This window comes from Chlorocebus sabaeus, chromosome 3 (genome assembly GCF_047675955.1).
Source record: "Chlorocebus sabaeus isolate Y175 chromosome 3, mChlSab1.0.hap1, whole genome shotgun sequence".
NCBI classification, from domain to species: Eukaryota; Metazoa; Chordata; class Mammalia; order Primates; family Cercopithecidae; genus Chlorocebus; species Chlorocebus sabaeus.
In genome coordinates, this window is record NC_132906.1 from 34,138,767 (window position 1) to 34,210,855 (window position 72,089).

Consider the following 72,089-nt stretch of genomic DNA (forward strand, 5'->3'; position numbering starts at 1 on the left):
AAATTATATTGATTGTATATACCCTTGAGATAACATGATGTGATGAGAATGACACACGTTGTCTGTAGTCTTCCTTCCAAATATCTGTAATTCCATTTCAATCATGTGAAAATGATAGCAGCAGGAGGCAGACAAATTCCTAGGCAGACAAAGGTTGGTCCCTGGTGAAACCTGACCTTCAAACCAAAGATAAATTAAAACCTGAAGTCTAATAACTGAACTGCCCCTTCTCCGTAGAGTCCACCCCTGGAATGAGAACTTCCTCGATGCCTTTTAACCAATCAAATAGTGCTTTTTCCAAGCCTGCCCATGGACCAATCAGCATAAACTCTTCCATTCTGAGCCCATAAAAACCTTGACTCAGCCACATGTTGGGTTACCGGCTTTCTGATCCCCCTCTCTCACAGAGGGCTATCCACTTTGGGTGCCCTCTCATGTGGAGAGCTCTTATGTCTGTCACTCAATAAAACCCTTGCCCTTACTCCCTCTCTGGTGTCCAAGTACCTCATTCCTCTTGGACGTGGGACAAGAACCTGGAATCCTCTGAACAGCCTGTGCATAAAGAACTGTAACACTGTAATCCTCCCTCCCACTCACTGAGCAACTGGGGAGAAAAAGCAATAGTGCCACATGCTCCCATTCACCAAGCTTTAGGCAATGGGACTGAAGGAGCTACAACAATCCCTGTCCCCTGAAGCTACAGACAGAAGGAATGAACATAAGCTGTAACAATTCTCTGGGGCTCAGACCTTGGGGGTCTCTGAACAAAAGCTGTAACACCCCTTGAGGCCCCACAGTTACTGGCATCTCCGAGTTTTTGGGCACCACTGCATCCCCCTAGTCCAGACGCCAGCACCCAAAGTTGATAGAAGACATTCAAGGCGGCACACCTGGACTGGGTCTGGCAACAGAGGCATAACAAATAAGCATTTTATAATGAAAAGCAAGTTGACTTTTAAAAGTATAAAGAAACTGAAAATTAAGGGAATATTTTTTTAAAATTCGTAGTCAAAAGATTTTAGTCTTAAACTCAAATAAGTAGATTTTCTTTTTACTAATTAAATGTCCTAAAGATTAAGCACAAAATTAGAAGACTTGTTAAAAACCTATAAGTGGTTTAGAAAAACAGCTATAAAATTTACTCTTTTCATAAAAAAAGAGAAGAAAAAAATTATTGGATAATTTATAACAAGACAATAGAGTGGTGGTTTTTGTTTCTTTGTTTATAAAAATGATGAGAATTATTGCTAAAAACAATTTGTGTTAAACTACTTATTTAAAATTCAATAATTTACTTGAAACTTTTATCATCACTAAAGTCATGTCTCTCTTAATTCTCAGAACCAAATCTCAGTTCCAGACTCTGTATGGCAATAGGTGCTGTTAGAGGTAAGAAGAAAAAAATGACTGTAATTTAAAACAATGAATTTTGACAGAAGCAGCATTCAGAAAATGTCTGTCCCAAAGATATAATTTTAATATGCTGGAAGTAATAATGGAAAACAGAGAATGAGTCAAAAAAAAAAAAAGAAATAATATTAAACAATTTATTTTATCCAGTAACTTCAACTTCCTGAAATGAGTTATTCCTTTAATTAGCAGAAAAATCTGAAAACATTTGTCCATATTTGCTTTATTCTTTTGTCGGTGAGCACAATTCATGGAGTCACAGAGAAATTAAGTAATCTTTCTAAGGTCATGCAATTACTCTGTGCAGTGTCTTTTATATTTGCTTTCTTGGTTACCATACCAAGTTGTTTTTCATTAATTTATTAGTCCAAAATCAAGTACTGAATGCATAAGATGTCTGCCATCCCCTGTAAAAATACAAATAAGGAAAAGAAAACAAAAATGGGGCTCTTTTGCTTCATAAAGTTTCTAATGTCTTATTTTTTGTTCATTCTAATTTCTAATAAAACTTTTCTGGTCTTTTAGCTGTGCTTAATTCCCACGCATTATAGATTTTTTTATTTCGCATGTGTTTTATGTACTTTTTTCAACTATTTCATATCTGCTAATGTGAAGGATATATATTTTTGCAAAACTCGATAACTTGCAAGCAATGTTTAAATATAAATGCCACTGTCTCACATATTAGAATGTTTCAACCAATTAGTTGTCCATTTTTACTCAGTTGATTGGCCTTATAATTATTCACCGCCATGATAACTCTCTGTGTTTTGCCTATTGTTACCAAAAGACAAAGTCTCTTGAGTGCTATTTTAAAGGAATTTATCTTTTAGTTAAAGATGTGAGAGAGCTCTAGATCCTCCATATTATATCTAATATTTTTTAAACTTAATTTTTAATTTTTAGTTTTTGTGAGTACATAGTAGGTGTATATATTTATGAGGTATATAAGATACTTTGATATGGACATTTAGTATGTGATAATCACATCTGGATAAATGGGGCATCAAGCATTTAGCCTTTCTTTGTGTTACACTCATTCCAATTATACTCTTATTTTATTATTATTATTATTTTGAGACAGAGTCTCACTCTGTCACCCAGGCTGGACTGCAGTGGTGCGATCTCAGCTCACCACAACCTTTGCCTCCAGGTTCAAGTGATTCTCCTGCCTCAGCCTCTGGAGTAACTGGGATTACACAGGCCTGCACCACCACACCCAGGGTAATTTTTTTTTTTAGTGGAAACGAGGTTTCAGCATGTTGGCCAGGCCGGTTTTGAACTCCCGGTCTCAAGCAATGCGCCTGCCTCGGCCTCCCAAATAGCTGAGATTGCAGGCGTGAGTCACCGTGCCTGGCCCACTTAGTTACTTCTAAATGTACAATAATTTTTTTTTTCTTTTTCTTTTTCTTTTTTCTTTCTTTTTTTTTTTTTTTTTTTTTTGAGACAGACTCTTGCTCTGTCGCCCAGGTTGGAGTGTAGTAGCGCGATCTCGGCTCACTGCAACCTCTGCCTCCCAGTTCAAGTGATTCTCCTGCCTCAGCCTCCTGAGTAGCTGGGATTACAGGTGTGCAGCACTACACCCAGCTAATTTTTGTATTTTAGTAGAGATGGGGTTTTACCATGTTGGCCATGCTGGTCTCGAACTCCTGACCTCAAGCGATCTGCCCGCCTCAGCCTCCCAAAGTGCTGGGATTACAGGTAAGAGTTACCGCGCCCGGCCCCAATGTACAATAAATTTTTGTTGACTGTAGTCACCCTGTTGAGATCCTACTCTTTCTGTCTAATGTATTTTTGTATCCATTAACAATCCCCTCTCCCCCAACCTCCATCCCCCACTACCCTTCTCAGCCTCTTGTAGTCATCATTCTATTCTCCATCTCTATTAATTCACTTGTTTTTATTTTTAGATTTCACAAATGAATGAGAACATACAAAGTTTGTCTTTCTGTGCCTGGTTTATTTCATTTAACACCATATCCTTCAGTTCCATCCATATTGTTTCATCACTTTTTATAAACACTAAGAGGTTTTCAGTTACAATATGAAAAGAAGCTCTGTTAAGTTCCTTGTCGTAATGCTTTCTACGACAGTTGTTATAGGCAATCATTAAATTCTGCTATTAACTAATGTATTAATTGCTTATTTTAAGAGCATGTATTCACTTAAATATATTTATTTATGAAGTATCACTCAGGAAACAAAGAACTGAGAAAATTAAATTTATCAGTTCATCAATTTTAAAGTTTTTAAAGTATAGTGCAAGATTCATGTTTAGTTTCCAAGGTATCACTTTACTACAAGCAACTTTTTTAAATCTACATATTCAATTCATAGTAATGTTTTTGAAGCAAAGTATGTAATTCAGTATTTCATTATATTTCAGAGTCTGAGATGAAACAAATTATCTTTTAATCTATGTGCATTCATACATGAACTTTCTTTGTGAATAATTTTCAGCATGCATGGATTTACTATATGCCAAATTTCCAAAATATTTATTGATATTCAGCATTTAAGAAGTAAAAAGATTCTCCTTATTAGATACATTTTCCCTGCTGTTTGCATTCTAATCATATGTAAATAAGTTGTTACATTTATTTCCCTTTAATAGTGCGTTTGTTCATTAAGCTTTAACACGTTGTCTGTGTTATTCACCACAAAGAATTTAGTTTCTCTGTTTAATCAAAAGTTGGAGGGTCCTAGGATACCTGTTTTTTATGTTGCTTTTTACATCTCATTAACTTCTTCTAATTGATACTGGTAGTCAATGTATACTTTTTGTGCTGCTATTGCCATGAAACAAATTATTCTACCCCTCATGACTGCTCTGGCAGCTTCCCACAAAATACCCTGGCTAGTTTCTTGGTTTTTATTGATATTAATTTATTCTGAAATAGTCTTCATCTGTTGAACAAATGCTGCAGTTTTAATTAGAGAGTTGTTAAATCTCCATACTTCAGATCTCCTATAATTTAGTACATCACCAGAGACATTGACACCAGGAAATTACCAATCAAAGATAGATTTTCAATAGCAGATGGTTTCATGCTTCAACATATCTCATAATTTTTTTATACTCAAGTAGTCAGGCTTCAATAAAATGTTAATAAAATAAACCAACTTGTATACCTATTTTTTATAGTTTATTTCTCAGTCAATATGAAGTTACTTAAAGTAATAATGTATCCAAAACATTATTTTGCACCTTGCCTTTTAAAAATAAATTCAGTATATTGTGAAAATTATTACAATGTAGTATGTGAGAAGGTTTTACTCTATTCAGGGCAAGGAAACTACATAGTATTATATCATTTTGATATACTGTAATTCACTTAGTTCTTATTTGAAAATTGCCATTAAGGTGATTTCAATGCTCTGAGAATGTCTGAACTGGAGAATGGGGGGTTGAGTTTCAAATTAATTTTTAAAATTAATATGTTTAGACTTTTCACATTAATTTTTCCAGGGTCTAGGAATTTATGCTCTCAGTATCAAAGTTAATATTGTGTAATAAGTTCATTGATGAGTTGGATTTTATAGTATATTTCTTTCTTTTATTTTAGTTGAACAGTACACAAGAGTATATTCAAAGAATACAACAACCTGAAGATATGTGCCATCGTATTCCACTTTATTCAAGTTGTGAAATCTACTGAATATGCAGAAGGCTCAAAAGATATGCAACAGATAAACATATTCTCTTTATATACATATGTATAGATATATAGTTGATGTTAACATTTTGCCACATTTGCTACAGTACTGTAATTTTCAAAGTATAAGTTGTAACGGATACAGCTATAAACAGACCTATCACTCCCCCTTTATTTTTCCAATACAACTTACTATTATTCTGAAGTGTAAGTTTTTCCTTCTAATTAACATTAGTTCCTTATAAATACAAAAATTCTGTCTCCAGTATGTACTACTGTTTACTGCGTTGTAAAATTTATAACATTTCTATTATACTGTATTATATTTTATAGTCTTTTTAAACTTTCATTTATTGTTCAAAATTATTATGAAATAAAACATATTGATACATGTATATATACTTCACTGATTTAAAATTATGTATCATACAATTAATATATTAATAACTGCTGCGTTGTATCATATACCAAGGACATTTTTTTTCCTAGCACTGTTTCTTTTAACAATACAGAAAGCACTTTTGTATGTATCTTTATATATGTGTGAGAGAGTTTCTCCATTGTGTGGTTATCAGATGTAAAATTAATAGATCATGTAAGACAACTACCTTCAAATTTTCTAGGAATTGCCAAATGGCTAAGTAGATATAACAATTGACATTCGCAACAGTGATCACCTACAATTAATGTCACATTTCATTCTTTTTCCAGTCTCTTGGATGTAAAACTTAAATTTTATTCTTTTAGAATTTCCATTTCCCTAATTGAGATTTTATTATTTTATGCATGATTTCATAACTGTATTAGTACTTTGGAATTCAACTTTTAAAATCACTTCCTCCAATTTAGTGTCTATATTACAAATGGAATGTGAGTGGTTGTGATTTTCTTTCTTTCTTTTTTTTTTTTTTCCCCTTTTTTGAGACACAGTCTTGCTCTGTTGCACAGGCTGGAGGGCAGTAGAGCAATCGTGGCTCACTGCAACCTCCACCTCTTAGGTTCTAGTGATTCTCGGGCCTCAGCCTCCCGAGGAGTTGGGATTAGAGGCACATACCACCATGTTCAGCAGGTTTTCTTGATTATTCAAAATGCTATAGTCTATACCATAATTAGTATTTTTGTGATTGAAATTTTTTCAAACACATTGACTCAGTCTAAGGTTTGTCTTGAACATTCCTTATAGTATTGTTATATAGGGCCAGACAAGGTGGCTTACACCTTTAATCTCAGTACTTTGGGAGTCCAAGGAGGGTAGATCACCTGAGGTCAGGAGTTCGATACCAGCCTGGCCAACATGGTGAAACCCCACCTCTACTACAAATACAAAAATTAGCCAGGCATGGTTGTGGGCATCTGTAATTCCAGCTGCTTGGAAGTCTGAGGCAGGAGAATTGCTTGAATCTGGGACGTGGAGGTTGCAGTGAGCTGAGCTTGTGCCACTGTACTCCAGCTTCGGTGACAGAGAGAGACACTGTCTCAAAAATAAAATAAAATAAAATTTAATATAAAAATGAATAAAAATAAATAATATTGCTATATAGAATGAATTAAGATGTGCGTTTTCCTTTAACTGCCTGATATCTGTGTATGCTTTAGGGCATATATATTTTCCATTACTGTAGTACATAGTCTCTATTTCTATTGAGTTGATTTTATTGTTTATATTTGCATTTTAATATATTAGCATTTTTACCCATCTGACACGTGGTCTCTCTCTATATATATATTCTTATTATGATTGCTATTTGACCTGAAACTATTTATTAAGAACTATTTATTAAGAATCAACCTGTCTCCAGTGATATCTTATGTACCAGATTAATAAGTGTCAGTCCCCTGTCTCTGTCTTCCATATCTTTGGTATAAGCTGTATCCCTAAACCTATAGAACACATACAAATTGCTACATCATTATAGCATGTTATTATCTGTGTGCACATGACACATTTATTGCTTTTAATTTTCAAAATTATCTTAGCCTTTTTGGAAAATGTACGCATGTGGACTAAAAAAGTTTGTGAAGAACCCTGTAGAATCCTTAGGAAAGATTATATTGTTATTCTAAAAACATATGAATGAAGCTGCCATAATATATTGAATTTTTTTTACAAATATAGAATGTTCTGTACTTACTCCTACCATACAGTGTGTCTTGTTATGTGCTATTGTAAGTTGGATCACGTAAAATATAAGTATTTGATTATTTATTCATGTATAGCACTCATTAAATGTCGTTCATTTATATTGCACCTAGAAACCCTGCTGGATTCTCTTAGACATTCTAATCCTTAAATCTATATTTGTTTGATAGTCAATATACAATCTAATAAATTTATGAATATTAATTTTTATTCTTCTCAACATAGTAAAAAAACACATTTAAAAGTTGATTACTATTCTCTTTTATATAGTGCTAGTAAGAAACTACATTTCAATTGGAATCATCATGGAGCACATTTTTGGCATTTGCTTTAAATATAAAGAAAATTTTAAGAATTTACCATTCATGATACCGCATTATGAAAGTTTGGGTAGATTTACTATAATAGTCTTTGTTTTCCCAGACGTATAATCATAAATTGAAGTGGAGTTTTGAAAAATAATCTTTGTGCATTGAGATGTTTTAAAACTTTTATTTTCTTAAGGTATTAAACTGATAGCAATATTAAAAGTTGTTGTAAAGTTTAATAACATTTGTATTTCTGAAACAATAGCAAATTGTTTGCACTGTGTTTTTACACTAAGTACTGTGCAAATACTTAGATTTTGATTTGCTGTATAGACATTGTGACACTAATGTGATTTTTAGTGTTTTTAAAAATTTTTAGAATTCCTTAGAATGTTGTAAAAATTATGATCACCTTTTCTCAAAATAAAAGGCTACTTTAAACATATCAAAAAGTAGTATATTCGTTTATTTTTGTATTTTGGAGGGTAGGTAAATTCCAATTACTGGCAACGAAAGGTTATGTGTTCAAATTTCAATGAACTAAATGTGACTATAGTTTTACCTTACTAGAAAATTTTCTATTTCTTCAAAGCATTCACATTTTCACATTTTGTAAATGTATTTAGTTATATATATTTTGTAAATACATATATATGTACGTATAGAAAATATTCTTGAATGAATATACAGAAAGATATTCATATTTTTCTGTCGTGTCTTATTATCATATCCCAGTATAAACTTTTAAAAAATATTTGTTTTTGCATTGTTTCTTTTCTTAATTGATGAGTTTCCTATTGTACTAATCTGTTTAAAGAATATGTTTTTGGCTTTATTTTTGTTTGTTTTCTTCAACTTTTTTTCTCATACTTTGTCTGTATTTGGGATGAATATATTTTTCTTAATATTCTTGAGTTTTATACGTGAATTATTAACTTTCAGTTTTTTCTTTTTTCTTTTATGATTTGATCCCTAAATATTCAAAGTAATTATTAGTGACAATCGGAAGTTTTAATATTTAGTGACATTTTTGTCACTCTGATCTAAAAATTATCTCATTTTTTTTGGAGACTTAACCTCTAAATTAATAGTTTTTAAGAAACTAACATTACTCTGTTTCAAAAATTTCATTATTATTGTATTTTGTTCAGAATAGATATATCTGATATCATACAATTTTTATTTTTACATAAATATAAATACAAAGTGAACACACTCTATAAATGCTAAATGTGTATCAGAAAATAATGGAAAAATTAGTATTTGTTCACATGTAGATATCCAGTTTTTTTCAGCACCATGTGTCCAAAAGACTACTATTTTCTCATTGTGTATTCTTGGAAAATCTGTCAATGAATAGAAGATCCTATATGTGTTGTTTGTTTCTGAGTTTGCTATTCTGTTCCAGTAGCCTATGTGTCTGCTTTTATGCTCTGGCTATATTGTTTTAGTTACAATAGTTTTGTATTATAATTTGAAATCAAAGTGTGATGCCATCATCTTTATTCTTCTTGTTCAAAATTATTTGGGGTCTTTTGTAATTTTTTAAGAAAATATATTGAAATTTTGATGAGGATTGTATTGAATCTGTAGATTGCTTTTGGTAGTAGGGACATTTTGGCATATTAATTTTTCCAGTTTATGAACATAAGATATTTTTCCATTTGTGTCTTCTGCAATTTCTTTCATCAATGTTTTATCATCTTCAGTGTGAAAATTATTCGCTGTCTTGCTTAAATTCATTTCTAAATATATTTTTTAAAATAATGTTTTTAAAATTATTTTCAGATTGTTATTAGTATATGGAAATGTAACTGATTTTTTTTTTTTTTTTTTTTTTTTTTTGCATTGGTCTTGTATGTAGCAACTTTATTGAGTTTCTTTATTCTAACAGTTTTTTTGGTGGAGTCTTTAGGATTTTTCTACATATAAGTTTATGTCGTCTGGAGACAGAGACAATATTTGTTTTTTCTTTCTGATTTGGATGCCTTTAATTTTTTTCTCTTGCCTAATTTTTTCTGGTTAAGACTTTACATACTATGTTGCATGGAAGTAGTGAAAGGGGACATTCATATTTTATTTCTGATCCTTCAAAAAACGCTTTTGTCTTTCCTAAATTAAATGTGATTTTAACTGTGGACTTGTCATAAGTGCCATTTGTTGTGTTGAGGCACATTTTTTGTATACTTAATTTGCTGAGAACTTTAGTCACAAATGACACTTAATTTTGTCAAATGCTTTAAGGTATAAACATCAGACATACATAAGGAAATCAGACAACTCAGAAGCTAAAAAAAAATCAAACAATCTAGTTGTGTTGTTTGTTTATTTTTATTTTTTGAGATGGAGTCTTACTCTATTGCCCAGGCTGGAGTGCAGTGGCACAGTCTTGGCTCACTGCAAGCTCTACCTCCCGGGTTCATGCCATTCTCCTGCCTCAGTCTCCCAAGCAGCTGGGGATTACAGGTGCCCGCCACCACGACTGGCTTTTTTTATTTTTTTTATTTTATTTTATTTTTTTTTTTAACAGAGACGGGGTTTCACTGTGTTAGTCAGGATGATCTCAATCTCCTGACCTCGTGATCCATCCACTTCGACCTCCCAAAGTGCTGGGATTATAGGCGTGAGCCACCACTCCCAGCCCAAGCAATCTAGTTTTTTAAAATAGGCAAAGAACCTGAATATATTACTCAAAGAAGACATACAAATGGTCATCAGGTATATGTACAGCACCACCAATCATCAGGGAAATGCAAGTCAAACCCGCAATGAGATATGAGATATTGCCTTACATCTGTTAGAACGGCAATTATCAAAATGCCCAAGATGTAGAGGTATTGGTGAAGATGTAGAAAAAAGAGAAGTCTTATTCACTGTTGGTGATCATGTAAGTTGGTGTAGCACTATTTGTAAGATATGTATGACGTTTTCATATAGGAATATAATGTATAATGTATAGTGTTCAAATTAGAGTAAGTGTGGTATCTGTCACCTCAAGCATTTATCAATTCTTTGTGTTGGGAATTAATTTTATTACTGGAGACTACCCTATAGCAGTTCTTTCAGCAAGAATATATCATTAATTTTTAAAAACTATTTTGCTTATTTTCTTGTTTGATGGTTATATTTCCTCATTTCATTACCTCCTAACTTCTACTTTTCTGTTTTCTAGTTTGCTGTAAATATCAGTGTAAATACTAGTGTAAATACTTTATACTTATTCTGTCTTTTCTCTGTAGTTTTTTTTTTTTATTATTTATTTTGCTCTTTAATGCATGATTTTTACCAAGTAGCTATTTAAGGTTTTATTTTTATTCATCTTATCCTTAATTTATTGAATTTGAATCATCTGAGACACCAGAACTTCTGATTTTTCTAGAGAAGTCTTTGCCAAGTTCTCTTTAAATATAACATTTTCCTCATTATCTCAAGCCTTTCTTTATAATACTTCCTTTAAATGTGCAGTCTACATTTTCTTTCACATTGCTTTTTATTCCTTCTATCTGGAATTATATGTACTTTCTCCAAATCTTTCTCATGATTTACTAATTTCCCTTTCAATATCTCACTAATCTATTCTACAATTCTGTATCTACACAGTGCGTATGAAGTGCATTTACACAGCAGTTTTGCCATTTATTATGCATACAATTTCTCCATTTTCTTTTCTTTCTTTCTTTTTTTTTAAAAAATAAAAAAAAACTTTAAATTCTGGGAAATGTGCTGAATGTGCAGGTTTGTTACATAGGTATACACGTGCCATGGTGGTTTGTTGCACCCATCAACCAGTCATCTAGGTTTTAAACCCCACATGCATTAGGTATTTGTCCTAATGTTCTCCTTCCCCTTGACCCCACCCCTAGACAGGTTGTGGTGTGTGATGTTCTCCTCTCTGTGTCCATGTGTTCTCATCATTTAACTCTCACTTATGGGGGAGCATATGTGGTGTTTCGTTTTCTGTTCCTGTATTAGTTTGCTGAGGATGATGGTTTCCAGCTTCATCCATGTCCCTGCAAAGGACATGAACTCGTTCTTTTTTATGGCTGCATAGTATTCCATAGTGTATATTTACCACATTTTCTTTATCCAGTCTATCACTGATGGGTATTTGGGTTAGTTCCGAGTATTTGCTATTGTAAATAGTGCTGCAATAAACATACATGTGCATGTGTCTTTATAGCAGAAAGATTTATAATCCTTTGGGTATATACCCAGTAACAGGATTGCTGGGGAAAATGGTATTTCTGGTTCTAGATACTTGAGGAATTGCCACACTGTCTTCCACAATAGTTGAACTAGTTTACATGCCCACCAACAGTGTAAAAGCATTCCTATTTCTCCACCTCGCCAGCATCTGTTATTGCCAGACTTTTAATGATTGCCATTCTAACTGGTGTGAGATGGTATCTCATTGTGGTTTTGATTTGCATTTCTCTAATGATCAGTGACTATGAGAATTTTTTTCTTATGTTTGTTGGCCACATAAATGTCTCCTTTTGAGAAGTGTCTGTTCGTATCCTTTGCCCACTTTTTGATGAGGTTGTTTTTTTCTTGTAAATTTGTTCAAGTTCCTTGTAGATTCTGGATATTAGACTTTTGTCAGATGAGTAGCTTGCAAAATTTTTCCCCCATTTTGTAGGTTGCCTGTTCACTCTGATGATAGTTTCTGTTGCTGTGCAGAAGCTCTTTGGTTTAATTAGATCCCATTTGTCTATTTTGGCTTTTGTTGCAACTGTTTTTGGTGTTTTCGTCATAAAGTCTTTGCACATACCTATGTCCTGAATGGTATTGCATAGGTTTTCTTGTAGGGTTTTAGGTTTTATGTTTAAGTCTTTAATCCATCTTGAGTTAATTTTTGTATAAGGTGTAAGGAAGGTGTCCAGTTTCAGTTTTCTGCATATGGCTAGCCAGTTTTCCCAGCACCATTTATTAAATAGGGAATCCTTTCCCCATTGCTTGTTTTTGTCTGGTTTGTTGAAGATGAGATGGCTGTAGATGTGTGGCATTATTTCTGAGGCCTCTGTTCTGTTCCATTGGTCTATATATCTGTTTTGGTACCAGTACCATGCTGTTTTGGTTATTGTAGCCTTGTAGTTTGAAGTCAGATAGAGTGATGCCTCCAGCTTTGTTCTTTTTGCTTAGGATTGTCTTGACTAGTTTAAAAATGGATCATGTAGATAAATGGGGCTACAAGCTCTTATGACTTTGAGTTCCTTTTTTATTTCAACTCACATTTGTTTCTTTATTTTTTCAGTATAAATTATTCGTTTAAAGTGTTCTATTTTTTCTAGCATTTCTACATTTATCATCAGAATTTTCTATAAATTTTTCAAATTTGCCATATTTCTAGAATCTAAACTGTATATTTATACTTATTTAATAGTTACTGATTTAGTTCATAGTTGAGTCAATGCAAATCCAAATATGTTCAACTTTTACCTGGAAATATACATAATTATCTTTCAAAATCATAGCTATATACAGATAGGTAGACTATACTAAAAAGATGATAGAGTTTAAATGTGTACAGAGCATTAAATATGAGTAAATTAAAACAAATAGCTTCAACAATAATTTCACTGAGCTAAGAAAATATACCATTTGAATAAAAATAGACTCAATCTGGCTGGGTACAGTGGCTCACGCCTGTAATCCCAGCACTTTGGGAGGCTGACACAAGCAGATCACCTGAGGTCAGGAGTTCAGACCAGCCTAGCTAACGTGGTGAAACCTCGTCTCTACTAAAAATATAAAAAAGTAGCCAGGCATGGTGGCATGCAACTGTAATCTTAGCTACTCAGGGGGCTGAGACAGGAGAATCACTTAAACCTGGGTGTTGTAGTGAACTGAGATTGTGCCACTGCACTACAGCTTGGGCAACAGAGTGAGGCTCCATCTCACAAAAAGACTCAACTTTTCTGCTAATGTCTCTAGATTTCCCACATTACTTTTTCCTTCTCATTTTTTATTTACTTAATATTATATCCTAAATTGTATGTTTCCTTGTTATCCATACAGATCTATTACTGTGTTATGCCATATGAATAATCACTAATGGAGTCAATGAAATATGCTCTTGGCTTTATTAGTATATTAAAAATGGTCTTTTTTTTTTTTTTAATGGAGTCTCACTCTGTTACTCAGGCTGGAGTGCAGTGGCATGATCTTGGCTCACTGCAACCTCCTCCTCCTGGGATCAAGCGTGTCTCAGCCTCCCAAGTAGCTGGAATTACAGGTGCACACCACCACACCCAGCTAAAAATCGTCTTTTTTAATTTAAGGGTTAACTCATACAATTATGTATAATAGATACAAGATGCACAATACAAAATCATTGATAAGAAATGTGTCTTCAGTAATGAAGGGTTGTTATAGAGTAGAAAACCAAATACATATGACTCTGTTGTAAAACTCTAAGCTTAGTATATACTAACAGAGAACAAATTGAAGAAGGGAGGTTTAGGTTTAATTTCAGAAAGTTTAAAACAGAAATCTTTATGAGAAAATTAGAAGTTAAATAATGAAATGGTAATTTTTAGATTATAATAGATGAAAAAATGCAATGGAAAATTGAAGGCATGTTGTTAAAACCTAATACTCAAACCATTGGCAATAAGTAATGGAATCCTATTAAATGAAAATATAATTGAGTAACAATGTGATAGATTTTTGTTGTTGTTGTTCAATAGATTTGGTCTTTTTCCCCAGCCTGCATAGATTTAAGGCTAAAATGTTCTTATTCACAAACACATAAGAGATAATTAGTTTCCCAACTGGTAGCATATGAGCCTGTTTGGGGGATTTCTCCAAAATGTGATTATAATTTTTAATATATTTCCTTTCCTTCATTTACTTATTTCTCTGTCCTTTCAAACTACCTATATTATTTAGACATATTTAAGGTAAAGATGATATTGCATGCATTGGAAAATGGAATTCCATAGTGCAACTTAGATTATGTTATCCCAAAAATATAATACTCAAAATTTTATTATATAATACAAGTATTTGATGTTTTTAGTGAGCTTATTTTCTTTCTTATAGTTTTATTTTGTTTACTGGAAAATAATAAGATATAATTGTTTGGATGTTATAAGTAGGATACTCTGTTTTTGATTTCCTGCTTTTGTTGGCTGTGACCTTGAAATATTTACAAAATGTTTTATTCCAATAAATACGTGAACATTGTCTTCATATTTACTGGAAGAATTAACACTAAAAATAGAATTTCTGGGAATAATGTCAAAATGTTAGTTAATCACTATTAGCTGATACAATGACATCATTACTTAGAACATCATTCTTCCAAATAGGGTAATTTTAAAAGAGAATAAATGAGTAAAGTTAAACATTCAAATATTTATCATGATTACCAAAATGTGATACCAAAAATGAGCAAGATTAAACACCAGGGTTCTTTAAAAATACTTAGTAGACATAGACATTTAGCATTTACTTTCAAATTTGAAATGCTATTATTTTTCAATCAAATTATTGTTTTCTGCACAACAAACCATCATGATTCACATTTACCTATGTGACAGACCTGCACAAGTACCCCTGAACTTAAAAGTTTAAAAAATACATTCTGTTCTACTATGCGCTAACCACCAATGCGGCATACATTGTGTATAATGATGAACAGGGTCAAAACTCTCCTTGCCTCATTACATTCAGATCCTAGAGAAGGTTCCAGATGAGTAAGCAGAAAATAATAATGAAGCAATTAGAGCTAGGGATGGGGTAGTAGGGAATATCATGAGAGTACATATAGAAGAAAAGCACTACTCAATATTTTCTATGTGTTTTTGAGTGTGTTTTAGGTTGATCAGGAAAGACTGTCATTTAAGCTGTGGTGTCAAGAATAGGGTCAAAGGACAAAAAGTAGTAAATACTTAGTGTGACCAAGTCAAAAGATATAATGTACAAAATGAGGACTATAATTAATAATGGAGAGTTGCATTCAGAATTTTTGCTAAATTAGTGGACTATAGCTGCTTTTGCCAAAGGGTGGGAAATTAGTAACTATGTGAGATGATGGATAATTTAATTTGTAACAATATAGTAACCATTTTACTATATATAATGTGTGTGTGTGTGTCTTATAACATCATGTTGTATATATTAAATATATACAATAACATTTATTTTTATTACAAACTTCATTGCATTTTTCTATAGGTGGCTAATGCAAAATTATATATTGTTGGCAACATTTCTTTGCATGACTGTAATATAATACATTTCTCATGTAACATATTTTCCTAAAAGTTTCACTTTGGAAGATTTATGCTTCCTCTCAAAATTTGAAATAACAGTTAGTTTCAGTAACATCTATTTCTGGGTACCATAAAAATAACACTTTAAGTTTTAAACAGTTTAGAAATAAATTTGAACTTTATGAATTAAAATAATATTTCACAAAATTACTTTATTAGAGGTATATACTGAGCAATTTATTTAAATAAATCACTCTGTGCTATGATTCTAAAGCTTTATCTCTATATATATCTTTAATATACATATCATTTAATATTTTTATATCTGTGGGTCTGATGTATCTTTCATTTTAATTTAATTGTATATCTGGTCTTCAGGGAAAAGTCTGGATTCTGATCTTAATCCAAAGAGTTTGTCTTCCTGGAAGGTTCTCATAGATTTTCTGTCAAGAGGGAGTAAACCACTGGCCATAGGAGCTAAGCCTAAATTATTACGTATGCTCAAGGCAAACCTCCTATTCTCTGACTTACCTGGAGCCAACATAATTCTAGAGTCTCACTCACTAGAGTAAAATAACCGACATTTCATTTTCAGGTCTCTGAACCACTTTAGGAAGGAAAAAACTTAATACTTAAAACTGAAGAAAACTCAGGCAACTATGACCAATATTTTTAAACAACAACAACAAAAATGATCAGAACCTTCTCTAGGATCTGAATGTAATGAGGTAAGGAGAGTTTTGACCCTGTTCATCATTATACACAATGTATGCCGCATTGGTGGTTAGCGCATAGTAGAACAGAATGTATTTTTTAAACTTTTAAGTTCAGGGGTACTTGTGCAGGTCTGTCACATAGGTAAATGTGAATCATGATGGTTTGTTGTGCAGAAAACAATAATTTGATTGAAAAATAATAGCATTTCAAATTTGAAAGTAAATTCCATATTCCATATTTTTTGCACAGTAAATATTTTTTTCTTATCTAGGAATTATATGGGGCTGAATTTGATAATTAAAAAAAAAACTGCTCACCAATATTTACAATGAAGATCATCCAATATTTGTAATGTAACCTAGCCAAAAATGCAAAACTGACCAGAAAGTATATCATAGTCTTAAGGTTTTGTTTTATAACACTTAGGCTAAATGTAAATATGCCAAACAAATGTGTGTGTTTCTAAATTTTTTTTTTTTTTTTTTTTTTTTTTTTTTTTGAGACAGAGTCTCGCTCTGTCGCCCAGGTTGGAGTGCAGTGGCCGGCTCTCGGCTCACTGCAAGCTCCGCCTCCCGGGTTTTCGCCATTCTCCTGCCTCAGCCTCCCGAGTAGCTGGGACTACAGGCGCCCGCCACCTCACCCGGCTACTTTTTTTGTATTTTTTTTAGTAGAGACGGGGTTTCACCGCGTTAGCCAGGATGGTCTCGATCCCCTGACCTCGTGATCCGCCCGTCCCGGCCTCCCAAAGTGCTGGGATTACAGGCTTGAGCCACCGCGCCCGGCCTAAATTTTTAAGCTTATTTTTATGTATAAATTAAATTTTATGTGGCTGATACAAACTACAAGAACACATTATTAGGTGATTTGATCATTTTCTTGCTAATGCTCAAGAATCAAGTCAAAAAAAAAAAAAAAGAAATCTAATTTAGGGTCAAAGACCAGTGATAATTTTCCCTTTAATTTATGTAATTGCAAAGTTTTGAAGAAGTATTTAACTCTATGTCACAAAATTTATTTCATTCTTTTTAGATTTGAATGAGAGATTGCCTTTTTAATAAACTATTTTGAAATCATGAATCCTTTAGGTGTCCATTTTGAGTAAGACATCAGGCAAATAGTTTTTCAAGTGGACTAAAAAAAAAAAAAAAGGTGCAAAAAAATTGAAAATGCTTTGACAACCCTAGAAAAAAATCAATGTCCTCAGCCTTTGTGTTGATGATGAGACTAAGCTATTTTATTCAGCCACTCCCTTCAAACAGATGTTTCCTTATAAAAACAATAATAGTCTGGGAAGTTTTCCAAATTCATTTATACAAAAGTAAAGAGTTCAATTAGAGCTACATTTTATAGGGTTTTTCATTATCTCATTATGATCTGAATCTCTTACACAGGACTGTCTGTACCTGTTGTGTGCAGGGCAATGGACTCTTCGTTGTGTGCATCCTTTTGTGATTTTAATGCATTATTCTGTAGTAGCTATGCAGGAAAAAATTCAAGCCTTTCATCGAAGACTCACTCTGTGGAAATGTTACATGCAAGATAGTAACTCAATTTGAGAACAATATATTTACTTTCTTTTAGATGGAGTTGGTCAATGTGTACTTCCTACTTTTCAAACTTAGAAGGTTTCCCTGACATTTCTAAAATTTACATTGTGAAATACACAACAGACATAGTAGGAAATTATAAAACATTTATATGTTTGTCTGGGATCACAAATGTCACTGCAGCTCAATTTAATTGCAATTGTAGGAGGCAACTTTGGGTACAACAGCTACTATATTTTCATAACTACATTATGTTCCAAGTTTCTTTAAGTAAAATGTGTTCTTTACTCCTGTGATATAACTGGATTTGTACTGTGATTTTCAACTTGAATATTAAGCTTTATATACCTTTCTTGGTTTGAAGTCACCTGTACTAATAACTCCTGTCACTATTATTTTAGTTTTCCACTTATTTTTTATTTAATCGACAATCTGAAAAAACATCTAGAACCAGAAAAAGGCAAGTGTAGAAACAACTAAATGTGTTTCTCAATAAGCCTGGTTGTACCTATGCATAATTCAGAGAGTGGTCCAAATAGAGTTAATACTGATACTGTAAATAATACTGTGAATACAGTTACAGTTATAACTGTATATCAATTGGCATCTTAAGAAAAAAACACATCATTTCTGTTGTTTTAAAATATTTTTTGATTCTGAAGCATCAGGCACTCTGCTAAGTAATTGTCATTATTATCCCAACAAATTTTCACAAAAATAATTTTCCCATGAATATAGATATATCTTGACCCATTTTTAACTACAGTTGAATTAGATAGTATACAACACATGTTTTCAAAATTACTGTATTTGTGGCTCTATCTATAACATTTAAAATGAAGTGATTTTATGAATTTTTTACTTATTCAATGGGAAATTTAATAAGTTTCAAGGATTCTATCTAATGTCTCCTATTTATTAATATTACAATAAAATTCTGTTCAATAAGCTTAGCTCCCACACTATTATTTAAGACTATATGTTAATTATTTGATTAATAATATGATATAGATAATAAATTAGATTAAATTATCAATATACTCATCCTTTGGTAATCTTCATATACCATGTTAGTGTTCCAGAGTACAATCAGTAATAGTTTAAACTGGAAAAGGTGGCCTCCAAGAAAATACAAGTTAAAATATTATGTCCTTAAAATGTTATGCCATACTGCAGATCTTTGACTTGACTCCTTTCTCATTTAGTAATTCCCCTCTGCATCCCTCATAATTTTCTTTTGTTGTTCTGAGGTTTACTCTATCTGAAATTAATATAGCAATGTTAGACTTCTATTATCATTATCGTGGTATATCATGGTATAGCAATACAACAGCACAAAAAACTGTAGGTATGTCTTTAATGAAATAGGTAAAGAATATATATGTAGAATATTTTAGAACCATAAAATAAACCAAAGAGCATCTAAATAGACATTAATTCTATGTTTACAGATAAAAATACTATTTATAAGAAGACAAATACTATTTTTAATTTTTTCTGTTTTTATTTACAAAGTTCAGTGAAGCAATATGGCATCACAGTTTAGAAAAACTGTAATCTCACTATGATTTGACATTTAAAAATCTACTAATTTTTGATATTCAACAAAAAATTATAAAAATAATTTTACATTTATAAAATGAATCATTATTTCACAATATATTATTCATTCATATTACCTGAAAACAGTTGTATGCTATACAAAAGGAATACATTTCCTTATCAATATTTTGAAAGTATGTCAAAAACATTAGTTCCTTTTTGTTCAGCATTTTTGACAGTTCAGTATACAAAATATTTTATTACAAATTTCCTAATTATAGTTGTTGAAACCAAATCATTACTAATAGTTTCTAAAACATAGCTGTTTACTAAACATATATGAATAAATTAGAAGTTTCATTAAAAATGAACTTTATGTTTTGTATTTTAAAGTTATTTGCTATGTTCTGAATGCTTGTGTTTTTAAAATTTCATAAGTTGAAACCTATTGCTCGGGGTGATGTTATTAGGAGGTCTTTGGAAGGTGATTAGGGGCCTTTGGGAAGTGATTAAGTCATGAGGATTAGTGTCTTCATAATAGAGATCCCAACAGAGCTGCCTTGTTTCTTTCATGTGTCAGGACAAAGTTAGAAAATGGCAGGTATGAATCGGAGACCAAATTTGCCAATTTCTCCAATTCCTTGATCTTGGACTTCCGAACCTTGACAACAATAAGAAATAAATTCTGGTCGTTTATGGTCTTCCCAAGGTATGGTATTTTGTTATAGCAGTCTACATGGAACAAGATGGCATTTTTTTATATCTTCTAAGAGAAAGCCCTGCAAACTCAACAAAAACCTGCAAAAGGATATTTGTATGTATAAAAATTAAAAAAAAAAAAACATTATTATTTATGAAGCAGACACTAGAGTAAATTTTCAAAAAAGAAGAGTTAACCTCCATCAAACAATGATATCTTTTATGATTTCACAAGGGTACCAGGTCTTGAAGAAATTATATTGGTTTTATTAAACCAATTATAGCTTTTAAGTAATCATTTTTCTACATTGAGTTGAATTTTACCTCAGCAGCCAGTAAGTTAACATTAATATAATCTTTTCACTTGTAGGGTAAGTGAGATTTAAGGCATCATAGTCTTAGTATTGCTTAAAGATCCTGAAAAAGTTTATTTAATTCAATATTTTACAGGTTGGAATAGTTTTTTCTAAAATATATCATTGATATTAATAATTACTCTGACAGTTTTCCCTCTTATGAACCAGAGAGGAACCACTGACTCATGAGGTAGCTCATGATTAAATTGTTTTAAAATAAGCTCTAGCTTGGAGATGATATCAAGTAGTTTAAGGCTTCAACAAAGTATATTCCTCTGTCTGGAATTAGACAATTGGTACATCCCTCAGCTGCTAGATTTCAAAAAGTATTCTAAGTCAATTATTTGAATTTGTTTTTGTTTTCATCAAATCTACTTGGTGAATGTTTTATTTTCTTTAATTTTTTTAGAAGAAAGTCTTATTAAAACTACAAAAGTTGTTTCTTATTAAAACTGCAACAATTTTACACTCATTGCTTACATCTAAATATATTATAGGCAACATGATAGATAATATCCAATAACCACTCAATTGCATATATTTAAAAAACACTCTGTGAGTAAGAAGCTTGCATTTTTTATTGCACAACAAAAATTTATAATCATTAATGTCAACTAGACCTAGATTTGCATTTAAGAACTTTGGTTATGTTCTTAAACCCTCAATTTAAGGTTATTTTATTGATAAAAGAGAGATAATACTCTCTCTCCTAAAGTAGTGTTGTAAGGACTAAATAAGGCACATTGGTGGAAGACAGCTAATTTGTCCCCACGATCAGCTTTCTTAGAGTGGCATGCTTTTGGCTGACACAGAAATTGAACCCATAGATGATTCTCCTGGTCGCCCTGGGACCCAGCTGCAGGCATGTGCTGATTTCTAGTCAATGGAGAACTATTTCTAGATTGTTTCAGAAGAAAGAAATAAATGTCTATCTAATTTGAGTGAATCTTTTAGGAGTTTCTTTGTTCCTGTTTAGCCTGTATCTTAACTGATAAAACGAACATGTCTTAGCTTAACATAAATCTTCAAAGACAGTCACATTTCAAAAAATATCCAGTCTTTCTTGGAATGACTTTTTATAATTTCCTAAATTTGGGATTGGTATATTTAACTGTAGACAAAAGAGATGCTTCTTTGCCACAGAACACCCAGAGGAGATTCTTCAAAAAGGTATACGTTATTCTACAGCAATTGCTTTATTTTTCTAATCTGCAAGTTTGTAATTTATTCAAAAAAAACCTTCATTTTATATTAAACTGAGATTTCTGATCCACTATTCTAAGTTTAAAAACTACATTTTGTTCTGCATCACATCACAATAAAGCAATTACTTATGCATTTCAATCAATATTAAGAAAACAAATCAAAGGCACATATTAGACTTAACAGATGCAGGCAGAATGCAAGGGCATAACAAATACACTGTATAAACATCTTCAAACTCAAATATACATTGGTTTCATGTGAAAGTTTCACACAGTGGCAACAACAAACAGAATGAACATGTAAAAAAGAAAATAGGATACCATCTTGTAACAGTACCGTGAAGAAGCCTTGGATCAGAGTTTGCCAAATGTACTATCTTGAGATATTTTAAGACAAACAGCTTTTCACATTTATGCAGCGCTGTTCAGAAATAAACACATTTTCGCTATTGTTTTTGTTTGAAGAGAGGCTGGTGAAATGACTGAAGCTTGATTTGTAGTTGTTCTGTAATCTTCTTGTCCAGAGCCTTGTGGTGGGGAAGGGAGTGGGGTTTCAGGAGTTCAAATGTGGTCTGTATGAACCAGTGTGTGCATGGGACCTAAAAGTACAGTTTGTCCAATCAATGGATCTTGAGATAAATGTGGATGTATTGGATGATGGAGGTGAGTACTACCATTGGAAGCCCCATCTAACACTTCCTGAAGTAGGTGGACAATTGAAGTCATCCCCAAAATAAATAAACTGTATTTGCTCAATCATTTGCCAAATGATGCACGGCAGTGCGGGCAGCAGCAGAAACAACTTTCCAAACCTCCCCCAGGGAGCCATACTGCGTGCGGATCATTGATGTAGTTCTCCAAACCCATCCACTCTTGGAATTGCATGCTTTTAATGTTTATTGGATCTGTGTAGCCCATTTAAGTGTAGCCCTTTCGCATCTGGGCCAAAAAATACAATTGCCTTTTGGATTTCTTGAAATGGTTGAACCAGCTCATCTAGAACCCGATTGATTACACTGCTAATCTCAACTTCACAGCTGTTGCAGTGAATAATATAGTTGTTTCCCAAAAGCAAAGTATCTTTATACACCATGAATCTCTTTATAGCTCCAGGCAGTTAAGTGTTCCCCTGCATGAGATCTCAACAGTGCCACCTTATCATCCAGTGGTAACTGACAGAAGGCAGTAATATATTTAGCCCATTCCACCAAGACTAAGAGCTGCTGTTTCAGAAATTCACAGACATCATCAACACTTTCATTTTTTTTTTTTCATTTTATTTTTTTTAACATATATGTCAGTACATGCCTCAAGGCTTGAGACTGAGATCTGGCAAGACAGAACTTCAGCTTGTGCCAGTGTGTTAATGGAGGGGATATCGCTGCCATCACATGTGCTTCTTCTGGTGTTTGTTCCGTTGCATGCATTATGCACAACTTCTTTTTTCATTCCTGCTCTAAAACACTTTTTTAATCGACAGTATATACATTGATTCCTTTTGGTCTTGTCAACAAAACATTGCCGACAGAACCTGCAAGAATAAACGTGACTCTTGCATATGCTGCATCTGAAGAAGCCCTTGCACCCACCACAGCTCGATGCCCCACAGTGTTTTCCTGTTGCCTCGATCCTCATATAGCACATAGACAGATGAGACTCTAGTCTGGGCATTCATATTTGTCCTCTCTGGGGCAGAAGTATCTGCACGGAGCCACTCCCGGAGCTCTGGAGCTGCAGTCACCGTCCTACAGCCGCTTCATCTCCCTGCAGCAGGTCCCTTCCATCCACCTCAACCGCGATATCTGACACCACACTTTGACAATTATTTTTCAATTGATTTACAGATTTAATATAATTCCAGTAGAAATCCAAGTGAGTTATCCTGTGCATATTGACGAACTGGTTCAAATATTTACATGAAAAGACAGGAGCCCCAGAATAATTCACAACAAACTGGAAAAAAAAAAAAAAAAAAAAAGCATGGAACTGACACTATCTGATTTCTAGAATTACTGTAAATCTATTGTAATCAAGATACGATGGTTTTGATGCAAGGAATAGACACATAGATTAATTGTAGCAAGCCCTTAACTAGAATCACACAAATGCAGTGAATTGATCTTTGGCAAAGAAGCAACGACAATCCAGTAGAGAAATGAATGTCATTTTACCAAATGGTCAGGAAAAATTAGACATCACCTGCCAAAAAGTAAACCTAGGGATAGATGAAAGATCTCACACCTTTCACAAGCAATAGTCAAAAGTACATCATAGAACTAACTGTGAAACACAGCACTATAAAACTCCCAGAAGAAAACGTCGGCAAAAATATGTGATTTTTGTTTAGCTAATGTGATGTTAAATACAAAACTGAAGTCACAGTCTTTGAAAGAAAAAGAGTTGATGTGAAGGGTTATTGAAGTTGAAATATTTTGCTATGTGATAGTCACTGTAATGACAATTAAGAGGCTAGTCACACCCTGGTAGAAAAAAAATTGCAAAACATATAAAGAATTTGTATAAACATATACAAAATACTTTTATAATTAAATAATAAAAATAAATAATGCAATTGAAAAATAGACAAAATGTCTAATCAGACACTTCATAAGTTAATATATACAGACGGCAAATAGGTATATGAAACTGTTCCACGTTACGTGCCATGATAGAATTGCATATTAAAACTGCAACAATAAGATAGCACTACATATCTATTACGATGGGTGTAACCCAAAAATATGATAATACCAAATTCTGGGAATAAATCAAAGCAATAGGAAATCTCTTTCATTACTGATAAGAATGCAAATGGTTCAGTCATCTTGGAAGACAGTTTGGCAATTACTTACAAAGCTACATATAGTCTTATCATAAGATCCTGTAATTGTGCACATAGATATTAGCCAAATTAACTTCAAAACTTATGTTCAAACAAAAACCTGCACGTAAATGCTTATAGAAGCTTTATTCATAATCCCAAAAAACTTCAAGTAACTAAAAGCTACAATAGATGAATAAATAATCAGACTCCAATATATCCATTCAATGAAATATCATTCAGTGGTCAAAATAAGTAATCTATATTTCCTTTACATTTTTTATGGCTTGATAAATATAAAGGAAATGAAAATGTACATTGCTAAGTGTATTAGTCTGTTTTCACCTTGCTGATAAAGACATAACCAAGACTGGGTAATTTATAAAAAAGAAAAGGTTTAATGGACTCCACAGTTCCACGTGGCTGAGGAAGGCACACAATCATGGCAGAAGGCAAAAGGCACATCTTAGGTGGCAGCAAGATAAGAGAGAATGAGAGATCCAAGCAAAAGGGGAAACACCTTAGAAAACATCAGATCTCATGAGACTTAACACTACCATGAGAACAGTATGCAGGAAAACACCCCCATGATGCAATTATCTCCCACTCAGTCCCTCCCACAACATGTGGGAGTTATGGGAGCTACCATTTAAGATGAGATTTGGGTAGGGACAAATCTCTAAAAAAATATTTGGGTAGCCAAACCATATCATTCTGTCCCACCCCTCCCAAATCTCATATCCTCACATTTTGAAATCAATCGTCCCTCCCTAACAGTCCCCCAAAATCTTAATTCATTTCACCATAAACTCAAAAGTCCACACTCCAAAGTCTCATCTGAGACAAGGCAATTCCCTTCCACCTATGACCCTGTGAAATCAAAAACTTCCAAGATACAATGAGGTATAGGCATTGATTGGATAAATACACCCATTCCAAATAGGAGAAATTGGCCAAAACGAAGGAGCTAAAAGCCCCATGCAAGTCTGAAATCCAGTGGAGCAGTAAAATGTTAATGCTCCAAAATGATCTCCTTTGACTTCATGTCTCACATCCAGGCAAGATGTGGGTTCCCATGGCCTTGGGCAGCTGTGACTCTGTGGCTTTGCAGGCTCCCCTCCTGGCTCCTTTCAGGATTGCATTGTCTGTAGCTTTTCCAGGCACACAGTGCAAGTTATAGGTGGATTTACCATTCTTGGGTCTGGAGGATGGTGGCCCTCTTCTCACAGCTCCACTAGGCAGTGCCCCAGCAGGGACTCTGTGTGGGGGCTTCAACCTTACATTTCCCTTCAGCACTGCCCTAGCAGAAGTTCTCCAAGATAGTCCTGCCCTTGCAGCAAAATTTTGCCCGGACATCCAGGATTTTCCATACATCTTCTGAAATCTAGGTGGAAGTTTCCAAAATTCAATTCTTGACTGCTGTGCACCCACAGGCTCCACACCACATAGAGACTGCTAAGGCTTGAGAATTGCACCCTCTGAAGCCATGGTCCAAGTTGTACCTTACCCTCTTTTAGCCATGGCTGTAGCAGCTGGAATGCAGGGCACCAAGCAGCCACTGCACAGAGCAGGGGGCCCTGGGCCCAGCCCATGAAGCCTTTTTTTTTTCTTTTTTTCTTTTTTTTTCCTTCTAGGCCTCTGGGTCTGCCATGGGAGAAGCTGCCAGAAAAGTCTCTGACATACCCTGCAAACATTTTCCCCATTGTATTGGTGATTAACATTTGGCTCCTTGTTGCTTATGAAAATTTCTGCAGCCAGCTTGAATTTCTCCTTAGAAAATGGATTTTTCTTTTCTATTATATTGTCAGGCTGAAAATTCTGAACTTTTACCCTCCATTTCCCTTTTAAAACTGAATGTTTTTAGCAACACTCAATTCACCTCTTCAACGCTTTCCTGGTTAGAAATTTCTTCCACCATATGCCCTAAATCATCTCCTTCAAGTTCAAAGTTTCACAAATCTCTAAGGCAGGGGCAAAATGCTGCCATTCCCTTTGCTAAAACATAGCAAGAGTCAACTTTACTTCAGTCTGCAACGAGTTCCTCATCTCCACCTGAGATTGCCTCAGCCTAGATTTCATTGTCCGTATCATTATCGGCATTTCGGTCAAAGCAATTTCACAAGTCTCTAGGAAGTTCCAAACTTTCCCACATTATCCTGTCTTCTTCAGATCCTTCCAAACTGTTCCAGCCTCTGACTGTTACCCAATTCCAAAGTCACTTTCATATTTTTGGGTATCTTTACAGTAGCACCCCACTCCTGACACCAATTTACTGTATTAGTCCATTTTCACACTGATGATAGATATACCTGAGACTGGGTAATTTATAAAAGAGGTTTAATGGACATACAGTTCCACGTGGCTGGGGAGGCCTCACAATCATGGTGGAAGGTGAAAGTCACATCTTACCTGGCAGCAGACAAGAGAGAATGAGAGAGCCAAGCAAAAGGGGAAATCTCATAAAAACGTCAGATCTCATGAGACTTATTCACTACCACTAGAAGAGCATGGGGGAAACCCTCCCCATGATTTAATTGTCTCCCACCAGGTCTCTCCCACAACATGTGGGAATTATGGGAGCTACAATTCAAGATGAGATTTGGATGGGGACACAGTCAAACCATATCACTAAGGGACAGAAGCTAGTCTGAAAATCTTGCATACTTTTTGATTTCAATCACATGATATTGTGGAAAAAGCAAATCTATATAAACTTAAAAGATTGGTAGTTTTCAGAGATTATGAGAATGAGAGTAGGATTGATTAAGAGGTATAAGGATTTTTAAGGCAGTAAAAATAGTGTATATGGTCCTATAATTGTGGATACCTGGCACTGTGTATTTGATAATACACCTAAAACTTTACTAAACAGAAAATAAACAATAATGTGTGCAAATTTTTAAAAATCATTTAGGAGACCCAAAGATCCCAAGAAGGAATGTAGACTGTAATAATAGAATCTAACTGTATTGCAAATGTATGAAAAAACCTTAGTGACGGGCGTGGGAGAACAAGCTGCTGACCTAAGTAACTTGAAAATGTGTGAGGCCTATAAGACCAAATACAAAAGGAACTTCACATAAACACTGTACTATAGTTGATAATAGTGTGTCCTATGAGAGTGTGGGTAAACAATTCAGATATACATACATACATATATATATATATATCAGTATGAAATATTTAAAATATGTATATATGTATAGAATTGAAAACAGTAAATGGATGTGACAGATGATGGGAAGCTTGTTTCTTACCAATGGTGTGGGAATTTACAGCTTAGTACGACGAGAAATTTAAAAAGATCCATGTGGCAATAAATTAAAGTTGAAGACATAAAAAAATCATGTTAATATAGAGACATATGTCTACATGTAGAAATGTTTATAGATATGAGTATATACATGTGTTAGCTTATACACATCTATTTTCTTGCTCTGATAGCTGAGAATGAATAAAAGAAATAAGCAGAAGTGACTCTTAGTTCTTGATTTTGATTATCATTCTTCACTAAAAGGAACCAGTGCTGCTTGGCAAAATTGCTGATTCTGGACCCAGGGCAGTATTTATACAAGATGAGCCTGGACTGAATGGAAAGCCAGAGAAAATGTGCATAATCAGATGTGTAATGAGTGAGGAGAATAAAACATCAAATCTTTAAAAATTTTCAGATCTTGATTAACCACTGAAAGCAAATATGATTGCTTTCAGCCCTGTACCCTTCCTAATGATTAACACACACACACAATCAAATACAAAAGCAAAAGCAAGTGTTTCCTTAGTATAAATAAAAAGTAAATTAATTTTCAAGTAATAGAGAACAATTTAATTTGAAAATATGACGCCTGGTCATTTTTGTAATAATTCTGTAATAAACGTATTTCTGGAGCACTCGCTAATCTGTTTAATCTATATTGTGGAGAAAGGATAAATAATCATGGACACATTATTTTTGATTTTATGAAGCAATGAACAAACGCATGCAAAGGCCACTACTAATGATACCACCCTAAACAGTAGGTACTTTACTAAAACTACAGCAATCACATCTCCTTTTTAAGTTTATAGTATTCTAGCTGCAAATAAGTGAAAAGCCTCTAAATGACATAGGTCCAAAAGTCTCTATCATTACAGATATAATTAAACGTTAAAATGTACGAGAATAGATGAAATTTTCTCATCTTCAATCATCCAAACTTAAGAAGATTCTTTATTTCATAAATGTCCTTATCCAGTTAACTGGTATAATGCTATGAAATGTAAGTACAGAAGACACCTTCACTGCGTTTTTGCCTTCCTCAGTTTCAGTCACCGACAGTCAAATACGGTGAGAAAATATTAAATGGACAATTCCAGAAGTAAACTGTATAAGTTTTAAATTGGGCACCATTCTGAGTAGCATGATGAAATCTCATACACCGGCATGTGAATCCTTCCTTTGTCCAATACATCTATGGTATATATGCTACCTGCCCATAAGTCACTTAGCCATCTCGATTATCAGATCAACTGTGGCAGTATCACAGTGCTTGCATTCAAGTAGTTCCTATTTTACTTCATAATAGCCCCAAAGTGCAAGAGAAATGATGCCAGCAATTTGGCTATGCCAAAGAGAGGCCATAAGGTGCTTAAAGTACATAAAGTTGAAAGTGAAAGTTCACAACTCAATAAAAAAAAAAAAAAAAAAAAAAAAGGAAAAGGTTGTACTTTTTGCTAAGATGTAGGGTAAAAATAAATATTCTATTTGTGAAATTGAGAAGGAGGAAAAAATTGTGTTAGTTTTGCTGTCACACCTCAAACTGCAAAAGTTACAGCCACAATGTGTGACAAGTGTTTAGTTAAGAAGGAAAAGGCAGTACATTTGGGAATGGAAGATATGAACAGAAAAGTGTTCTGACTGACGGCAATCAGGTTCATTACCATCTGTGGTTTCATGCATCCCGTGGGGGTCTTAGAACATTTATTTCAAGGGCAAGGGCTATTCTAAAGAGCAAAGATCTGATAGAAGATTAAACATTATTCTATAAAATGACAACTTCTCTCGTAAATTACCTAAAACAGAAAAGCCCCAAACACAATGCTATTAATTTTATGATGGGTTTGCTGACTGGGGGTAATTAACTGGTATTAAATATGCATTTTATTTTCTCTTATTCATTCTAATGAAATATTTTAAGTATTATTTTCATGAGCAAATTTTCATATTTTGGTTGTTCACTTTTAATAAGTAATTAATTTGATCATGTTCAATAATTTTATAATTTTATTTTTTAATTCACCCAATATGAAAAATATGATAGACATTTCATACTCTATATACATAGAGACAGAATAATTTGAATATCTGATAGGATAAATCTATTAAAAGATAATATATATAATAATAATTCTAGATAACAAAGAAGAAAAATCCTTAGCTGACAGACAAGTTTGAGTAGAAATTCCAGTACTGAGATATATAAAAAAGATTCTTTACTTCGTAAATGTCCTTATTTTGGACATTTTCAAAATAGGAAAATTTGTAGGAAAAAAGGGAGAAAGATTGAGTTAAAGACAGAGAGAGAGAAAGAGACTGTTTGGAGGGTGATGCCAATATAAATTCCCCAGACAGAAATCCACATTTTAGTATAAACTTTAAAAATTCATCAGGATATCTATTATCTATTTATAGGAAACAAACAGCAATGCCAACAACAAACACACACATTTTCAATAAGTTAATCTAAGTTTTGTATTTCAGCTTTTTATAAAAAATTAAAATAAACTGAAAATGTATACTAAAGTTAAAGTACAACCAATGTATTCTCTCTAAAAACATGAAGAAAAAATTGTTATCCCTTTATCAGATGAAAAAGTTTTAAAAACTGGCAGTTATGATCTTAATTAATACAAGTGATGAATGAAAGACTTCAGTTAGCAATAAACAGTAGAAGTGAGAGGTGGTCATTTATAATACCACCTCTAGACACACCAACATCATCTGAGTTATACCAAAAGCCATTAAAACAATTTTATTGGACATGACATTTCAAGGAAAAAGAAAAAGAGAGTCAGTACTTTGAAAGCAAACCAACCAAACATAGAGAGTTCATAACAACCAATCTACCAAATATATATAGAGTCCATAACACTTGCGCAGCTCAATTGAGCACTGGAATTCTTTATATTTTTAAGAATTCTTGGATCCAGTTGCAGTGCTGCTAGTGGCCAGAATACCAACTAAAATTTATAAAAATTAAATTTTTGTGTGCGACAGGAATCTAGGTTTGGATAAGGCTAAAACACGCACGAAGTTAACATAATAGATGTTATCACTCAAGAGAATTTCTGGTTATTCACGGATTATCAGTGGACATATATACTCAATTGCTTATTCAAAGTTATTACTGAGTGCCTACCATAGAATAATTCTTCTTTCCTACACAGGGCTCATTCGCCTAGGCACTAGAACATAGTGCTTTCCCACAATTTGCTTTTGTATCCAAACAATGAAATATAATATTACAGGTATCTCTCTTTGAGAGAGAGATACCTTTATAGAGAGAGACAACCTTCTGTGCTCCAACAATCTTCCTTCCTCAGCATCTGGAGTGGATGGGTTCACAGGTGTATGACACCATGCCCAGCTAATTCTTTATTTTATTTTATATTTTGTAGAGACAGAGTCTTGCTATATTGCCCAGGCTGTCCTTGAACTCCTGGCATGAAGCAATCTTCCTGCCTTGGCCTCCCAAAGTGCTGGGATTACAGGTGTGAGACAACAAACCTGGTCAGAAAATATAATTGTTATTTACTTATTTATTTTTCTTATGGACAAAGGGATTCACAGAAGCAAAAGTGCATAGTGCCCATGAAAGTCATTATTCGATACTTTGGAAGAGGTACAGCCTTGCTTAGAAACACCATCCAAAGCAGAATAAGCAAAGAAATATGTCATATTTTTTCTTTTAATATACTCTAATTCCCTGGTAAAATTTTCCCTGTGGCTGAATCTAGCCGGAAGCACATTCACAAGAAATCCTGGGAAACGTAATTTGCATTGTTAGCATATTCTGGTACAGTGCCTTAGGGAGGCAAGGAATAGATACTGGGACTTTATCTCAATCCTCCTATATTGTTATTTAGCTCAATCCTCCTATATTGTTATTTAGCATTAATATAACAATTTTCCTATATTTATACGCAAATAAAATTATCTTTTATCCCTCCATCTAATGTGAAGCGACCATTCAACATATAAAGACATTCATATCTTCTTCAGAAAGAGAAGACACATGTTCTCAATTATCAACCATTTCAAAGTTCAGGGTCTCCAGATGGTAATCAGACTTTTCATCAGATAAGAAAATGTGCCTCTAATATTTATATAATAAATAGTAGAGGTGGGTAAGACTTTGGCTACTGAGTAGGATGGCATGGCAGAACAACCCCAAGAATAACTAGAAAATTAAATTATAAATTAATCTTATTTTAAAGACATTAAAGGCCTCAACATTCAAACCCTGTCACTGAGTAATTTTGTGCACGGGCCAAATGAACAAAGGATTGAGGAAGCCAAGCACAAAGGAGGAATAATATCCATAGGATGTGTCATTTTGTCCACTTGATTATTGAAAGTCTCCTTGGTAGTAGATGAGAAGTTACATGAAAAACAGATATCCTCACACCCCGTGCCTACACTTACGATTCCATACATAACTCTTCCCCAGAGCTCGATGTGACAGATATTTTAATCTTGTTCTTTCCTAATCTGTAATCTAGGAAATGTAGATCTTTATCTCAGGTGACTTTTTTTTTCTTTACACAAGGGAGATAATCAAATGTACTTCTTGAAATTTTAGCAGTATTTCAATTTCTTTCTGAGCTAACCCTGAGTTGGACTGTAATGCAACACCCATCTGCTTCCAGGTGAAAGAAACATATCATGCAGAACTATATGTAAATCATGTTTTATCTTTATTTTATTTTATTTCTATAGATTTAGGGGATACAAGTGCAGTTTTGTTACATTGATAGAGTGTGTGGTGGTGAAGTCTAGGTTTTTAGTGTGACCATCACCCATATACTTTTCTTTTTCCTTTAGTTGGCCACTTTGCCATAGATAGGGTAGATCATACATCTGGTTTGTGTATTCCTATTGTTAAAACATAATGATTTATAACTCTATATTATCCTTACACTCTGACATCTGGGTCATCTAAGTCAATGCTTTTTCAAATCTTGTAGGCATATTAGTAATGTGATGATTTTATTGAAATACAGATTCTGATTCAGAAATTCTATGGTGGGGCCTCAAATTCTGCATTTCTAACAAACTTTCAAGAGAGGCTGAGGGCTGCTGTCCAAACTCTGAGAAGTGAAGATTTAGAGAAATTTCCATCTCTGGTTTACCAAAATATCATCAATGTAGGTGACTTGTAGGAAGTCCATTTATGAAAATCTTTGCAAACTACATGAGGAGAGAGTCAAAGTGTTGACATGGCCCTGATATAAGACAGATGAGTTACACTGCTACTGATAAAAGAACACTACAAGTAATTTTATGGAAACACTCTGGCAGATTAAAACAACAACAACAACAACAACAACAAAAACAAGTAAGCAAACAAAATTTGCTCAAGGAGATGCCAGAAGCTGGGTAGAACAATAATGCACTTTAATGTCTACCAGGTTGGGTTGAAAATAATTTCATAAGCATTTTCTAATATCCACACTTCTCACTTCAAATTTAGAGTTTTGGCAGAGAATATCATTTTTGAAGCTAACATTTGGCAATTCCTACAATAGTAACCTAGATTCATAGGTTAGAACCACTTGCTAAGTTTTTACATCCATATTTATTTATTGGGACAAGAAACAAGAGCTCTCAGAGACGGTAACAGAACTTGTATTTACTCACGGAACATCTTAGCAGCGCCAGCTTCCCATACACGGATTCCTCATGAGGCAATGTAATGAAGGCCAGACATGCCCGTGTGTGCAGCAGGGTTAGCATTACAGGGAGGAACACTGAAATTCAGACCCAAAGTTTACATAGGGCAGCTGCCCATCTGTCCATCATCCTTTCAGGGATATGGAGAGGGAAAAATAAGCAAAGAAATAAACAAACCTTGATTTAAGAAGGTAAATAAATCCTCTCTGGGAAGAGGATAATCCAACTGCTGTTAAAAAAAAAAAATGGAATTTCAAAAGTGAAAACTGTAAGATCTGACATAAAAATTCACTGGATGTGTTCAATTGAATAATGAAGATGACAGAGAAATGTCACTAACCTTTAAGAGTAGGAATTATCCTACCTGAAAAACAGAGAGAGAAAATACAATATTTAAAAAAATAAACAAAGCCTTGGAAACAGTGGAACAATATCAAAAAGATCTACTAGTCCAGTCATTTGATTATCACAAGGAAAGAAGAAAAACACTGGTATAGAAAAAAAAAAAGTTGTAGAAATAATGGGCAGAAACTAAAATTTATAAGTGGAAGGAGCTAAGACCTTTTTGCAACCATCATGTAACAAAGACACAAGAGAATGCATTTTTCACTGACTGACCTAAACTGACAGATAAATGCAAAACTGCAATGTCCCTTTTCTGAACTTTTACTTAACCCTAGATTATCTTTTGAGGACTTAAAATTATTAATTCCATAAATGCACTTTTCTGGAATTTTGACCATCTTTTGAAGAACTGAACATTGCTTAATGCAAGCTTGTCCAACCCACAGCTCGCAGGTTGCAGGGCAGCTTTCAATGCTGCCCAACATAAATTTGTAAGCATTCTTAAAACACTATGGCCTTTTTTTGTGATTTTTTTTTTTTTTTTTTTTTTTTTAGCTCATCAGCTATCATTAGTGTTGGTGTATTTTATGTCTGTCCAAGAAAAGTATTCTTCTTCCAATACGGCCCAGGGAAGCCAAAAGATTGGAAACCCCTGGCTTAGTGGAATTATTTTCCTTGTATTTCTTGGTTCTCATTCCGATCCTTTATGTTTCTCCTTCCTATTTTGATTCATAAAAATCTTTGCTTATTGCAAAGAAAATTGCATCTGATTTTGTGAAGGGTCTTCTTTTCTTCTTCTTCTTCTTCTTCTTCTTCTTCTTCTTCTTCTTCTTCTTCTTCTTCTTCTTCTTCTTCTTCTTCTTCTTCTTCTTCTTCTTCTTCTTCTTCTTCTTCTTCTTCTTCTTCTTCTTCTTCTTCTTCTTCTTCTTCTTCTTCTTCTTCTTCTTCTTCTTCTTCTTCTTCTTCTTCTTCTTCTTCTTCTTCTTCTTCTTCTTCTTCTTCTTCTTCTTCTTCTTCTTCTTCTTCTTCTTCTTCTTCTTCTTCTTCTTCTTCTTCTTCTTCTTCTTCTTCTTCTTCTTCTTCTTCTTCCTTTTTTGAGGCAGAGTCTTGCTCTGTCTTGCTCTGACACCCAGGCTGGAGTGCACTGGCTGGATCTTGGATCACTGCAAACTCCACCTCCTGAGTTCAAGCTGTTGACCTGCCTCAGCCTCTTGAGCTCCTGAGTAGCTGGGACTACATTACTTTTAATGGTAAAAACAGTAAATACTTGTGAACCAATCTAAAAAAAAATTGGTAGTTAATGCTATGAATTTTCTTCCATGTGCTGTACTAGTTATATCCTAAGGATTTTAATATGTTTTAATTTTCATTTTCATAATATTTTCTAGTTTCATTTTTTTGACTTCTTTGACTTGTAGTTTATTTAAAAGTATCCTTTCCTCTGTGTTCTAGGTCTATTTCTATGTACTCTTTTATTTTTCTCTCTCTCTCTCTTAAAGGGTGTATTTCCCTGCTTCTCTGCATGTCTTCACATTTTTATTGGATGTCAGACATTAACATTTATAATTGTTGGGTGCTGGTTACTTTTATATATCTTCAAATATTCTTGAGATTTGTTCTGGGATTTAGTTAAGCTACTTAGAAACTGATCTTTGAAATATTTGCTATTACTTTTGTAAGGTTGGATCAGAATAGCTTTTAGTCAGGACTACTTTTTCCTCATCACTGAGGCAAAAACATACTGAACACATCAACCAGCACCTCATATATTATGAGGTTTTTCTGCTCTGGCCGATGGGAACACAAACTATTCTAGGCTATGTGTCAATTCCTGGATTGCTTTTTCTGCTAATTTCTGGTGGATTATTCCCCAGATTCAGATTTTATCCTCACATTGAATTATATCATCAGTATTCAGCGAAAGACTCAAGAGAATCCCAAGCAGATCTCTATAATTCCTCCCAGAGTAATTCTCTCTTCTTTCTCACTCAGCCTTAATAATTCTAGCCACCGTGGCCTCTACTGTTTCTGAAATTTGTCTCCTTAAGGTAGCTTATTACAGGTAGATTCTAGTTTGGTCCCTCTATCTCTTTGTTGAAACCTACAAAGTCTCCTCAGATAGAAAATTTGTGCAATCATGAGGTTGTCTTAACTGTTTCCATTAACCTAGAGATCAATGTCTTGTGCTGCTTGTTTTCAAATATTTGAAAACTTGTTTCTTATTGAATGCTTGATTTTAGTGAAGCAGTCTAAATAGCTTATTGATATAATTTGGTGTATTCAATTAATCATAAAAAACCCTTGCGTGTCCATTTTTTCGTGTGTTAACAAGGAAGAATACCACCCAATGTGCCTGACTTGGATGTATTAACAAAGAATACCTACAATTTGCTGAAAAGCCTGTTGAAATACTGTCGTCATTTCTAACTATGTATCTACAAAAGGCAATAATTTCCCTATACCTCAACCAAAACAATGTATCTCAGCAAGTTAAATCCAGAGGCAGAATTATCATTATGAAGGCACATATTTTTAAAATGTTTGGAAAAATATAAAAGAATTTCACTCGTACCACAATTTGGGAGAGAAAAATATATTTTTCAATCTGTCAGTTCTATCAACATAGGAAATGATTATTTTGCTAATGAGTTCCTACACAAACACTTTAAAATACTACATTTTAATTTCTTGTAAGGTAAATATCAGTAGGTTTAATCCTAAAAAGAGCATCTATTCATCATTTCCAATCCTTGCAATCAAAATTTTGAGAATTACTGATCTATTTAATTTCCTTGCATTTAATTATCATTTGAAGCAAAGTTATAGCAATAATTTTCTGTATACTATTTTTGTTGTTCTCAGTGCAATTTTATTAAACATTAGATTATTAAACTGAAAATGCTTATATAAAAATTATTTCAGCCCCATATTTGACAGTATCAACTCATATTAGTCAATAACTCAACCAATACCCTAAAAATTAGGGAACTAATGACATTTGTGTAATTGATTCTTTGGGCTACTCAGTTGGCTTCTTGCCAGTTAGGAGGTGTGCGTGAGGTATGAGGATGTGGTGAGAGATTGAACATCCATTCATAACTATCCTCCAAAACTCAAGATTCTGCTTAGGTTTTTGTTGTCAGTTATAGGGATCTATACAGGACATCCAATTACAGCACTATCTGTTTCTGAGATTTATAGTTAATCATTATAAAGTTATAAAGGGGAAATCCACTCACAGAAAAATGCTCAGGGGCCTTCACTAATCCCTACACATCTTAAAAGATGTGGCAGTAGACTGTGGAACCAGGACTCTATTCTCATTTCCAGGAGCATTGCAATTTATCACTCCCTTAGCTGTACTTCTGCAGCAAAGAAATGTGTAAATTTCACCTTGGAGGAATTAGCTGAGCTGCTTTTTGTGCATTTGTAATGTGTGTATGTATTCCAACTCTACTATTTTATTATTATGAATCATGAGCAGTCAGTCGTTACTTTATTTCTTAGTCTTCTACATCTTCCACTCAAAAAAGACCTTTAAAAGTCACCTGAAAAGGCTGTAGGTCCCCCGGGACAATAAATCTCTACCTGCTATCTGATTTGTTACAATGTTAAAATCTTTTCCTGACAAGCCTAAAGCTCTATATAGGAATTTTTTTGTCCTTTTATAAAGGTCTTCTATCAGAATAAAGGTTTAGATTCTATTTAGGTTAAAATCTAGCAGAACTTTATACCATTTACAATTAAAAGTAAAATTATGTAGTGGGATATTAAATTTCTATCATGTAATTGCATTTGATAAAATCATTTGTGTCTCTGTACTTTTGGTAAAATCTGGTCTAATTTACTAGTTTTGGAAAAAGAAATAAAATACACAGTTATTATGCTTGTTGTTTTTCTCCTTACTGTTACAATCTTATATTAGAAATTCATGCAAAGATGTCATTCCCTACATATTTGCTAAGTGAACTAAAAACTATTTTTCTCATGATAAAGAAGTATGACTGTAGAAATGCAAATCAAGTAATCTTTAATTTCCTAAATATATATTAATATATAGAGTGAATAATAAGAAAATGTTTATAAATCATTACTGAACGTTTATAAATTACTGAATGTTTATAAATCAATAATAAGAAAATGTTTATAAATCAATACTGAATATATTTTATGATCAGTTTTTTTTATGTGACTGACATTCACAGATTGCTGTTTGTGTGCATAAGTGTGGGAGAGGAGTAGGTGTGTATTTACTTTATTAGTTCATTTTAACCATGATCTCACTGAGAAAGAGGGCAAGGATTTAGTATTAAAACACTTGAAACATTTATATCAATAACCAAAGTGTATTATACATAGTAGATGGATAAGTGTTTTTGAGTAATTGCAAACTGATTACTACATTTTAATTTTCTTTGAATTTCTTAACTATATGGTTGAAGGTCCCATATATGGATTGATTGAAACAACTGCTCACTTTGAAAGTTTCAAACTTTTTATACCTCTAGAATGTTTTGATCATATTTACATTTTTTAGAAAATGACAAGAACTCATAAAATATTTGAATATAATCAAACATTTGTCTATTATGAAAATATTGTATTTTTTTAAACAAAAATATACATGAGCATAAAATTTTGAATAGCATTCTTGCCCAAAGGGCAGTCTAGATGACATAAAAACTTTCCCAAAGCAAGTAACTACTAAAATACAATAAACACATATTTACATACACGGATATCAAATAAAAGAATTTCTAGGGACCATTAACAAAGAAAATGTGTAAGTGAGAGAAGAAACATGTATACAATCACAGCTAGTACAATTTTAATAAAACAAGAATTGATGAAGGAGGCTATGTGCAAATGGCAATTATTTTGAATTCTCTGCACTGATGAAAGACAAGAATTCTCAGATACTGAAGTACAGTGAATCTTGATCAAAGTAAACTAAAATATAACCCACAAATAACACATAATTAGATGCATCTAAAAAAGGCTCCCCATAAAAACTTAAATAACTATATACTACTAATCAAATTTTCAACAAAGAAAAAAAAAATCAGCAGACTATTTTGTTACAATGTTAGAGGCAGGAGGCAAAGAAATTCTAGGCAGACAATGGTGAGTCCCTGACAAAACCTAACCTTCAAGCCAAAAAAACTGAAACCCACGGCTCAATGTGACAACCTCTATCCCTGTTTTCCCTCTTGAATGTTGCCTTTTCTAAGCTACCCATGGCCTACCCCACCCCTAGTCTGTACTTCTGAAGACCTCAGACTCAGTCGGAGAGAAGTAGAGAAGCGGCTGGACATCAGAGAGAGGCAATGTAACTTCAGAGGGACAGATCAACGGCTTGAGTTCGGAGAAGAGTCTGGCCAGAGATGGTTGGACTTGAGGGGAAGGTTACCTGCCCGTTCTATACCTTTTTCCAGCTCTTCTTCCCAGTGACAGCCACATTCATTGTTCAATAAAATCTTCTTCATTCATCTCATTTTTCCTGGACACCGGACAAGAGCTCAGGACCCACGAGTGCATATAACTCCCTAAAACGGTTGTCATACTAACCTTCAGCTAAAGATGGCTTCACAAGGGAATTTTGTGAAATGCTTTATAAATAAATACAACCAATACCACACAAAATGAGAATAAGAGAACATACTTTCCAACACATTTGTAAGGTCAAAGTTATTTTATGCCAAGATCAAAGATCTTTCAAACAGAAATGCAATATATCAACATCCCTGATGAACATAGATGAAATCATTAACAATATCAGCAAATCTAATTCAGTATATAAAAATGAAAACATACTACAACCAAGGGAGTATTATACCAGGAATGAGAGGTAGATTCATACTTAAATGATCCAATATAATTAACAACGGAATAAAGGACAAAAACAATATGATTATCTCAAAAATGCATGAAAACAATTGCAAAAATAACCCCATTCATGGTAAAAATTCTCATTAAATTAGAAATAAAAGGAAACTTGAGCAAGAAAAAGCAGCAGCCACAAAAAAATTTATAGTTAATATCAAGCAGTAGGTTGAAGTATTAATTTATTCTCCCCAAATTGAGAGTAAGGCAAGAGTGGTCAGTCTCTTAAGTCAGGAAAATAAAATTTTTATGTGTCGTGTTAGAAACAAAAAATGTGAAATTCCCATTTTTCAGAGTTGACATATACAGTTACATTTAACAATCTCAAGATATATGCAAAGAAGCTACTCAAACTGAATGACTTTGACAAGTTTTAGGATAAAAGGTCAATATATTTTGACCTTTTCAATTATGTTTCTATGCATTGGCAATAAATGATTGAAACATAAAAAATTAACATAACACCATTTAAAATAACAAAAATAAAAGCATACATCTAGAAAAGGATGTAGCTTCAAAATATGTAAATCACTGAGGTTTCTGGGAAGAGGCGAAGAATGAGAAGCACCAGGAATTTGTTTCTCACCTAGGCAACAATTCCACTGGCATAATTTGTCTGATGAAACTATTTTGAACTCTAGAGGCTAATGAAGGCTTGCAACTTCCAGGTGAAGACTCAGATGATAAATTGTCATTATTTTTAGTCAGTTTCAGCTGATAGCACAGTGGCTAAAAGCCACCCATCCCCCAGTCTTCAACCACAGGATAGACAGCTATACCCCTATTTCTCGAACAGCTTGGACACAGCTTGTGGGAGCCAGAGTAGGCAAAAAAAGAACTCTGTCCTTCAAACATTGGGATCTGTGGTCTGACTGCTGATTGCTGCTTCTGATCACAAAGGCACAGACACAAACTCAGGCAACCATTGATGCACCTCCTCCCACTGTTGCAAGACTCTTCTCTACCTAATGTAACTTCCAAGAGATTTAAATGCTAAATGTCCTCTTCCATTTCATTTTTTTTTTTCCTTTTGGGGTGCCAGAAATTAAGTAATAAAACATTCAAAAACAATTACATATACTGGAAAATTGAAAATGAGCATTCATGCCCAGACAATGTCTCAGAAAAGATAGGAAAAAAACTTAAGTTTATATCTCAGTCTGATCCTTAGTACAGAGACAGTCTAAAACAATTAAAAACAGAAACAATAACAAAAACCAGAAAATTCAGAGGAAGAAGGAGAACTAATTTTCAGAATCTAATTATCACATTATTAGATTCCATTGTCCAGTTTTCAGCAAAACAACAACCACAAAATAACAAGAAATATAAAGAAACAGGAACATATGGTCCAGTCAAAGCATAAAAATAAATCAGGATAAAATGTCTTTCAAAAAGTCTGACAGCAGATTTGCAAGACAAACTGAAGGAGGGGAAAGATAGAAAGTGTCAAAGAGAATGTTTGAATAAGTAACGCCTGCAGACTTTTCAAATTTGCTGAGAGACATAAATATATACATTCAAGACCTACATTCATCATTGACCTGTATTCACCCTTATAGTATTATATGAAGTATTTTTACTACCCTACAAATTATCTGTGCTCTGCCTATTTATTCCTCCTCTCTCAGCCTCACCCTGGCAACCACTGATCTGTTTATTGTCCCTGTAGTTTAGCATTTATGCAGAATGCCATATAGTTTAGTTCATACAAAATGTAGTCTTTTTATATGTGCTTCTCTTACTTAGTAATATGTTATTTATGGTTTCGCTGTCTTTTCAGAGATTGACAGCTCATTTCTTTTTAGCACTGAATAATATTCCATTTACTGTATACATCACAGTTTATTTATTCACCTAATAAAAGGCAACGTGCTTGCTGCCAAGCTACTGTAAATATCAAAAAGGAAAAAAGAGACAGAGAGAAAGATTTGAATGTGTACTATCTTTACCAGTGTGTTTTATACTTTATATGTTTTTGTGTTACTAATTAGCATTCTTTTATTTGAGATTGAAGAACCCTCTTTACCATTTCTTTTTAGAGAGGTATGATGGTGACGAACTCCCTTAGCTTTGTCTGTCAGATAAAGTCTTTAACCTTCAACACTCCTTTGTTTCTGAAGGACAGTTTTGCTGGGTGGCCAAGGACAGTATACTTGCTCGGCAGTTGTTACTGTTTTTCCTTCAACACTTTAAGTCGGGGTGTCCAACCTTTTGGCTTCCCTGGGCCACACTGGAAGAAGAAGAATTGTCTTGCGCCACACATAATATACACTAACAAATACTAACAATAGCTGATGAGCTAAAAAAAAAAAAAAAAAAAAAGCAAAAAAATTCATAATATTTTAAGAAAGTTTACGAATTTGTGTTGGACCGCATTCAAAAGCATTCTAGGGCACAGGCAGCCTACGGGCCACAGGTTGGACAAGTTTGCTTTAAATATATCATATCGCTTTCTTCTGCCCTGTAAGATTTCTGCTGAGAAATCTACTGCCAGCCATATGGGAAATCTCTTATATGTGATTGGTTTCTTGTATCTTGTTGCTTTCAAGATCCTCTCTTTGTCCTTGATTTTTGACAGTTTGATTCTACTTAATGCAGTCTTGTTAGGATTGATTCTGATTGGAGAACTTTGACCTTCTTGTATCTTCATATTTGTATCTTTCCACAAATTTGGAACATTTTCCATTATTTCTTTGAATGTGTTCTACTCCTGTATCTTTCTGGTTTTCTTCAGGAAGTTCTATAACTGGAACATTTGTTCTTTTGATGCCGTTTCATCAAGCCAGTACATTCTCTTCATTCATTTTGATTATTTTTTTCTTTTTTCTCCTTGTAGTGTATATTTTCAAATAATGTCTTAATTCAGTCTTTCTTTTGCTTGATCAATTTTTGTTGCTGTTCTTTATTGCATTTTATATTTCATTTCTATATTTTTCTGCTCTAGAATTTCTGTTTGATTTTTTAAAATGTAATTTCAATCTCTAATTTCTAGTTTTTATAATTTATTTTTTAACTGATTACATTGAATGGTTTCTCTGTATTTTCTTCACATTTGCTGAGGTTCCATAAACCAATTATTTTAAATTATTTGGCAGTTCTAACATATCTATTTATTTGGTGCTAGCTAGTGGGAGATTATTGTGTTCTTTTGGTGGTACTACGTCTCATTAGTTTTTTCTTTTTCTTTTTTTTTTTTTTGGTATTCTTTACTACCTTATTTTGATGTGTGCATATTTGCAGAAGGGATTTATTCAAAGGTTTGTAAACTAGTTTTTTTCTGTGAAAACTCTTCACCAGTCAGCCAATCCAGAAATTCTGGGAAGGCTGTTTGTTGTGGTACAAGGACAGTTTTGCTGCTGGGGTCCTTGGGCAGGTTGGCCTGGTCCCTGAGTCAGCAGAACAGTAGGTCAGATGCTAATTCCATGGCATTGGGTCAGAAGCCTAATCCACTGGGTTAGACCTGTTGATTGGGTCTACAGGATGGGCCTTGAGTCTGGGTGCACAAGCTTGGAGCTGGAGCTGGAGCCTGTGTCCATGTATTAGACCATTTTTGCACTCCTATAAAGAAATACCTGAGATTGGGTATTTTATAATGAAAAGAGGTTTTATTGGCTCATCATTCTGCATGATTTACAGGAAGCATGGTGCTGATGTATGCTCGGGTTCTCAGAGGTTTCAGGAAGTTCGGAATCTTGGCAGAAGACAAAGGGAGGCAGACACGTCACCTGGCAAAAGCAGAAGTAAGAGTAGTGGGGGTGAGGAGGTATCATACACTCTTAAATAGCCAGATCTCATGAGAACTCACTGTCACAAGAACAGCAGCACAGGGATGGTACTAAACCATTCATGAGAAATCCACCCTCATAATCCAATCACCTCCCACCAGGTAATCCCAGTATTAAGGATCACCTAATATTGTAATCCCAATATTAGGGATTACAGTTAAACATGAAATTTTGGTGGGGATACATATGAAAACAATATCAGCCCATGAGGTTAGCCTGAATTCTGCAACCACAGGGGATGAACTGGTGCTGGGGCCACTCTTGAACATGAGTTTATAGGGACTGGTCAAGCATTAAGCCAAGCCTGGTTTGTAGACCTACTGAAATGTGCCTGGAGCCTGAGTCCATGGACACTAACGTGACACTGGAGTAGGCCTGGAGCCTGAATCTGCATTATGTATATATCTCCTGAGTTTGCAGAGTCTAACTTAGAGCCTGGGTCTGCAATGGTGGTCTCAGAGTCTCAGGTCACAGAAACTGGCCTGGTACCAAGGTCGAGACCCTGGGTCTACTTGAGTAAGTTGTAACCTGGGTCCTCTACAGCCTGGGGCCATGGGGACCTCTCTGGTACTTGGAGACAGCCTAGTACTGGGGCTAACATAGAACCTTGGCCTCTGAATCTAGTATGGAGTTTAAAGTCACGGATACTGGCCTGATACCTGCAATCACTGATGCTAGCCTGGATCCTGAGATCATGGAGTCCAACTGGGTACTAGAAGCAGTCTTGAGCCTGGGGTGACTGAGGTTGGGCAGGCAGTGGGGCCACTCCAGAGTCTAAGGCAGAAGGCAAAGGGAGACAGAAGGCAGTAGGCCTAGCCTGAAGTTGAAAGTGGTACTGAGCCTTGGACTACTGAGGTCAGCCTGGCAGTGGGCCAGCACAGAAACTGACTGTCAAGCAGTCCTGCAGCATGGAGGTTCAAAATTTGACCAGGGGCTGAGTCTATGAGTGCTAAACTGGAGCTGGGGTCATGAGGACCTGCTTAGTGCTGGGTTTTACTGTGGGTGTCTCAGTTTTGGGGTTTGAAATGAAGTCCTATGTTTACTTCCTTTTTCTTCCCACATGTGTAGGGTATCTCTCATTACTCTGTACTGCCTGGGTTAGCAGAGGTGTGACATGGGTAATGTAAACCTGCCCTTTCTATCCTCTTCAATGCATCTTTTTTTTATTTCTGTGCTACACTCAGGTATGGTACTGTGATCTCTCATTTGGTTTCCTTAGACTTTATGAAGGTACTCTAATGCATGGATAGTTATTCAAATTGATGTTTCTGTGGTGGTGTCTGTATGGAGAATCCTACTCCAACATTTTTCTTATGTCCATATACCCGATAAAAATTTTTTAAAGAAAACCTTGAAAGTCTGTTACAGAAAGAATAGAGAAGAAATATATCTTTCTTTATGAAAATACTGTCTCCCTTGCTTTATATATAAGATCATATGAGAGCTTCTGTCCTTATACATCACTCCATGTCCCCGGTCACAGTGACTGTGACCCATGCTGAGGCAGCCTTTCTAGTTTAAAATGCAACATGTGGTGATGTGCTCTTTTCTCACTAATATGAAACAATGACATCATTAAACTAAACTAGCTAATAGCTATAGTTTTAGCATTGTAGAAAACACAGTTTGAAAAGATGAAACCAAAGCACAGAAATGAGCAAAAGTAAAAAATTACAAATAAAATGTATTGATGATATTCAGTCCCTGATCAACCATAACCAAGTTTAACCCCATTCTTGTACTTCCTGCAATTGGTATATATCAGCTAATACATTTCTCACTGGCCTGTAGGTTAGTTAGATTTGCATTTCTATCATTTGCAACCAAAACATGTATTAACATAATAAGTGAAGAAATAGTATCTATCACTGGAAATAAATACTATTGTAATTCTTTATCAGATTTTATATACCTTACATGACTTATAGATACATTATTTTTGCTCTCTATTCTGAATAATGATACAAATGTAATAGCATTAATAAATCTGTTATTCTTAGTTCAAAATATGGCTTCATTATTTCTATCATTAATAAGAACAGTAACATTGGGCCAAGTGCAGTGGCTCATGCCTGTAATCCCAGCACTTTGGGAAGCCAAGGCAAGCGGATCACGAGGTCAGGAAATTGAGACCATCCTGGCTAATACGGTGAAACCCCGACTCTACTAAAAATACAAACAAGCAAAAAAAAAAAAAAAAAAAATTAGCCAAGCATGGTGGCGGGCACCTGTAGTCCCAACTACTTGGGAGGTTGAGGCAGGAGAATGGCATGAACCCGGGAGGTGGAGCTTGCAGTGAGCCGAGATCATGCCACTGCACTTCAACCTGGGTGACAGAGTGAGACTCCGTCTCAAAAAAAAAAAAAAAAAAAATTAAAATAATAATAATAATAATAATAATATTAGAATTGTCCTCTCTGCATCAACTTCCTTTCTTTCTATTCCATCTTTCACATTGCAACAAGGAAATGCTGCAAAAAGCTCAACTCTAATCATATAATCTCTCAAATACCTTTCCTCTAACAAAATAATTATGAGAAGCAATAAAAGAAGCAAGTGAAAATGTGTTAGTATCTTAGTATCACATTCAAAGTCCTTGAAAATATAATTATCAAAACTTTAATTATCATTTTAAAACTGGACACCACCTCTTTGATCATGCGATCTGCTTGGTTGAAGTTATTTTCTTCCACTCCTTGATTCGTCAATATTCTACCCCTCCTTTATGTGCTAACTTAAATGCTCCTTCACCTGTGATACCTTTTTCCCAAAATGCATATTAAAATTAAACTAATTTATTTGAATTTATATCTATTTGGTTTTATTTATGTTATGGACTCATGACAATATTACTAATATTTTCATTAATGATTTACATTTTTGTGTGTATAAATAGACAGTAAGGCTAAACATCATCATACACCTTTTCAAAATTACTAAAATATAGATGTAAATATTTGTTGGATGGAATTAATATTTGATTAGTTTACTGCTTTATGACAGTACTAAATCAACACAGGTTGTCATTTTTAATAAGCATTATAATCTCAGTTTGACTTCTCTTTAGCTCTGATCTCAGACAATATGTTATATATCGCACACCATGCAAAGTAAAATGAAACCTATATAAAAAATTGAAAACTCAAAAGGCAATTTTTAAAGTTCCATTTAACAGCATCACAGTTTGAGGTTTAAAAATGTCATCTCTTTATAAAAAGACATGAGATTCTACAGGACAGAAGCCTTTGCCTTAAAAACAAACAAACAAACAAAAAACTACTTTGCCGAGGAAAAAAAGAGAAGTGGATACCCATTAGAGTAAATTACAATGTTGTAAACAAGCAAAATTAGCATTTTAGATTGAAATTATTAAAATTCATGTTCACGGAGAGGTTTTAGAAATACTGTAAATGTGTGACTCTTTAAGTGAAAGTTGACACTCAGTTCTGTATCATCCACTTTACATTAAAAAGAAACGTTCTATGAGGCACTGTAAACAATAAGTTAGAGGGAGTCCACAAAATATTACTTAATGTTCCGCCTAAGTTATAGGGTAGCCTCAAAAGTGATGTGCTATATACTGTTTGAAACACTGAAGAGGAACAGATAAGTCTTTATTATTGAAACTACTGGAATAAATATATATGTGTTTGTGTATGTGTGTATGTTTGCAACTAATTTTTTTGCAGAACCAAAGAAAATTTAAGTGGATAAGACTGAGTGTACAGAGTATTGTTAGTTGAAATTTTCCTGAGTATTTTTTTAATAGTTAAATACAAAGAAAGCAACTGCATTGTTTTATTTGTAACAGATAGCTTTTGAACTTCTTAGCCAGAACATTGGTGACTTCATTTTGCACCCAGAAATCATTTAAGACCACATGTGAGAACATTCTCTCTATATTATCGACTCCTAAGGAGTTAAGATTGGATACATTCACTTTCATAATACATGTTAACCACCTAAAAAAGAAACAGTCACCAACCATCATGTTTATTGTTTTTTAGTGGAATGTTTAAAATTGTCAGACATAATAAACAAATATTTCTCTTTTTTTTTTTTTCTTCATTAGTCAGAGTTCAGGTTTTCTTAAGTATTAGGAAATTTGGTAGGAAATAATAGGAAACAAATTGAACACTATAGAGTCATCCGATAAGTTTCAATTTATGTTCCAAAGGATTATACTTAAATTATATTTAATATGATTTTCCAAAACTTGGATGAAATGTATTTTTCCTTTTCTTTTTTTCTTAGAAACAGAGTCTTGCACTATTACCGAGGCTAATCTCAAATTCCTGACCTCAAATAATCCTCCTCCCTCATCCTCCCAAGTAGCAGGAATTACAGGTATCAGCCATCATGCCCAGCAAGAAATTCATTTTTATATGTTAGGACCAATTATAAAATGGCTTTTAGTTGATGGAATAATTTTATATAAATCCAATAATCTAATAATCTAATAATTTAATATAATTTATTTATATATCAGATAAATATAGACCATCAAATCTAATTATAAAATCTAACTAATCATCTAATCCAATATATAATCTAATGGCCTAATCTCTACTAAATACAAATTTTATTTTTAAGTAGAAAAATTACAACTTTAATTCCTGTAATAATCTCAAGGCAGTAGAAACAAAACTCTTGTTATTTCATGTCTTGGGTCAATTTCTTACTATCTCCCCAGTGTATTTTCGCTCTTGTCTTGTGTCCATCTACCATTCTTCATTCATTCATTCATCCAGCATATATAAATCAAATTATACGATGTGACAGTGGTGGGTGTACGTGATACAGAAGTAAACAAGTTAGACAAAGAGATATGTTCTTGTGTATAGCAATAGAAACATGTTCAAATGAGTAAATAACATATGTATGTATATAAATAAGTTCTGATCATGACAAATGATATGAAGTAAGTAAAATAATATATTTGAATGTAGAGTGACATAAATTGGCTTTTTTGATTGTACATTCAGGTTAAAAATTTATGTTTTACTTTGAGGGCAAGGGAAGCCAATAAAGAGTTTAAAGCAGAGGAATAACATAATATGAGTTGTGGTATTAAATTATTAGTCTCTCTGCTGTATACAGGATACATTGTAAGGCCAAGAACATAAGTAGGGAGAGCGTATAGAAGGTTTTTGCAGTAAACCAGGATCAACTTGGTAGCAACTGAGAGAAATAAAACTGTACTCAACTACCAGAAGAATATTAATTGACAACAAAAATTTTTCACTCCCTCATGAATACCATTCAAGAAATTCTCTGAAAGATGGAGAGATAACTTTGCTTGCAGCAAGTACCTTAATTAAAAGAAAAGAGATATAGTTAGGATTTTCATATAGAAAGAAGACTTTATTTAGGAAATGTATTCATGTGTTTCTTTTCTTTTTTTTTTTTTTGAGACGGAGTCTTGCTCTGTCGCCCAGGCTGGAGTGCAGTGGCGCAATCTCGGCTCACTGCAAGCTCCGCCTCCCGGGTTCACGCCATTCTCCTGCCTCAGCCTCCCGAGTAGCTGAGACTACAGGCACCCGCCACCGCGCCCGGCTAATTTTTCTATTTTTAGTAGAGACGGGGTTTCACCATGGTCTCGATCTCCTGACCTTGTGATCCGCCCGCCTCGGCCTCCCAAAGTGCTGGGATTACAGGCGTGAGCCCATGTGTTTCTTTAAGTAGATAGGAATAACAAATCTGTATTACAGGAATAATGAAAACATGCAATGTTATTTCCATAGACAATTTTCATAAGAAATAACTAAAATTCAGTAGCTTTATAAAGATTGTGACATATAATAAAACGTTTTAAATTTCATATAAATTTTGATCAGATAATTTAAAAATAATGCAATTCAAAATGATAACTCATTTAAGTCATCTCAAAATTTATAAATTGTGGACACATATATTTGGGATAATAATATAAGTTCATTAGATTTAAATGTATCCTCATCATACAAATTCTATTATCAAATACAATGGCATTAAATTAGAAATCGATAATAGAAATATCTCTGAAACATCCTGAAATATGTGAAAGTAAATTTACAGACTTCCAAATGACTGAAACATCAAAAAAAAAAAAAAAAAATCTATCCAAAAATTGGAAGTGAAATTAATGAAAATTAAAATGAAGTGTATGAAAATTTGTGAGATGCTGCTAATGCAATAATAGTAGGGAAATTTTGTAGATGTAAACATGTATCTTGAAATAAAAGAAAGGTCTCAAACTCAAATTCTACTTTAAGAAACTATAAAGTAAGTGTAAATTAAAAGGAAGGATAAATTAGTTCCCAAGTAAACAGAAAAAAGGAAAATAGAATAGTAGACTTTACCAGTCAATTGGAGAAACCAAAGAGAACTACTGGGAAAAATCAGTAAGACCAAAACCTGGTTTTTGAGATTTTTTAAAAAAATAATAATCTAACCAGGTTAATAAAATAGAGTATACACAATTTAACAATATTGAGAATGAAAGAATTTACATTACTACACATTCTATGGATATTAAGAGGCTGGTATGTAATGATCATAATTAATTTTATCTCAAAAAACCAGGACTTACATTAAATTGATAAATTCTTAAAGACAGAAACTACTAAACTAATCAATAAGTGGATAACCTGAATAAAAATGTCCTATTCAGACCTCAAATTCATGGTGCCATGGTTTGTCTCCTCCAAAACTTACGTTGAAATTTAATTGCCACTGTGATGGTATTAAGAGGTGGGACATCTAAGAGGAGTTTAGGTGATGAAGGTTTCACCTTCATGAGTAGGCTAATGTAGTTATTGCAAAAGTGGGTTTGCACACTCTTTCTCTGTCTCTCTTGCCCTGTCTATTTTTTTTTATTATCTGATGCCTTCTGTCATATTTTGATGTAGCAAAATGAGCCTTGCAGATTCTAGCCTCTTGACTTTGGACTTCCTGCACTCCAGAACTGTGAGAAATAAATTTATGCTAATTATAAAGTATCCAGTCTGTGGTATTCTGTTACAGCAGCACAAAAAAAGACTAAAATATTTCATTAAAAGCCTTCCCACAAGGAAAATTGTAGGTCAAGAAGGTTTTACTCGTGAATACTACCTAACATTTAGGGAGAAATAATATAAACGTACACAAACTCTTCCAGAAATCTAAAGAGAATATAAATAATATAAAGAGAATATAATACAAATTATTTTCTGAGGCCAGAATTACCATGATGTGATACCAGACAAAGATATTATAAGAAAAGTACAACTTATTATCCCACATGAGCATAGATGCAAATAATCTAAACAAAATTCTAAGAATCTGTCTATATATTATATATATCTATATATTATATAAGATTATATATCATACATATCTTATATCTATATACAAATATAACATTATATCTATATATTATGTATCTATACAAAATATATCTATACATCTATATATTATGCATTATATATAATGTAGTATATGTCTCTATATAATACAATGCATATCTATATATAATATAATACAATGTATGTCTATACATAATATAATATAATGTATGTATATAATATATGCCTACATATAATATAATATATGTCTATGTATAATATAATATATCTATATATCTATATAATGTATTATATATGTCTATATATTATAAATGTCTATATAATATATTATATTATATACAATATTGTATACAATTTGTATGTCTATATATTATATATGTCTATAGGTCAGATCGAGACCATCCTGGCTAACATGGTGAAACCCCATCTCCACTGAAAATACAAAAAAATTATATAGACATATATTATATATAGACATATATATGTATTAAGTATATATATTTTGAAGTATAAAATATATTAAGTATATATAGTTTTAAGTATTTTTTAAATATATCTATTTTTAAGTATATACAATTTTTAAGTATATATATATTATTAAGTGTAATGTGTCTAACATTATACTTAAAGATGAAAATCTACAGGCTTTCTTCCTAAGGTCAGGAATAACTTGAGGATGTCAGCTCTCACTGTTTAATGTTGCACTAGAGATTCTATGCAGCACACTGGAAAGAAAGTATAACACCTATCTACAGCTGTGAATCCAAATGGGAAAGGAAGATTTAATGCTTTCTCTTTTTTTTTAAGGAAATATTTAGCAATGTAGAAAAATAAATATGTACAAAGTTTCAAGAACTAGTGTTTAGTAACATTGATATGCTAGTAACAAAGGTAAGTAATTCAAATGAAAGTTACAATGCTTTTTCTTTTTTTTTTTTTCTTTTTTTTTAAATGGGGTCTCACTCTGTCACCCAGGCTGGAGTACAGTGGGGTGATCTTGGCTCATTACAACCTCTGCCACATAGGTTCAAGTGATTCTCCTGCCCCAGCCTCCTGAGTAGGTGGGACTACAGGCATATGCCACCACAACAGGCTAATTTTTGTATTTTTAGTAGAAATGGGATGTCACCATGTTGGCCTGGCTGATCTTGAACGCCTGACTCAGGTGATCCTCCCGCCTCAGCCTCCCAAAGTGCTAAGATTACAGGCATGAGCCACTGTCCCTGGACTATAATGCCGTTTTTAAAGACATAAATGTGTGTAGTTTAGTGTATGTTAATAATTGTTCTTTTTAAAATGAGGGTCTAATTCAACCATTATGTACCTCAATTAGAATATTACTATACTGACAAAACAACATGGATGACCAGAAATTATAGATTATGAGCACATTATTACTCTTAAACAAATATAAAAATGCAGAGAACTTCGTAATACATCATTTAAAAAATATCACATTGGCCAGGCGCTGTGGCTCACTCCTGTAATGTCAGCACTTTGGGAGGCTGAGGTGGGCGGATCACGAGGTCAGATCGAGACCATCCTGGCTAACATGGTGAAACCCCGTCTCCACTGAAAATACAAAAAAATTAGCTGGGCGTGGTGGCGGGCACCTGTAGTCCCAGCTGCTCGGGAGGCCCAGGCAGGAGAATGGCGTGAACAGGGAGGTGGAACTTGCAGTGAGCCTAGATCGCACTACTGCACTCCAGCCTGGGCAACAGAGACAGACTCTGTCTCAAAAAAAAAAAAAAAAAAAAAATCCTTGACTGCCTATTTGGGCTTTCTACACTAAATACTATCTGAATCTGATATAATAGAAATGACTACTAGCTTACATCTAAACAATTATTTTTTTCAAGTAAGAACATCAAACAGGCAGTCAAGTGCAAATACAATATATATAATTTTTAATCTTTCCACCTGAATTCGCCAATTCCATAATTTTTTTCCATTCATTTTTAGTTATTTTTAATTCAAAAACATAAAATCTTCAACATGATGGTCGAAAAGGCTGTAAATGTCTATAAGCATTTTCTTATTTATGAAATGAATCATAGGCATTTAGAATACTGAGAGTCTCTTTAGCTGTAAAACTGGTTACTGAATGCTGTTTGAGTACTGAAAAACAATATTAAACAAGTTATATATTAAAAAAACACACTGCAGTTTTAAAAATACATTTTGAGTACTATGTAATTAAGATGTAATTTAACACATAATATATTTCTTTGCATTAATATTTAAGGAGTTAACATATATTACATTAAGCTCTGTAAAGCAAATATTAGCTGAGTTTGCCCTGACTTTCAAGATATGAACACAGTTGGCTCAGTTCCCATTATCTCACAATCAGGATGAAATGGATGTCTTCTACAAGATATTTGTTAATTACCACAAATTTACAAAATCATGGTCACCTCTCCATCCAATTTCCTGCTCCCAATCCACCTACTAATATCTAATATCCCATGACTTTTTAATCTCCTTACTCAGGCTTTGAATCAGACAAAAGCCAAACTAATTTTCTTTAAGCTTTTCAAAATAACTGTCAAATAAAGCAAAAGTGTCTTATTAGCCATCTCCCCTCTTAAAAATGTCTTGCACTCTGCCATCCAGAGCTTCTCACTGGGAAGCTTTCTGAAGGCTCTAGCTTCCTGTCATGTGGATTAATTTATCTAGAATTCTACATTATTGTTTTCATGGCGTCGAAAATTCTTTGCCAACTCTAAACCAGAGATTTGAATTTCTGGCAGTATGTGACTCAAAGGTATTGAGCCTTAGATTCACCTGTATATGTTAAATTTATCTAAATGGTAGAGGTGCGGGTATTGCTTACAAATCTCTTACTTGTGACAGTCCCTGGAAAGTAGCAGCAAATAAGTGAACATATTCATCAACTAGCCACCTGACTTGGAGATAACTTAATTTAGGGGTAAGTAAACGCCTTCCCCTTGAGATTTGGGAACACTACCTTATATAGTTGAGTCATCTGTCATGAGCTCTCTTATTCTGAGCAGCAATTTCCAGCATACTTCATTCTTGTGCTGTTTCTTAAAGAGAGCAATAATGGTTTACTGTCTCTCTTCTTCCTTAATTAACTTCCTGAAAGAAAGTGCTTTATTATATTATGCTGTTCCCAAAATGACATGACACTCTTCAGAGCTTCTGTGGTACCTTACTCAGATCCTTCCTGTTTATCGTTTGTTCATTTAGTGGTATGCATCTCCTTTTTTTTTTTTTTTTTTTTTTTTTTGCAGAACACGTTATATTAATATCCATGAAGCAGCATCTGTGCCTTCTTGTTACTGCTTAGTTAAACATTTAGAAATCCGAAATCTTATTCTCCTTTACTCAACCTACAAGCTCATACATATTTAAGAGCTGTTATACAAATGGTAACATACTCTGAAACACTTGAAATTGTAAACTATTAATGACTTTTGGAGGACAGCCTCAGAAATTTCAAATAATATCTTGATTTCTATGCGTCTGACACCTTTCATGTCCTTTTTAAAAATTTCTACATCTTGCTACGGTAAACCGACTATTATTACAAATCTACAGTTCCCATTCATTCTCTGGCATTTGTTGAAGCTACTTCCAGTAATTCTTTTAAATGGAGTCTCTACTATACTGAAATGTCCCAACATATGAGACAGCTCCCTTTCAGAATCACTCTTAGCTAAAACAAGCTTGTAACCACTCATATATTTGGGCATATCTTTTTGATGTTGATTTACATAAAAACGTGTAGACCATTTCTTTGCCTGTAATATTAAAAAAATGAATATATGTACTGTTAAAAGTTTATACTATAATTTTGGTATTCCCTTCTTGTCTAAAAGATAAGGGTCGAAAATGCAATCTCAGACTCAAAATGATTTCAGATAGCTATCTATGAATATTATGTAACGTTAAAACAAGAGCCATGCTTCAATAGCCTGTACCATTCTTTTACCAATAGGTATTCTGAAGATGCATGCATGGCTGCTTCAATTATTTAGATAATCATTGGTTTAAGAAACAGATTGGGCTGCACATAAACTCATAAACACTTGAAATCTATTTTTCAGATGTAATTTAAAATGAAATTCCTGGTCACTTTCATCTTTAAGGTTTATTTTAAAACCATCTAGACTCATTATCGCTTGCTGTGAAGCCTCGTCCTTTTTCAGGGCCTCTGCACATTCTATGGGAGACGAGGGAGAAGAACTTAGAACAAAGTATATTTACTTTCATTTCCATGTAGAGACAAGAGAGTTGAATGTGGAACAGATTACATCATCTTTTTTTCTAATGTCCTTTTCTTCATGGCTTTTTCCATAGGACATTGTAGTTTTTTCTAAAATGGTGAAGATATCTGCCTGTTAAATCTGGGATCATGTTTTTTACTTCCTTTGGCCACTGAAATAGTGTATAGATAATAGTGATGGTATGCCAGTTTCAGCCTTACGCCTTAAGAATTACGACATGTTTTTCTTTGCTTTTTCACGTTTTCACTATCATCTTTAAAAACATGTGTCCAAGCTAGCTCACTGATCCAGAAGGATGAAATATACTTCAAATACAAACAAGTAAGTCTGCATCAACTAAGTACTGCTTATGCCCAAGAAGCAAATATTAAATTATGTATGCCACTGAGATTCTGTGGTTGTTTTTAATAAGTAATTTTATGACAACAATTAATTGTCCTAATTGAACTAACCACTCAGAACTAGGCAAAGAACATAACTCCTGTAATTGTGTTTTCTCACACAACACTTACACAAAATATGTATTTGTATGTATTAGATATTACTGAAGGTTTGGGGGAAATATACAGGATCATAATGGTTTCCAATATCAAAATTCTTAAAAGTCAAACTATTGTCAAGTCATTCAGCCATGTTACCATGATGAAGTTCTCATTATGTATTTTCCTAACATTTTCCCTCCTGAAGTGGCTCTGCAATTGAACAAGAGATTAATCTGCTTCTACATTCTCCATTCCTCTAGAATTTAAAAATCTTGAAGACAACCTAGGTAATACCATCGAAGATACAGGTATGAGCAAAGATTTCACAATGAAAATACCAAAAGCAATTGCAACACAAGCTAAGGTTGACAAATGTGATCTAATTAAACTAAAGAGCTTCTGTACAACAAAAGAAACTATCAATGGAGTAAACAGACAACCTACAGAATGGGAGAAAAATTTTGTGAACTATGCATCTGCAAAGGGTCTAATATCCAACAGCTACAAGAAATCTAAACAAATGTGTGTGTGTGTGTATGTGTGTGTGTGTGTGTGTATATATATAAACAACTCCATTAAAATGTGGGTAGAGGATATGAATAGATACTTCTCAAAAGAAGACATACATGCAGTCAACAAACATATGAAAAAAAAAAAAAAACAGCTTAAAATCACTGACAATTAGATAAATGCGAATTAAAGCCACAATGAGATACCATCTCACACCAGTCAGAATGGGTATTATTAAAAAGTCAAAAAATAACAAATGCTGTTGAGGCTGTGGAGAAAAAGGAATGCTTATACATTGTTGGTGGGAGTGTAAATTAGTTCAACCATTGTAGAAGACATTGTGGCAGTTTCATAAATACCAAAAGACAGAAACTGAAGGTTTCTGAAACACCTTTTGATCCAGCAATTTCATTACTGGTCATATACCCGAAGGAATATAAATTATTCTATGTTAAAGATATATGCACACATATGTTTACTGCAGCACTATTCACAATAGCAAAGACATGGAATCAACCTAAATGTCCATCAATCATACACTCGATAAAGAAAATGTGATATATAAACACCGTGGTATACTATACAGCCATAAAAAGAATGCAATCATGTCCTTTGTAGGGATATAGATAGAGCTCGGGGATATTGTCTTTAGCAAACTAATGCAGGAACAGAAAGCAAATACTGCATGTTCTCACTTATAAGTGGGAGTGAATGAAGAGAACACCTGAACTCACGAGGGGGAACAAAACACATTGGGCTCTGTTGGAGGGTAGAGGATGAGAGGAGGGAGAGGATCCAGAAAAATAACTAATGGATACCAGGCTTAATACCTGGTGATGAAAAATCTTTCCAACAAACCCCCATGACACACATTTACCTATGTAACAAACTTGCGCGTGTATCCCTGGACCCAAAAGTTATAAAAAATAAGATACCCCCATACTCTTCAACTGTGGGTTTCTGTTTACAGACACTATATTGGGATCTACTGAACAGAATCAGTTAATCAGAGTTATCTATATTTAGAGTCATGTCTAAAAGAACTGGAAAAATTTGGCAATATAAATATTTCCTCCCCTTTTAGATTCTTGTAGATGAAAGTGAGCAAAAAAAAAAAAAAAAAAAGTATTTATTTTCCCACAAACAAAATCACGTATTCATTTTTTGAAGGTAGAACCTCCCATAATCATTTTTATTGTAACTAATAACTTTTTATTCTACATTAATACAACAATGGTTCTGTATGTTCCAATTTATTATTGACAAGTTGTGATTAGCAAGGTCTTATGTAATTGGAATAAACACCTACCATTATATGTTTTGAAGTATTCTGAAAATTAGGCATGCCCCAAATTATTCCAAAGGGAAATCTTCTACAAAATTGTGTTAGAAAGTTTGCGTTAACTCAGAAATGCCAAAATGATATTTAAAGGGAGAGAAATATTAGAAGTAGAGTATATTTAATCTGAGGCTCTGAAAACAACTAGGCTGGGATTATTAATTTAGTCATGATTAGAACGTGGTCTAATTTAAAGAAAATATATCAACAAGCTGTCCTTATCAAATTTCCTTTCTGCAAAAATCACCTTACTAGCAACATGGAGACTAAGTTGAAAGAGACATAGAAAGACAAATTAAATATTTACTGTATTCATGAAAAATAAAAGTGATTGTTTCCATGAAAATCGAATAACATTAGCTACATTAGGAAGAGATTTAGGAAGCAAAACAATGGAACTGTTGAGGGATGTTGGTAGTCATGAAGAGAGGCCACATGAAGATTGCTCCATGATTCACGCTTCAGTGTGAATTAGCAGATAGGTTATTATGATATCTACATGTTTCTTATAGATTCAAAATATATTAAAATGTTTTATCCAATTGCATCTGATTGAAATATCAGATATTGCAAACCAACCTGTATTCATTTTAACAAAGCAGCTCTAGTCATTCAGTGGAAAAATACCTTGAGGTATTTTCTCATTTTTTCTCTTTCAGATATGCTTTATAGTGATTTCAGGAACAGTAGGTTCATGTGTAGAGGAAGCCAGTGTGGTTAGCATATTAGGTCACTTATTCCTAAGAGGGAAAATACTGTTGTCTCTCTCAGTGAAATGGGCAAGTATATGCATGACACCAAGTGGGACTACCCGGAAACACTAAATCTCACATCTTGAAGCATCATAAAGTATAAGATGGATAGAACCAGTGACCTGGTAACTCATAAATTTTATCCTGCTTGAGCTGAGTCATAACAGTTTCCAGTTTTAGGAATTTTTTTTCATTAAACTGGAATTGGGAGAAAAAAATTTATCTATCTTTGCTGTATGTCAGATTCATACCTCAAAGGCTGTCATTGGTCAAAAGATAAAATCTAACTGGAGGGGAAACCAACATTCAGAAAAGGAGCATTAAAAGAAAAAGGAGAGGGAGATTCTTGATGTCAATCCTGTATGTGTATTGGGTTAAACACACAATATTGGGGTAATTTCTGACTATGGGTCAGTGAATTCTCTTTTATGCACAAGCTATTTTCACTTGGAATTTTGAGTTTAAAGTCAATGGTCACGCAAATGCCATTTTGTACAAATGATTTGCAACTTTTAAAAGGGGGATCATTTACATGAAGTATATAGTATATTTCATTATATACTAGACATCCTTTGAATTAGCTAGTTAATAAAATTGCAACCATAATTTTGGATTATTTTTTCTAATGGTAGTATTCTAGTCTACGCTTTCACATAATGAATAATATATTCTATGTACAAAATTAAAAATGTTCTGGTATGTCTTAACTATATAAACCACTGTCAAATCAATATATGATAATATTTCAGAAATTTAGAAATATGTTAAAGCTCTTGTATGGTATTACCCTAGATGGCACTGCTTTTATATGTCTGTTGTGTAGACTATTAAGTGACACTTGACATGCCTGGTATTTAAGTAGCTATAACTTGAAAACATTGAAAATAATTTTTAAAAGATTAGGATTTATAGCTACTCTATAGAACAAAATGCCTGTTTATGTATTAATTTCTTATTATAATCCTAGAAGTAAAGACAAGGCTTGCAGTGAACAGTAGGTTTAGAATCAAGCTACTGAGTCAACGGAAAACATTCAAAATATTTCATTTGTGTGATCTAAAAGAACTGTTTGAATTATAAAAATATAAAATATATATATAGGGTCTGGGTGCAGTGGCTCATGCCTGTAATCCCAGCACTTTGGGAGGTTGAGGTGGGAGGATGACTTGAGTCCAGGAGGTAGATCAATTGAGCTGAGATAACATCACTGCACTCCAGTCTGGGAGACAGAGTGAGATCCTGTTTCGGAATAAATAAATAAATAAATAAATAAATAAACAAACAGTGTTACAGGCGTGTCTTTGTTCTTAGAGTTCCCAGGATGGTGGTGGGTCGCTCCCAAGATGGCAGCAAGCCTTTTGTTCTCTCACCTGAGGTTCTTGGCCTCACGGATTAGAAGGAATGGAACCTTGGGCCATGCCGTGAGTCTTACAGCTCTATTAGAAGCCATGGGTCACGGAAGAGAACCGTGGAATCCAGCAACTAGTGTTGAGCTAGATTAGGACAAACCTGGGCACTTAGTCATACAAAAACAATGGCAACCCTCTAGCCTGATCTGCAGTGGCAATGGGAGCCTTGCTGGATCAGAAGCACAGTGGACACCCTGCCCAGATCCAGAGGGGTGGAAGTCAGCGGAGGGTCTGTGAAGACTGCAAACAGCAGTGGTGGACAGCAAGCGAAAGCTCAGCCCAAGCCGTAAAAAACACAGACCAGAAGAGTGTGCAGCTGCAAGATTTAATAGAGTGAAAACAGAGCTCCCACACAATAGGAGGGGACCCAAAGGGGTTTGCAGCTCCCGGCTCTAATGCCTGGGTTTATATCTTGATCATTGCCCCTCCCCCATGCTCTCAGGTGATACATGATTTGACAATTTCTTTTCCTCCTGTTTTTAGCCTAATTTGTATTTTAGTGAGCCCTCTTTACTACCTGATTGGTCGGGTGTGAACTGAGTTACAAACCGTGTTTAAAGGTGGGTGTGGTCACCTTCCCTAGCTAGGCTTAGGAATTCTTAGTAGGTCTAGGAAATCCATCTAGTCCTGTCTCTCAATAGGATATGATGCCATCATGATGTCAGTCCAAACATAATTCTTATTTGAGTAAAGCATAAGTTTTGGCTGTATCAAAACAAATGATTGAGAATCAAAGAAAGTGTAATATTAAATTATATTTTTCCAAATTAGAGATTATATTTTGAGAATAATTATTTAATTCCAAAAAGCTTGATTTTTTTGATTATCAATATCAATGGTATTCTTTCAGTGTAATTTCTACTATCCTCATAGAATGAATGTAATTAAACACACACACACAGAGAGAGAAAGAAAGAAAGAAAGAAAGAAAGAAAGAAAGAAAGAAAGAAAGAAAGAAAGAAAGAAAGAAAGAAAGAAAGAAAGAAAGAAGAAAACAAGAAAGCAAAAGGAAGAAAGAGAAAGAAAACATTGAGAATTGAGAATTAACTGAAAAACAGTTTTGTGAGACTGTTTTGAAAATTTTTAAAAAACATTTAACACTATCATGTTTATATATAAAAAAGAACATAATTGTTTTAAATTGTGAGCTACAAAAATACTACTCGTTTTAATTTGTCCTTTAGAAATATTAAACATTACTTATTTTAACCCTCCTCAAATAAGATTACTGTAGAAGAGTAAAAGATTACTTGAATTTCTGAAGAAATCCAGGGTCAAGCCTTGTGACTTTGTATTTACAGCACTTGGCCATAATTAAATTTCCATCATGTTTAGTGAGATTCTAAACAGAGTATCCTATCTCTTTGAGATAACATTGCAATTACTATATCATTCAATTTGAAATTACTAGATATGCTCTTATCATTTGGCAGATGTTTTAAATGTTGTTACCATACTTGTAGAAATGACATAGGCCAGAACGAACATCTTAATTTCTTATATGACAATTTTGCAAGTTGGTTGCCAGTGAACAGAACCAGACTGGCGCTTCAGTAAGTAATCTATTTGACATTCAGTATTTTTAAAAATAAACTTAATTAACACACATAAAATTATGATATTTCATATAAAAGCATGCTTTTTTGTTTCTCTCCAAAATTCAGAATACTTGGCAAAAATAGGCTTACGATCTCCACGAGTAAGAATCCATTTGAGGAGAGTAGCAGTTGTCCATTTAGATGAAGCACCACAACTTACTATTTTTATTTTCTATATATTTTGCTAATTTGTATCAAAAATGACCCCTTTAACACTTTGACTATGTGATTTCCGTTATATAATAAGTTTTAAAATTCATGATAAATTGTTTCTTAGACAAAATAATACAAATAAAATATATTATGAATATCATAACAGACTAGCTCTTTAAACTGCAAAAGTAGACTCAACATTAATTGTTATAAAGACTGATCGTGCTATAAGCCCTAAATAAAAACATAAATTTGGAACACAAAATTAATTTTTTAAAAAATGACAGGTAGAAGTGCATGTTTTTATAATGCACAACATGATGTTTTAAAGTGCATATACATTGTAGAATGGTTAAATTTAGCTAATTACAAATGCATCACCTCACATAGCACAAAATATTTTGATGGGGAACAGTTTATCACAAAATAAGCAATGTTCATAAACTTAAATGACTGAAAGTGAAAAATTGAGTCACTGATGTCTATATTTGTGAACAGAAAGAATTGCAGTTTTTCTTCTAACATAGAATATTATATCATGCATATGAAATATTGGTCCTTAGACATGAAATACTGCTCTCAAAAATGAACTCAAACAATACTTGAATTACAATCAGAGTATTTGTACTCTATAATGGCGTACCACTATGTTTTGTACAAATTCCACTTATCATCTTAGAGCTTTATTTGATCAACTACAAGAAAGAGTATATAATCCTAATTTTAAGTTCCATTATGCAAATTAGATAAATTGATTTTCAAAGGCCTTTACAAATGGTAAAATGTGTGCAATACAATGGGTTTTTCCACTACCTTCTATTTTTACTGAACTCCAAGCTCTTGGTGTGATTATGACACACAAACATTGAACAAAAAAAAAAAAAAAGGAAACTGAAAACTCTTGCCAATTATTAATATAGATATTGTACCAAAACATCACATTTATTTTAACATTAAAAACATTTTAGATTATACTAGTAAGAAAAAAGTATTAAGATATAAAAATCTGTATCAACTTTTTATTTTATTATTTTTAATTGATCAGCTTTTCTTGAGTATTCTGTTAATAATCCAATGTTTTCAATATTTATTAATTTTTAAAATAATTGTACATGGTTATGTAGAGTTCTACAAATCTTAAATGTCAAAGCACAGACCATAGGCAAAAAAAATACATATATTATTTTATAAGATAAAATAGTAAAATTAATATCAAACAATTATTATGTAGTCAAATATCTAATAGTAAACATGTATAACAGAATATTGTGAAGCCATTGAAATAGTTACATTTTTGAAAATAATATTAGAACTTTCTTATGATATATTAACACAATTTTATTATTAGAAATATACCATTTTGAAGTTGATTCAACAAATATTTACTGATAATTTCTCATGTGCCAGAAACTATTCTAAGTGTTAGAGATACAGCAATAAACATAAATTGATAAAAAACTTTGTTTAATAGAACATGTTTTATTAAGCAAAAACGTACAACATAAAAATTAAGGAAATTATGTAGCATTTTTGGAGAAAGAACGACGAATTAATATTTTAAAAGGGTGGTCAGGGAAGCCTTCGATAAGAAGATAACATTGAGTAAGGACATGAAAGAGGTGAGGTGCAAGTCACAAATATATTCAAAGGAACCCGGTTTAGTAAGAGCCATAATATCATGTTCCGTATACAAAAAGGAGACTGTTGTTCTTAAAGGCATTGAGTGAGAAGGAGTGAGATCCAGACTGAAGTGAGCTTAAGGAATAAACAAGATAAATTACAGACAGAGAAAGCAATGATCTTTTGGAAGAGTTTTGGCGTAAACAGCAAAGAGATTTTAAGATAATTTGTGAGACCACAAAAACGTTTTTATTTTTTTAAATGGGAGAAAAATGGAAAAGTTAGAGAGAAAAAAAGAAAGATAAAAAGGAAAATTGCTTGAATAATGTGTTTGAGTAGATAACAAAAATGATATCTAGTTTAGAAATGAAAAAAGGTGAACTTACATAGAACTATGATTAACTTACAACTGGAGGAAGACCTGGGAAGTGGTGGCCTTACTCTTTGACCTATTGAGTCCCATTAATTGGACAACAAGACAAAAATACATAAAAACAGAAAATTGGCTTTTATCCTGTCTACCATCATATATGGTCTTCAACCTTCCACTAATTAGCTCCACATTTATCGATAAAATCCACTGTCCTTGATTCAGGAATTAATATAAGCTACCTCGCACGTCTTAAAATTGATCACATACATTCCTTGATCAGATGAACAAAGCCTGAAAATAGTGACTTATTAATGAAGTATACATGCTATAACTTTTCTGGCAAAATGTAGACATTTAAATTTAAAGATTTACAATAATAAGATTGATAAAATAGATTTCTTAAATACAAACTTTATCCCACCTTTTCCTTACTACATCTCTTAGGAGAGAGAAGACCCATAAACTGAGGAATAGAAATATACATGGAAATAGAAAATTGACTTCTAACTTGTCTACCTTTAGATATGGCCTTTGACCTTCCACTAATTAACTCTATATTTTTAAATAAAATCCTTGACCTTGACTCAGGTATTAAAATAATGTAGGCTACCTTACAGCTCCACTTACCAATGGCCATGAAGGTAATAAATAATAAATAAAGGACAGATAAAGGGGAACTATCTCAGTGGGCATAACTTTGGGAAATACTCTTGGTTGCCACTTTCTGTGAATGGCTTTATTCACATAGTGGTATGAATCTTTACTAATTCATAAATGATGACAAATGGGTTTTCTAGAAAGACAAAATTGAGGTGACAAGGAGATCTGAAAAAGAGATACACTGAGGGACTGAGGAAATTTAGTGGTTCTCATTCTTAAGTTCATCAATGGACAATTCCTTATTTCACATTGCTGTTTTCTATTTTGTCTTTTGAAACCTGACATTAGCAAAGAGGACCTGTTTCAGTTAAACATATCCTCTCCTTTGTCATTTTCCGACTTTCAAACGTACGTCATAGTCCTAATTTTGAGCAAAGTTTACAACGTGGCTTCAAGAAATAAGAATCTCTATAAAGATGCTACATAGGATCTCTGCCTATCATAGCATGCTTCATGTTGATGGTTAAATTCCCTGAATTACCTCTAATCATATTATTACAAAGATTCTCAGTGCAACAAGCTCACATTGCAATTTTTATCATTATGATCGTACCTTTACCAAATAAGTGTCATACCCAGTACCTACCTGACTACTTCACCTTCCATCTGTATCTCAAACCAATCTACCACTGATTAAAACTTTCATAATGATAATACTACTGCATACAAGAGATTATCCCCAACACCTCCCAACAAATATACACACAATTGTTATAAGTAATAATGCTGCTATTGCCTTCAGAATATGGAGAAATCCAAATCCTCAATTAATTCTGTGTGTTGCTTTCTTAAGTTACTCCTGGTTCCAGCAATTTTTGTTCAGAAATCCTGCAACGTGTAAAAACATGAAATATTTTCTCTAAAGTTCCACATATGGGAATAGGTTCCTATTATATTTTGGGGTAAATAAACATAAATAGATCTAGCATACAATTTTGTAACTTCACACATACATAATACTGTAGGTTGTGTTCCATTTTGTTATATAAATAGACACAGAGAAACATTCCAATACACATCAAAATGTTGGATGTTTGTCTTTTTTCCCTTTTCTTTTCTACATAAACCAGAGTTTTTCTTGCTGAGTTTTGTTTATTTGCTTGGTTTTACTTTATGTCAGTAAAATAAATGTAAATATCAGGGAAAAAAGCCAAAATCATTTGGGAAAAAATATTACCCATATAATTTTTTTCCTAAAATAACAAATGTGGAAGCAGAAAAAAGTTATCCACATTTTCTTAGTATCAAAAGAGTAATCCTGAATCCCTTTATTCATCAGCACTTTTTATTTGTCATACAAATAACCTTTTGTTTTAGAGTTTACTGATAAATATGAACTGGAGTTAAAGCCTGTGCAACTCTAATTAACAGTCATCCAGGAAGCATTTCCTTGCTAAGATAATTTTATTTACTCAGATACTTTCTGTTGAGTAGTAATTAAAATCCTTTATGATAAAACTGAAGACAAAGTTCTTTAAATAACAGGACTAAACAGTAAGCAGAAAACCAGGAACCTTGTTAAATTTACATTGGTACTACGTCTTATTAAAATGTTTTCCCTGTTTTGAGATTAAAAATGAGTTATCTCAATGATATTATATAAAAGTTTTTCTAGATATTCAAATTCTAAAAATGTAATGGTCTCCCTAATGCATTGTAGCCATGAATCCTCAATAATTACATATAAAACTTCATTTAATCTGCTGTTGGTAAGACATTTGCGTGTTTCCATTTTTCTTTATTTATAAAAATGCCATTACATTTTGTTCTGACACCTTTCTCCATTTTTAGACAAAATTTAATTCATAAAATAACTAACTTTAGCTGAATATTTGTCTTAAATTTGTGATAGACAGACTTTTTTATATCAAATGGTGTCATTCTAAAGTAATGACTGCATACCTTGTTGTCAGATATTTTATTTATTCAGCTCCTCTGTACACAACAAAGTAACTGAGTATTTATTTCAGTAAAGTATCAGGCAAACAAAGGGAGAGAGAAAAACTAAGAGTGGTACAAGAACTTGACTCCATTTGAGACTTACTGCTACTACCTCAATAGTCATTACATTTTAGAGTTTTTCCCTACTCTGTAATATAAATATATTGACGTTGGTAATCTTCAATGTCATTATAAACTCCATCATTCTAATAATGAATTTATGAAAAATTTCTTATATTGTTGAGGATAAAGTAGAAATTGATGAATAATTTAAAATAGCACAGATAATACCCAGCAAACATTTCCTGAGGTCTTAATATGTAGCATTAATTAGAGGAGACTAATTATGTTTTTATTAAATTATTTAATTTTTATTTGTAATCTTAAATACATTAATTCTTTAGAAGTTCAGCCATAAAACTTACATGATTATAAATACATTTGAAAAATTCTAACTCTACAGAAAGTTATTGTAAAAGGCATAGCATTTTTGTATTATTGCATAAATAAAATAGATGACTATTTATCAAAAGTCATGCCAACCTAGCTTTGAATTTTTTTATAATGATTGTATCATTTCATGTCAGTATAGTCAGTCACACTCTGTTTCATTTATACAAGCAAAAGTAATATGAATCTTGCTGTCATCTAGTTATTCAAACCTATTGGAAGGAAAGATGGTTAAAAGAACAGAAAAAAAAAAGGTCCGTGAAGGAGTAAATTATATGCATTGAGCAGAGAAACTGGTTGAATTCACGATGCGTATTTCAGAAATATTATTATTATTCATGGCATCATAAAGAAAGTTATATCATTATATAATTAATAAGGCAAAATGAATGATAGCTAGGAAGTTTACTCCATGTGTTTTAAAAACCCTACATACTGAGCATGCCGAAAAGGAGCAAGAAGTACTGATGGTGATAATGATGATAAAGAAGAATGCAAAGGCACTGCAGAGTTTATTCACTTTCATTTATCCTTGTGTATTAATGACAGATTTTAATATTTTTAATCAGTTGAATTTCCTTAATAATGACAATAATAAGAGTAATCTGATAACAGAGAAAAAAACAAGGGCTTAATCAAAAAGTTAATAAACATTAGATCTAAGGCAATCATATCAACAACCTCTTATTTTATCTGAAAAAAAAGAGCTAATTTTTATGAGAGCTAAATGATAATGATATTTTTTTATAACTGAATGATTAAAAGTATAAAACAAAACTGTCAGAAAAAATACCCTCCTTCATTTTATTGGTTAATTTATGCTTGGTTAAATGATTAAATATGAAAAAGTCAGTTTTGTTAACAAATGGTAATGAACTTTTGAACTGCATCTTGAAAACTATAGTATCTTGAAGAAAAACATATTATTATTGATGCTATGTTTTTCAAGGCTTCTACCATAAAAGCACACCATTATTAATCTCAAGAAGGTAATTAAATCAATTTTTGATTATGTTATTTTAAAAAGAATTTCAGTAATAAAATGTCTGTTGAAAACCAAATGATTTTATTTAAATCTAATATAAAGAAGGATAAACTGAAATGTTTAAATGTTTTAAAGATGAAAACAACACACAAAACATTGTCTGACCCTTACATCTCTAAGACATGAATAAGAGACTATATCTTTTCAAACAGATTTAAACCTACCTACCCATTACTCTGAAAGGGTAGGTGAGCTGCTGGAATAACAGACCCAGCTGCTTACTCATTCTTATTCCCAGATTATTGGTAGAAGTAAATATAAACATCAGAAAAAAATTTTTTAAAAATGAATGTGAAACATTTGGCTGTACACATAGTCCAGATTAACAAAATATTTCAGGAAAATCTGCATCATGAAATAGATGTACCAAACCCAACTAAAGAAAGAACTACCACTCTAGAAAGCTGCAACAGTAAAAACAACTGTGAACATGTTTTAAAAATACACAGAGAACTCTCATTTTGCACGGCTCTGGTACTGTGTCAGCAAAGCTGGGATGTGGGGGGAGCTGTCTTTAATTAATGAGATGCTGCTTCATCTTTCTGATCTCTTGCCTGCTTCTCAGTACTTCTTTTCTGGCATACACTGCTGTCAAGACTTTTTCCAACATTCTTATCCTGATTTGAACACTTTTCAAAAGACAGCTCTCAAACAGTGAAATAAATCTACATTCTGTCACTCCATACAAGGTATTCTGTAGCCAAATTTTCTCTGGATACATTGAGTTCATCCTGGTCACATTTCTTTTAATTTTGGGTTACTCTCTTTTGATATTTGTTAAATTATAAAATTCCTTTAAGATTCAGATTAATTTCAAGTTCTGTCTTTCATGAAATCTCATCTGCTTTTTTAATGGCCCATTTGGCCAAACTGCTATTTTCTCTGTTTTTAGATGTAAAATATATCTGGTAGATGGATTTTACAAAATGTACAAAATGTCTTCTTACCAGTATTAAAAGTTAGAGTCAATAAAAGCAGAAGCCACATTTTATCTACACATGTATGTATGTGTATATATACATGTATATATGTGTATATATATATACATGTATATATGTGTATATATATACACACACGTATGTATGTATAGATGTAAAATATAATGCTCTTACTGACTCTAAACTTTAAATTTCCAAACACTAAGGGGAAACTCACTAGCAGAGCACAATATACCCTAAGGAAATTGAAATGTAGCAACAACAAAAAAAATGATGGGAGGATTCATTACTCTGTAATAGGTATCTGAGGCAATTGCTATTGAAACTTTCAAGCACCAGCTTGGTGCTCACTTCTGGAATGCCTATGCTTTGGGAAGTTGAGGCAGGAGAATCACTTGAGGCCAGAGATTCTACACCAGCCTGGGCAACATAGCGAGACCCCATCTTTATAAGAAGTTTAAAAATTAGCCAGACATGGTGGTGCACCCCTATTGTCCTAGCTACCTGGGAGGCTAAGGTGGGGGGATTGCTTGAGTTTAGGATTTTGAGAGTGCAGTGAGCTATGATTGTTCCACTGTGCTCTAGCCTGAATTACAGAGTGAGACCTTGTCTCAAAAAAGAAAAAGAAAGAAAGAAAGAAAAAAATTTTCAAGCAATTTCAGCCTTATTTTCAGACAATTTTTATGTAGCTAGGTATTTTATACTTTTGTAGTCATTTCACTTCAAAGCAATTGTATCTTACACTAATAAAAATTCCCTTCTATTGCTCTTACCAGAACAACACATGATATTGCAGAAATTAAAAGCAATGGTAACAAAAGTAATGTTCACGAAATGACAAATGATTTAACAAAAATTAGAAATGCAAAGATTTTATTAATATGCATTTGAATTAATATTAGGGCAAAAGTAAAATTTATATTTAAAGGCATTGTAATTTTATAAAAATTGTATGAACAAACATTGACATACCTCTCTTGTGTTTAGCTTTATTTGAGAGTTAGTTTATCAATAAACTGTATCATCTTGACAATATGATGTGCTCTTCAGAGGTTTTAATATGTGGTTTCTTACTAAAAGAAACATTTAATAGTTTTCATATAAACTTTTACGTTTTAAAATTTGTTGTAAACCTATTTTAAAAGAATGCAAAATAATGGACCCAGAAACAAATATATTTGAATCATCATATTTAATCTTCAAATTGTTTAATGTTACACACCATATAATTTATACAAAGGAGATCAAAGTCATGGCCACAGATTAATAAATCTGACAAACTACTAATTATTTTTAAATTCTCTGTAATAACAGTTCACCCAATTTTTTTAAGTTGCATTTTATTTGTGCCAAGTATAGAACCAGTGACAAGTACCAAACTTCTAATTTAGGAGAGTAACTATAAACCGGAATAATGATCTACAGAATATTTCATATGTGCACTATCTGAGTTGTCACAGTGATATAATATACAGTTAAGTTTGTATTTGTTTTCCTTTTAGAATTTATTATTTTAAATAATTGGTACTTTTTTATTTTCTCAAGATTCTTCCCTTTACCAACAGACATAATTTTCAAAAATACAAATACAGCTATTAAGTCTATTATAATTTCAAGAAATCTATACCCAATCTTATCCTCAGACTTCCAAAAGTAAAACTGGGAGAGTATCTGCTACACTAATAAATTTACTTATCTCTAAACTATTACTTTTTTTTTTTTTTGAGAAAATAGTGGTTATTGTATTCTAAGAACAGTATGTAGAGGTGTGAATTATTATTGTTATTATTTACCACCAGAAATTCACTCAAACTAATTACTCATTATAACATTTTTTCTTTGGATGAAGAAATAAGTAGAACTATTCTGCAGACCTATAAAGACTATGGAGAAGAAAAGGCCATTTACAGTTCCAAGATTTCTGTACTTTCGCACTAAACACAATAATGCCATCTTTTATCACTTATGTACTTTTTCTACACCATGTATTGTCATATTGACATTTAAAAGGAATCTGAACAAGATCTGTCTCATGAAAAACTTAAAAATATTATTTACTTAAGTCTTCTCTGCAATATTTTAGTTACTAAAACAAAACAAAACAAAACAAAACAAAAACAAAAAAACCTTTACTTAAAATCCTAACTGTCCATAAACCTGGATTTGAGCTGATTCGACTATTCTGTAAATGTGTTGTCTGATGTAGGCTTATTTAAAAATAAGATAGACTCTGTGTTATCAATAATAATGATAGCATTTATCCTGTATTGTACCAGGGGATCTTAAACTTGGTTTTAATTTTTTCAAAAATGACCAACATAGCACGGACTGTGAATGAAGCAAATAACACAGAATGTATATGTGTGCTTTTCTCTAACTATTCCTGCAGACATATTGCACTGACCAATACATACATGGAAAGATATAAACTGCTTATTATATCACCAGCTATAAATAAGAAACCCATTCTCCATTTACCAAGATACCAACTCAGAGGGTGAGGGAAAATATATTTTTTTCTAATCAACATTCTTGGGCAAGGGTGGAAAAGGAACCTAATCAGGGCTCAGTCTTGAAATATGTAATCAGAAATAAACTTTTAGTAAAAATATGACTGCATCTTATTTGACGTTTAATGTCAAAATATAAAACCCACATAGTCAGTCACTCTTGAAACACAGAAGTATTATTCAACAGATGAAATAAAGCATCTGGAATCTGTAAGTTAATTACTAAATATTACTACTGTCTATTAACATTTCTGATTTCTGCTTTCAATAGCTAGTCTGCTGAATAGATTGAACTATACAGGGCAAAATCAGAAAACAGCTTCTCATTTTCCCAGTTGGTCTCTTCTTGGCTCTGCGGCATCTTTCTGCCCAGCCCCAATCCCAATGGGACTGCTTTCTGGAAAAAGGGGCCAGCCCCTCTTGCAGATCATTCCCATTGTTTTCTTTAAAGGATTTTCCTAACAGCATCCTCTGGCTTAAATCAAGAGAAAACACATTGTCCCTAATAGGGAGCTCTCTCTTTCTACAAGTTTCCTATTAAAAAAAAAAAAAAAGTTTCTTCTTTCTAAATGAACCACTTGCTTCCCCTTATATGTAGAGACAGGACAAGAGAAGAGGCCACAGGTGAATGGGTGAAAGCTCAGTTAGGCTGTCTCTGAGCAAATCCTTCAGAGATGGAGGTGGGTGCAGCCCTCCTCCTTTTTTTTTTGAAAAAGTTGGCATGTGGTACTCATATTTTCATTTTTGGAGCCTTTTTCAGAACTCTGAAGAAGACAGGAAAATTGCATTTACCATTTTGTTATATTAGTATTCCAGGGTGGATCAACAGCTTAAATATAGGGAGAAAATGGAGGATGGTGGAGGGAAAACATTTGGCATTCTCAAAGAATCAAGGTGTGTTGTACCTTTCAGTAACCAAATTATTACTATCAACGTATTCCAGTTCCAAATATTGCTGTTTTAAATTACCATATTTTCTTCAATTAGGTCAAAAATATTTTTTACACTGAGAAATGATGCATTTTTAAAATTATAACCTTAACTTGATTTTACCCCAATGCCTTACTATATATTCTTATATATAGCACAAGCTAACTGCACCTAAAATATAGGAACAGTAATATCTAAACTGTTACATGACAAATAAATTTCATTTGTTTACC

At 33.2% G+C, this 72,089-nt stretch overlaps 1 pseudogene; it reads right to left on the reverse strand.

The window, feature by feature from the left end:
- Positions 1 to 22,245: 22,245 nt before the first annotated feature.
- On the reverse strand, positions 22,246 to 39,383 carry LOC103214553 (hepatocyte nuclear factor 4-gamma pseudogene; annotated as a pseudogene).
- Between the last annotated feature and the right edge of the window lie 32,706 nt (positions 39,384 to 72,089).